The following is a 72,089-nucleotide window of genomic DNA, read 5'->3' as shown; positions in this document are numbered from 1 at the left end:
CCTCCCCTTTGGTTATAATGAAGGGCAGTGTCAACACCGGGAGTCGAGCCCGCGCTAAAAACCTAGAGAGGTTTAGGGGCGCCTGAACCAGAGAGATAGCGAAGGCAGAGTCTCGCTAATCAGCACCCAGCCCCCTTGGGCGCGCTCGCTAAGTACAGTCCTCAAACTTTTGCTCACATCCCAGTGATAATTTTTTTCGCGGGAAGATCTCCAGGGAATAATAATGAGGGGGCGTAAATCTTGGGGAGGTGGATATGATATCGACACGAGGAGGTCAGTTTGTGATAGCAGTTAGGATAAGGAAGGTTTCCTGGGTCGTGTTTATCTCTCCTTGCAGGTCGTGTTAGCTTCTCGTGTGTCGTGTTATCTTTCCTGGTCGTTTTATCTTTAATGGTCGTGTTATATTTAATGGTCGAGTTGTCTTTCCAATATCATGTTATCTTTCCTGGGTCGTGTTATCTCTTATGATCGTATTATCTTTCCTGTTTCGTGTTATTTTACCGGGTTGTGTTATCTTTCCTGGATCGTGTTATCTTTTTGGGGTCATGTTATGTTTCCTAGGTCGTGTTAGCATTCCTAGTTATGTTATCTTAACTGGTCGTTTTATCTGTCCTGGCTGTGTTATCTTTACTTGACGCGTTATCTTTCCTGGATCATGTTATCTTTCCTAGGTCATGTTATTTCTCATTGCAGGGTCGTACGTGTTTTTTTATTGGGTCTTACGGTTATCTCTCTCCAGCGTCGCGTTATCTCACCTAACGGGGTTGTGTTATCTCTCCAGGTTTGTGTTATCTATCCTGGGCCGTGTTATCTCTCCTTCCAGGGGTCCTTCCTGTTATCTGTCCATACTGTCCAGTTATGTTATCTCTCCCTACCGGGACGTTTTATCTGTCCTTGCAAGGTGGTGTTATCCAGCCTTCTCTCTGTCTATCCCTCTCTCTCTCTCTCTGTTGTCTCTGTCTCGCCTGTCTATCTGTCTCTCTCATTCTCTCTAAAATCCTCAACTTTATCCATTAAAACGGATTGGGACGCAGTGAAAATCTTAATTTTGACTTGACCTGGGACGTCAGTCCTGGAACGATTTGTAGATGATGAGCTCGTAGCTCATCGATGAGCTACGATGAGCTCGTAGACTTACTTATTATTCACAAAAAGACCCAAGGATGGCTATTTTTCCTTGTAAATTTGCAATATAATCGTTCTTGAAAACTTGTACAGTCTGAAGGTGTTTGCTAAGGTTCGCACTGATGACCTCTGTTCGAACCGCAAAACTGAACAAGCTTCACCCACGTACTATAAATGCAAAAGCAATTCCACCAGAGCTTAACATCTAAGCTAACCTACTCCTAAATGTACACAATATGCTAATACATAATATTATTCATTTATATTTGAGAAAACTCCTATTTTGAATGTTAATATTGCATGGACGAGTTGCAATTACTTCATCCAAGTGCAATACTTCCAGAATCCTGGCTCTATGACCAAAGACTCATGCCCGAATCCTGGCTCTATGACCAAAGACTCATGCCCGAATCCTGGCTCTATGACCAAAGACTCATGCCCGAATCCTAGCTCTATGACCAAAGACTCATGCCCGAATCCTGGCTCTATGACCAAAGACTCATGCCCGAATCCTAGCTCTATGACCAAAGACTCATGCCCGAATCCTAGCTCTATGACCAAAGACTCATGCCCGAATCCTAGCTCTATGACCAACTCATGCCCGAAACGCTTTGCGTAATAGTAGCTTTAGGCATTGTATGTACTAGCTCTATCTATAAATCCATTAATCTTTGTAAAATCTGTTGTATGTATGTACCTTACATAAATAAACATTTATTTATTTATTAAAGAATTCAGTTTTACACTGCATTACACAGAGAGTAATCACACTAAAACGGGCTCACCATAGCCCGTGTTACTTGGAACGTTTTGCTCCAGGTAGCGAATCTCTAACAACAAACAATCACACTAACGTCATGTATCAATGACAAAATCAATATGGGGGGGGGCGTGATGTGGGTTCGTGGGACTATCCACCACAGCAGGTTCGAATCCCTCTCACGGCTCCTACGGCTTTTTTACATTCTATGTTTTTGTATTATCATATATAATGATGGTGTGCTGTTAGACCTCAGTTATAACAGATGTCTGGGTTCCATGAACACAAATGTGTATTAAAAAGAGATGAATTTAGAACACCTGTAAGTGTACGAAGCCATTTTCGATAAGATTCCGAACGCCATAAATTGTTAATACTACGTGAAGCTCTTTGTATCATAAATAATTCAACAACACTGAGTTTTTTTCCCCCATAAGTTTTGAAAACAGCTCGATTATTATTGCATTAAAGAAGAGGTGATAAGTTCGTTAGTTCCTACAACACATGAGATGGTTCACTATCATTACTCTCTCGATGACTGACGCAGACACCAGCAAGAGCCACACGCATTTCACCATCAATAGTGAGCGATGTATGTCTTGGGGAAGAGACGCGAGGCAGTGAGTTAGGCTCCCTTACCCGCCGCTAGCAACCCATATATATCTCACGCGTCTGTAAGCTGGAAATAATGTCCATACTGAACGAGAATCAGAACTGGAACTGACATCGATAACTCACTTCCACACACACACACACACACACACACACACACACACACACACACACACACACACACACACACACACACACACACACACACACACACACACACACACACACACACACACACACACACACACACACACACACACACACACACACACACACACACACACACACACACACACACATACACACACACACACACACACACACTGGGGGGAGTAGTATGATGTATTACAACACCAGACGAGCTACACATCATCAGCGTGAAACAATATTCATCTTGTGTCTGCCTCTGTCACGACATGGAGACACTACAAGTGTTTCCTCACACGCTTCACGCTCCCTTTCCTACCTCCCTCCCTCCCTACCTACCTACCTACCGACCTTATCCCCCTACCTCTCACTCTACCTCTCTCTCTCCCTCTCTCAGTCTGGTGCGCCGCTGATCTTGTCTCGCGAGAATTCACAACTTCTGGTTGTGTACAGCTGTCTCGTTCTGACTGAATGTGAATGGTCAGTCTAGCACCGGATGGACTGATGGGTAGTGGTGAGTGACTGATATATGGGGATGAATGATTAAGGAATGAATAATCTAAGGATATTCATTGCTCGGAGGTGTGACAGTGAATGTCTTCTGAAGAGCTGTCCGCTCATGTTGCAGGAGCAACGTTGACCTAAGAGCGGAGTCCTTGCAAGGTACCAACGTGTTCCCTAATCTTAAGAGGGACTTTGTGAATGTTGCAATTGAAAGTAATGGACACTACAGTATGCTACTGATGATGGTGTGATGGTCTCTCCATCTTAATCACCTCCACAGAGATGATAAGAGATGGAGATAGACCAATACGTTCTCTCAATTTTCCCTCCGTAAAAAATGCAGCGGTTTACCCTGACCAAAAGCGTCAATAAAATCTCAGCTACCCTACGGATCATATACCCATTACAGCACGAAACGTCAATATTGTGGTGGATTTAATTACAAAAAAACTACAGTCATTTTTACGCCATGGTCGACTGCGTGGAAAATATAATGCTGCAGTAGAGGACAGGGTCTCAACGTGGCTCTTTTGTATCCCATTCTCCCCTCCATTCTGTCCACATCCCCCATTCCCTTTTTCCACCCCCCCCCCCCCCCTCCCCTCTCTCCCTACCCCTCCTTACCTCTTGTGGTCACGTGTTCCAGGGTGTTTTGAAGTTTAATGACTGTCACTCTTGAACATACACAACAGCCGCCTTGCAATACAGAAGAGCCACCTTGCAACATACACTAGAGAGCATATGGCCCAACATTAGCAACGACTGCAACAGAGGATCGGCTCAACACACATCGGGGATAACGCTGACATATCTACTATTACTCTCAACGTAAGAGCAGAAAAAAGTCTGAAATCAACGTGGCAAAAAATTAAGGACCTTTGACTAAGTGGACAAAAGGTTATTCCTAAAAGGAATTGTAACCAGATTGTTTCTTCCTCGAGTATTAACTCCATAAAAAGACTCAAGAAGCAAGTTAGTGAATCTGAGTGGAAGCCGAGCAGGTAAAGGAGTACCTGTCAGAGAGAAGACAGACAGGTCACAAGTGAAAGCGTAGGCATCTGAGTGGAGGGAGAAAAGAAGCTACGTTCTTTGTCCTAATATGCCTTAAGAACACACAGAGATCACACTAACGTGATGCATCAAATGATTAAGGCAGTGTCTGGGATGCTCCTGGACACAGGTTCGAATCCTCGTCACGGGCCTTGTGGATTTGTTCATGCCTTAAGAACATATGACTTAGAAAAAGACTCATTCATACTAATATTTACAGATGAGTTGTAAGTTGTCAATATAATTAGTATACTAGAAGACTGAAGACTAACAAAAATAATTTTTACATTCCATAATTAGTTCAAAATTTGGGAACAAGAAATTAGGCCGAATATCCACACTCGAAATTATTATAACATTTTCCCTTTTTTCATCATCATTAAAGTTACTTCAATCCATTTTCGAAATTGCATTTAGAAATGTCTGTCCTACGGACATTTTCCGGATCAAATCTTTCTTCATTAACATATTCTGATTGTCAGCATTAAACAAATAAGGCGTCACTTACCGGACACGGACTAAGAGCAATTTGTCCATCTACTTACTGCTTATGAAAACATTTTTCAAAATATTGCTTGCAACAGACTGTTCTCGAGGGCTTTAGCCTACGTTTGTGCTTAAAGGTTTATAGGAAAAACGAAAATCGACACACACACATACACATTGTGTATGTGTGTGTGTGTGTGTGTGTGTGTACTCACCTAGTTGTACTCACCTAGTTGTGCTTGCGGGGGTTGAGCTCTGGCTCTTTGGTCCCGCCTCTCAACTGTCAATCAACAGGTGTACAGGTTCCTGAGCCTATTGGGCTCTATCATATCTACACTTGAAACTGTGTATGGAGTCAGCCTCCACCACATCACTTCCTAATGCATTCCATTTGTCAACCACTCTGACACTAAAAAAGTTCTTTCTAATATCTCTGTGGCTCATTTGGGCACTCAGTTTCCACCTGTGTCCCCTAGCGCGTGTGCCCCTTGTGTTAAACAGCCTGTCTTTATCTACCCTGTCGATTCCCTTGAGGATCTTGAATGTGGTGATCATGTCCCCCCTAACTCTTCTGTCTTCCAACGAAGTGAGTTTTATTTCCCGTAGTCTCTCCTCGTAGCTCATACCTCTCAGCTCGGGTACTAGTCTGGTGGCAAACCTTTGAACCTTTTCCAAAGTGTGTGTGTGTGTGTGTGTGTGTGTGTGTGTGTGTGTGTGTGTGTGTGTGTGTGTGTGTGTGTGTGTGTGTGTGTGTGTGAATCAATAGGGGATGGGGAAATAGAGAAGGGGGGGAAGAGAATAGGGAAGACAATTAGAACAGAAAAATGGGTGATGAACAGAAAGGTAAAATAAAATGCATAAGAAACGAAGAAAAGGAAAAGCAATAACGAGAATTGAATAAAATAGTAAGAGTAAGCCAGCAAGAAAGATAGAAACACATGGCAAGAAAAGGAAAGAGAAATTAAAAATGAAAACAAATGAGAAAAACATAGGATGAAGGGAGAACAGGCGTAACACGGAAGAAACGGGGGGAGATAGAGAGGAAGAAATGATAAAAGGAAACACAAGGAAAGGGGTGAGAAAAGGGAACACATAAAACTGGAGATGGACCAAAGGGAAGTGAGAATTAAACCAGCCCTTCCCCCCCCCCCCCCCCCTCCCACACAAACACAACTCACTCGTTATAATTAACTGCCATTAATTACCTATAAGCTCCGGGGGATATCAAATCTCACCTGTTGTAAAAACAAGTTCATATTAAACTCAAGTATGCAGAGGGCGACTCACTAATTAAATAATAAAAAAGAGGCTTATAATACTTGGCTTTAGAGAGAGAGAGAGAGAGAGAGAGAGAGAGAGAGAGAGAGAGAGAGAGAGAGAGAGAGAGAGAGAGAGAGAGAGAGAGAGAGAGAGAGAGAGAGAGAGAGAGAGAGACTATCTCACAGAATTTAGGAAGATTAGTGTAGATTTAACTCGAATGAAAAGGACAGGAAACTAATGGGGTTTTGTGTGAAGCTGATTTGTTGCTATGACTGAGTTCGGCTTAGCAAGACCTGAGTCGTAAGAGCCAAGCCCTCAAAGAGCAATACAATGTAAGTACTGTAACTATAACCTGAGCTTGTAAAAGCATCTTAATCACCTACTGTCGTTAAGTGCTAAATAACATACTAGTTTCTATAACAGTTATCTTACCCTGTCAAAGTAGGAGAAACGTCAATGTATAATGTGACCGTTGTTGCATATATGTATATATGTGTTTACAGGATATGTGTAAGCAGGTCAGAATTGCGTTTCATCTTTGTAAACGCACAATAATAACACTATGTAAAAGACACCTCGAACACTGTTTATGTTGGACAGCCACAAATCTGTATATTTGTGTATGTCTATAGATCAGATTAGCATTTTAAGAGCACTATACAATCACCTTCTGTTGTTGATTGGTCAATAAATCACTGAATTATATGTTTAACAGATCTCTAACCCTATCCATGGAGGACAGAAGAAAAAGTATATATGTATATATATACTCCAAAACAGTTCAAAATAATGCCTCTACTTACACCTGCCCACATCTGACTTTACCAAACCACACATAAGGTTACCTAAGCCTCATGTCTGGTTAATCAGGCCACACCTGACCTGACCTGACCCCGTGTCTAAGATAACTGCGACTAAACAGCCACTAGTGCCCAACCGTCAGGTAGGGCAAGGTGGCCACGTGACCCACTTTAACGAGGGGGTTACGACTAGGTAATGAGGGTCGTTAATGACGACGCCACCTGAGGGCTGGCCTCCAGTTACACCCCCCCCCCCCCCACACACACACACATACACACCTGTAATTTCGTACTCAGACTATACATGTGGAAATACAAACACAAATGTGCTGTGTACCCACCCCGTCCACTATACACCATATATACACCTCAAGAGTTTCTTGAGGTGTACCGAGTGGTTTACCAGGTCACACATGTGACCTGGAACATACATGTGACCTGGAACACACACGTGAAACTATATGGAAGATGACTGAAGCCCCAGTCAGGTATTACAATTTATTCTAAATTTAATATTTTCTTTTTATATTTTGCCCCGAAGGGAGAGTGAATTAAACAGCAGCACTCATCTTGTGAGTGAACACACCGCGATAGCAGCAGGTACAACACCTCCCAGTGGGAAGAACACCCGTTGGGGTGTTCATCCTGTCACTTGTAGCCAGACACAGCTGGACTTAACTGTCTCAAGTAAACAGTTTATCAAACTAGAAGATTTGCGTTTATGAACCCCCTGAACTTACGTCACACCCTCCCAGCCCACCGGACACTAACACCACCCACTATACATACTATACACCCACCCACTATACATGCTATACACCCACCCACTATACATACTATACACCCACCCACTATACATGCTATACACCCACCCACTATACATACTATACACCCACCCACTATACATGCTATACACCCACCCACTATACATACTATACACCCACCCACTATACATGCTATACACCCACCCACTATACATACTATACACCCACCCACTATACATGCTATACACCCACCCACTATACATACTATACACCCACCCACTATACATGCTATACACCCACCCACTATACATACTATACACCCACTCCGCCCACCCACTATACACCCGCCCCCGCTCGCATACACTCACCACAGACAAAGTTGATTGCTTCGTCAGTAAAAAAAATTCCTATCTGGTAATTGCATTTCTCATGTTTATGCTTCCAGAAGACCTGCAGGGTAGGCCTCTCGGCGCCCGGTTAATGTTTTAACATTTGAGCACTTTCCCCGTGCAGGTGTCAAGGGAACATGATCTACCTAAACACTTTCACACGTGTGTCGAAGGAACATGATTGTGTATAGCCTTGTGTGTATAGATTATGTATAGCCAACTCACCGCGCACGTAAACTGCCTTGTATGCTGTTGTGGGCTACTTCCTGAATCGCTTGTGATATAAAGACTATACAGACTAGGCGCTGATTAAGATAAGAGTACGATTGATGGTTGTAAACAATGAGTATAACATAGAAGAGGTTGTGAAACACAAGACTTGTGTCTAAATGACGGACCTTACCTGTGGTGGTTTCCCTTGTTGTGCCGTCTTAACCATCAACCCCTGAACCACTCATTATCTCTCAAACTAATCCTAATCAAATCGAGCGCAATTCACAAAAGATGACAAATAAACTTACCTTAACGGGCAGAACTTCCCGAAGGGCGGAAGAGGTGTATGTATATCTTAAATGACGATAGACAAATTCGGGTGATGGTGTGTTGCCAAGGGGGGGGGGGGTAGAAATAGCCTAAGCTACTTTATCCCTTTGAGATGTATTTCTTTCTGATCTCAATAAACATACTTGAACTTGAAATGTTGCCAAGATGGCGTCCCGCGCAGTGCTGGCCTTCAGGGCGGCGGGAAAAAAAAAGACACACGTTTGGAGTTCTCACATACACATATATATCCGAAATCTGGGCAAAAACAGCGTTATCTTCTGGTATAACAATTGTCTACCGGCTCGTCACTGCGGGATTAGCGGTGAAATAGTGGGAAAATCAGTTTTCCCTTCACCCTTAAGCGCCAACTGCTGCTTCAGCGGGGACCCGCTGGCGACTACCTCAGGGGGGACGAGCGGGTTCCCGCCATACAATGTTGCCACGCCTAATTTATTATTAAATATTTATTCTTGATCTTAATAAGTCTACTACATCTTTTATTTATAAATTGAAATCTTGATGATAGTTTAAGCTTTCGTTTAATTATATTATCAAGTCACCTTCCAATCGGGATCGGGATTTAGAAGTGTATACTAACGCATTTGGTGAATAGCCTAAAGAAATGGCTAGGATATCAATATAAATTTATATCATTTTATAGCAGTAATTTGTTACATTTAACTAATAAAATAAAAATTATTTTAATACAACACATTAAGTAATTTGTTCTAGTAATAATTGCAGCTATACTGCAGAATTAATTATTAACTTATAAGCAGTGGTGAGGAAATTAACGGAAGGGGTGATATTTATGTCACGTCTGTGTGATCCCGTACGACTGTATTCATCACCTGACTGAATTCAACGACCAGTTCCTATGGAATACTGAACTACAAGTGTATATTGAAACGTATGGTTTATAAAATTAATAAGAATAAAATAATTTATGTAAATAATAATTAATAAAATTTAATATTTTAATATAAATGAGGGAAAACATTTTCCACGTCCTTCTGTTGGATCACAGAGCCCCTCTGTTGGACCAGAGTCCTCTCTGTTGGACCAGAGTCCTCTCTGTTGGACCACAGAGCCCCTCTGTTGGACCAGTCCTCTCTGTTGGACCACAGAGCCCCTCTGTTGGATCACAGAGCCCCTCTGTTGGACTAGAGTCCTCTCTGTTGGACCAGAGTCCTCTCTGTTGGACCACAGAGCCCCTCTGTTGGACCAGAGCCCTCTCTGTTGGACCACAGAGCCCCTCTGTTGAACCACAGAGCCCTTCTGTTGGACCACAGAGCCCCTGTTGGACCACAGAGCCCTTCTGTTGGACCATCAGAGCCCCTGTTGAGCCACAGAGCCCTTTTGTTGGACCACAGAGCCCCTTTGTTGGACCAGAGACCTCTCTGTTGGACCACAGAGCCCTTCTGTTGGACCAGAGCCCTCTCTGTTGGACCACAGAGCCCCTCTGTTGGACCACAGCCCCTTTGTTGGACCAGAGCCCTCTCTGTTGGACCACAGAGCCCCTTTGTTGGACCAGAGCCCCCTCTGTTGGACCACAGAGCCCTTCTGTTGGACCAGAGCCCTCTCTGTTGGACCACAGAGCCCCTCTGTTGGACCACAGCCCCTTTGTTGGACCAGAGCCCTCTCTGTTGGACCACAGAGCCCCTTTGTTGGACCAGAGCCCCCTCTGTTGGACCACAGAGCCCTTCTGTTGGACCAGAGCCCTCTCTGTTGGACCACAGAGCCCCTCTGTTGGACCACAGCCCCTTTGTTGGACCAGAGCCCCCTCTGTTGGACCACAGAGCCCTCTCTGTTGGACCAGAGCCCTCTCTGTTGGACCACAGAGCCCTTCTGTTGGACCAGAGCCCTCTCTGTTGGACCACAGAGCCCCTCTGTTGGACCACAGCCCCTTTGTTGGACCAGAGCCCTCTCTGTTGGACCACAGAGCCCCTCTGTTGGACCACAGCCCCTTTGTTGGACCAGAGCCCCCTCTGTTGGACCACAGAGCCCCTCTGTTGGACCAGAGCCCTCTCTGTTGGACCACAGAGCCCTTCTGTTGGACCAGAGCCCTCTCTGTTGGACCACAGAGCCCCTCTGTTGGACCACAAGTATCACAGAGCCATGCACACCGACATCTCTCCTCCATTAGGACGACGCGAGAAAAATATTGAAGTAAAGTTTCCTTCAGAGATTCTCAACCAACAAAGGGAAAACAAAAATCTTAATAAAGTCGGCCTTGTGTGATGAGGAGCCTCGAGCGTCGACCAGGGATCAAGTCCCCCCCTCCAACACTCGAGGTGAAACAGAACCCGACCGCAGGAGGGGGAGACTCCGCAAGATCTTCCTACGTCAAGAAAAGATAGGCGTCAGGAAGGTGGAAATAGCTTGAGCTACTCTATTTGTTTAAAATGTATCTTATATTTTTTATATCAATAATTTTGTTTGAAATTGACTTAAAGGAAGTGGTAAAGCTTTTGACTTTTCTCAGTTTCATCATTAAATAAAAGCATTATTATCACAGGAAATTTAAAATTAATCATATTTGAACTGTATATATTTCTTAGATGAAAATGTTTATGAAGTTAAATATTTATACAAGATTTAGGTTTCAGTTCAATGTTTATACTCTTGGTATAGTTATTGAATAATTTATGGACTATATAAATCAGACTAGGTCATTGCTCTGACCTTTGACCTTATCTCTCCCCTGCTGACTGCAACTGATTAATGCAGTGTTTGTAATTCCGTAGAGTGAATAGGTCCTGTGCCCCGGCTCCTCCAAGACAAGGATGTCTTAATTGATCTGCAATGGAACTTTGAATGGTCGTTTGTGGTGTGACTCTTCAGGTTTCCCTCAAATTGGTCATCAGTTTCCTCATTAAATGTGGTATTTTTTTTTCCTCATGACCACGTTTAATGTTGGCTTTCCTCATACATCACAATGTAAACATTGCTCGGCTCACATGTGTGTGTGTATGTATGTATGCGTATATATATATATATATATATATATATATATATATATATATATATATATATATATATATATATATATATATAATCCCTCACCTCTCATTGTCAACGTTACACTTGAGATTCTCCTTTACCCTCACACACCCTCACCCCTCACACACCCTCACCTCTCACCTCTCACACACCCTCACCCCTCACACACCCTCACCCCTCACACATCCTCACCCCTCACACACCCTCACCCTTCACCCCTCACACACCCTCACCCCTCACACACCCTCACCCCTCACACACCCTCACCCCTCACACTCACCCTCACCGTACACGCATCACAAAACTAACCTGCAACAAAAGCAAGAATTAAGTGAACATTAAAAAAAAAACTCAAGCGAACCGGGAAAAAACGAAAATGGGAATTTTCTTTCTCAAGCGAATGAAAACGTGACTAATTCAAAAAATACCGAAGAGAAAATGTTGAGAATTGAGAGACGAGAAAAATGAGTGTTTTTTATTTTTTTTTTGCAGTATCAAACAAAGTAAAAATGTTTGATGTTCACATAATGGAGAATCTGGAGAACCTGTTGTATTTTGCTCAAGCAGAGGAACAGCCGGCGCATCTGTGGTTCCATATATACTCTCCAGGGACAAATTTGTTGACAGTTTAGTAAGTCAAATGGCATTTGGTACATGTGGCAGGATGAGCAACCCAGCGGGTTTTCTTCCTATTTGGGGTTGTTGTACATGGTGCAATGGCAGCATGTATAGAGAGAGAGAGAGAGAGAGAGAGAGAGAGAGAGAGAGAGAGAGAGAGAGAGAGAGAGAGAGAGAGAGAGAGAGAGAGAGAGACAGACAGACAGACAGACAGACAGACAGACAGACAGACAGACAGACAGACAGACAGACAGACAGACAGACAGACAGACAGATAGATAGGGAGAAAGAAATTGTTCATTCTCTGTATTCTACTGAATCCCATTAATCCAATTTCGTCAACTGTAATACAAAATGTGTTTTTAATTGATCAATTGAACAACAAACCAAATCAGCGAAGAACATTTCTTTCTTTTTTTGCACACATTTGAAACTAATCATTTCCATTTTTCTTACAAAACAACTTACATGAAATCTCTTCCCCCAAACTTAAGCAACTTGTTGCCTCTTTAATATACTGACCTGTTTTTTGCCCTTTCCTTAACAGATTTTCCAATATCGGTTTTCGATGATCCATAAAAACCAACCAAATGAGAACCCGATAGAGGGGTTCCGTCAACCAGATTTCTTTAGCCCGGAAGAAATATTCGCGTGTAAGAGATATGGAGTCAGAGCAGACACATAAAATTTGACTTTAAAAGCTTCTTACATGTTAAATAATTCATATGTTGAGTGAGTGTGTTCCGACTGAGAGGTAGAGAGTGAGAGATATAGAAGAATGGCGCAGAGAGAGAGAGAGAGAGAGAGAGAGAGAGAGAGAGAGAGAGAGAGAGAGAGAGAGAGAGAGAGAGAGAGAGAGAGAGAGAGAGAGAGAGAGAGAGAGAGAGAGAGAGAGACAGACATTTCTAGACCAAAAATAGTTTAGGAGACTTCCTCATAGCCCAGTCGATAGAGAATCGGCGTCACACGCGTGGGGTCCGCGGTTCGAGGCTCCTACAGCCCAGGTGAGTGGAATCTTTGATGGTCTTGGATCAGAGGTCAGTTCTAGAAGACCTTCTGGGCCAACCTCACCAGGACGCCGCCCCCCCCCTCACCTGCCAGGTAGAGGGCCTTGTTAGTGGGGCTGAGAAGGGTTGGAACAGGTTTGGTAAGGTTGCTGCTGGTAGGGAAGGCCAGGGGGTGTGAGGGGGAGGGGAAGTTAGAGGTTCCACCAGATAGGAAGGTGGGACAGGGGAGGGGGTGGTTGTTAGTGGATAGGAGATGGTGGGGGGGGGGGAGGAATGTTGTAAAGGACTGCGGTGAGGATAAATGTTATTTGTAAATATGTGTTTGTGTCTTTCTCTCCCCCCCCCATATAGCTAAGTGCGTGTGACTATGTTCGTGCTTCTATATGCACGTGTTTGCGTGTCTTGTGTGCGTGATACGGTTTTCCATTCACACAGTTCCCAAACAAGAAGATTACCATCCAATATGTTCCAACACACCTGACTCAAGAGACACGGAAAGCTACGATCACATCAAAGATACGGAGCTATATGTTCCAACACACCTGACTCGACAGACACAGAAGGCTTGCCGTTAAGGCAGTAAGCTTTACTCTCGATCTTTGATTCTCTCTCATCTTTGTCACTTTCTAAACAAACTGGATCAGGTTTGCATGTAGCCTCCCACCTGCAGTCTGACCTGCACACCAGTTCCTTGCAGTCGTTGTATCTATGGAAAATGGCATTGTTTAACACCGTTAACAGCAAGAAAGACCATAAGTTAAGCATCAAAAGATCAAAGCTGGCCATTTTTTTCAGCTTTTGGCCATTCTTTACAGAAAAGGGGAATTGGTTTATGAAAGGGCTCGAGTTTGAATAAACACATAGGGCGTTTAGGCTTCCTTCAAATGGGGTTCAAAATATCAATACTTCATTGTAGGAGCCGGTCGGCCGAGCGGACAGCACGCGGGACGCGGGACTTGTGATCCTGTGGTCCTGGGTTCGATCCCAGGCGCCGACGAGAAACAATGGGCAGAGTTTCTTTCACCCTATGCCCCTGTTACCTAGCAGTAAAATAGGTACCTGGGTGTTAGTCAGCTGTCACGAGCTGCTTCCTGGGGGTGGAGGCCTGGTCGAGGACCGGGCCGCGGGGACACTAAAAAGCCCCGAAATCATCTCAAGATAACCTCAAGATGTTTACAAGCTTCCTTACCTGTCATGTGTCTTGCAGCCTCTACGTTATTCTTGTTCATCGCGACCCCATAAGCTGTGTCGCCTGGAGAGACAGTCCAAAACAAAATAGGATTAAAAACAATTAAAATAAAGCTAAAAAAAATGATTAAAAACGCAAAAATAATTATAAAAAAGTGAATAATGATTAAAGAATTGAATATTTATTACTATCTAAGTAACAGTGATGAGAAACAAAATGGCAGGAATGATTGATAGAATAAATTATTAACATCAATAAAATAAATGAGCAATTGAAAATATAACAATAATACAGAAATATTATTAATACAGGAAATATAACAATTAATACAGGAATGATAATAATTACATAAACAAATATTAATGATTAAAGATAGAGAAGAGTTGCAAATCAAGAAGTATACATCAGTACAAGTTCAGCTTATTGTACTGAATCCTTTTCATAATATTATACATATTTAAGTTTATACATAAATGTACATTATATTGGTGAGTCTCACAATACCTTAGGGAAAAGATTTGTAAACGTATAATACCAACATACAATCCTCAGCATAGACTCATCACTCCCCTCACCATAGAATCATCTACATACTCATCATCCTCAACATAGCTACATCATCCCTCAACACAGAATCAGCAGACTCATCAACAGAAAGCCTCACCGTTTCTGTCTTCAAGAGACAGGTCAGGACAGCGGCCCAAAAGGAGATGGAGCAAACATATTTAGTAATATATATAAGTGCAGTATCTCCTGTAATACAAAGGAAGAAAAAATAATGTATCACAATAAACTACAAAATAAATTAATACAGAGGATTGTATTACGTAGAAAAAACTTTTTTTCCAGTTTAATACATTCCCAACTACGGTAGTATATGAGTTCAATTTATTTTAATTCAACTTCAGGAGTACGAGTTCAATTAATTTTTTATATTATATATATGTACAATAATTAATTACAATTATATTAATCTGATGACAAACGTTTCACGTCAATCTTTAAAGTGACTTTACTTAGTTTCATATCATTGAAAAATAAAAATACACTATGATAATGAGAAACTATCGAAGCAATACAGCGGGATCGAACCCGCGTATCTGGCCGTCTCAGGCACACGTACTACCACATGGACAATGATGGGCTAATACAAACGTCTCAACCCGGAAGTACAGCTTCAAATTTTATCATTGATATCTATTACGTTCTAGTGGCGTCATTGAAGAATATTAAGATAAAACATGTTACCAAAATCGTTGCGTTCGTTGATATCAGCTCCATTAGATAGCAGGTCGAGCAGCCCCTGTTGGTCTTCTTCCTTTGCAGGGAGTATTAGTGGTGTCAAACCTGCAATGTTGACAAAATTATCGCTGCAACACCAAATATTATCTATGTAATTATCCCACTTTATAAAATCATAGAAATGTCGATAAATTTGGGGAAGAATTTAGGCAGTTTCTGGATCAGAGAATTTTCAGAAATGTTTAAGAATCTACTTATCATGAATCGTCCAAAAACATAAAAAAAACAGAGTTTTGAAATTAATATATTTATAAAAATGCAATTCGGATGTTTTCTGGTCAATAATTTGAGGTTAGGCATCACATCAGTAACTGGATCACGTATCTCGTACACACCTGTACTTGCCTCTTACACACCTGTACTTGGCTCTTACACACCTGTACTTGGCTCTTACACACCTGTACTTGTCTCTTACACACCTGTACATGCCTCTTACACACCTGTACTAGGCTCTTACACACCTGTGCATGCCTCTTACACACCTGTACTTGGCTCTTACACACTTATACATGCCTCTTACACACCTGTACATGCCTCTTACACACCTGTACATGCCTCTTACACACCTGTACTTGGCTTTTAAACCTCATCCATAATCTGTACTAGATTATCAGGAGTTAAAACCTATTTATTCACTAACATTCCACCTTTTGATAATCTGTTACCACCAAATAAATCCCTTCCGAAGCTATAACAATCTTGTAAACCTACAAACATTGCTCGCACACATTTTCAAAATATCAATCAACTTGTTGCTGTTGATAAAGTAATAAGGAATGGTTGAAGAAATACTCATTCACTAATCAACATATCTCATGGAATTGACCCAGTAAATATTACAGGCCAGTGTACCTTGGTGGGCGCAAAATTGTTGAAATTTGGGACAATTTTCGGGACTAGTGCTGGAATTATACACACCATTCACTGTATAAAATAAAGTACGTCCATTATGTATAATAAAGTACATCCACTTTATTTTATAAACATGCTGTGCTTTATCTTATAAAGTATATTATCTGTACAACTGCCTGAGCCCCCCAGAAGCATAGGCTTTTGCTATGAAAAAATAATTCCTTGTATGCCAAACGAAAAACCCAATTTTTCTTGCAATATAATCTTTCTATGTATATTGGTACAGGTGTATTGCCAATTGCATTAAGTATATTGAATTCAGTGTAGTGGTACTACTGCATAGCCTATTATATTTCCGAACATTAATAAGATTTTTACTTAATTTTGAATTCAAAATCTTACCTGCCCAACTACTTACCGTCATTTTCAGCATTATTATCGCTCAAAGTCTCAACTGTTTCCTCAGGCATCTTCCCTGCATTGAAGAAAAATTTGTAATAGGCTAAAATCCTTTTTATTTCGAACGCCCGCCTACCTTCATATGTGTTCGAATGTGTCATCAAGTTAGACACACATAAACATAAACACTCCTATGTTTGAAGAAACGGAGGGAGTGGGGGAAGACAGGTAGAGAAGGATGGGTGAATAGGGAAGGAGAGAGAGGGAGAAAAAACAAGAGGGAGAGAGGTGCGAGATAGGGGAAAAGGTGGAGAGGGAAGGAGAGGTGGAAAAAGAGAGGAATAGGGAGGTGGTTGGGGGAAAGTTGGGGGGGAGATATGAAGAGAGGGGGGGGGGGGGAGTGGGGAAAGAGAAATGAGAGAGTAGGAAAAGGGGGGATGGAGAAATATCCGGGCACATCAGGGTACCCTACTAGCATTACTATAACACTTGGCAAGGATATAAAGACAAAGAACTGGGATATGAGGACCATCGAGGATCGAACCCCGACCCAGCAAGAAACGAGGCCTCAGCCGTACCGACCAGTCCATGTAACGAATGTGGAACCTTACAAAAATAACAGAACATATATATACGAAACGGCAACGAAGTATTTTCGAAAAATACCATGCTGCTGAAATATTGTTGCAACCTTCCACTATGAAAGCGACACACACTTTGTCAACATTGGGGAGAGAGAGATGGAGGGTGGGGGGGTATAAACACCCCCAAGAGGTGTACCCAGCTTCTCGGTGTGTATACACTAAGAGTTTAGTCTTTGACTATGCTCAGGACTAAAATATACATGCTAATTGGTCAGTAACAAGCATCACGGCCTTGATAACCCTCCAGAGGTTGGCAGGCCTTAGGCCAAACTAAATCATAAAAAATTTGAGAGAATTGTTTTAATTTTGCACTGAATGACGAGTTTATTAGGCATCGTCATTCATCCTGATAGTGAATTCAGCCGTAATGGAATGTATAACACACTCTAACAGGAACATAACCCAATGGGTTGTTCAGCCTGTGAGTGAACATGCCACCTTAGCATGAATAACTTCATCCCCCTCTCCCCAACAGAAAAAACTACTTAGATTTTCATCTTATGAGTGAACTTACAGCCATAGCTGTGCTGAAACTTGTCTTCAGGGAGGGAAGGGGGTGAAAACACGACCCTCCTGTCCCTCTCACCTTCCTGGTAGAACACCCGCAAGGTTGTTCATCCTGTCACTTGTTCCCAGACGCAGTGAGGGGGCTTACTTAACCCTCTCGAGGGAACAGTTTATCAAAGACATCACCATTTACTAACACTCTCTGGAGATAATTTGAATGATTGTACTAAAGTTATACATACTATTCAGTGTATGAAAGTACGCCTACTGTATAGAAAAATACACTTTATAAAATAATGTATATCCACTTTATGAAATATAATACATTAATGTTATAAAATATAATACATAAATGTTATGCAAATGTTGCAGTGGATTGTTTTCAATAAATTCGAGATGCAACTGATTGATTTACAAAGCAACTCTATTTGGAGGTAAAAAATTTGCAGACTCAAGAGTTAAATTAGAAAATATTGAAAACGATCAGTTAGTAAATGGATTATCGCAGCAAATTGTAGAAAATGAGGCTTGGAAACTCGAGAATTCCATATCAGAAACTTTTGACGAAAAACTCTCGCAAATGGCAGTATTAATGTTATTTTCATCGACATAATCATACGAGTCATTATTTTCAGTGATGAGCATAGTCAAGTCTATTTACAGGAGTAGAATTACTGATGAAACAACCGAATACAAGCTTGATGTAAATGAGAGAGAGAGAGAGAGAGAGAGAGAGAGAGAGAGAGAGAGAGAGAGAGAGAGAGAGAGAGAGAGAGAGTAAAAATATTTGTCATTGCTACTGCAGTAGCAAAGGTCAGAGTAAAATATCCTTTTTTCTCTCTCAATTATTGTTTTACGTTAATAATATGAACCAAAGCATATATAATTTCACGTTCACATTTCTTGTTGCTAATAAGGTAAAATATTATTTTTATATTATGTTATTTTTCAATCGTCTTGTTAAAACATATTTTATTTATCCGGCTTTTTAAAAAAAAAACTTTTGTTTTTCAGTCTGTTATAATTAAGTTAATAGTAAAATAATAAATATACATATATACTTAAATGAGCAACAGGACTCCATTTGCTTTCAAAAAGTTCATTATTATTATTTCTAATTAATTAATTTAGTTCTTGGGAATTACAAGTTATTATTAACATAATTCCTAAAGTTGTACCATTTAAAACAAAAGTTGTACCATTTAAAACAAAAGTTGTACCATTTAAAACAAATTATTAGTTGCCTAAACAAACTTTACTTAAGAACTTTCAAGCATTTGGTTCTATTTCTCCATAAAAAATTATATAATACAAATATAATGAATTATTGCTTAAAATTCCCATGGGGGACGTGAGATAAATGTAAGATTATTGGCCATTTGGGCACAAATTTTCAGAAAGGCTCGCCACACTTAGCCTAGATCCTTTTCCTAAACAATAGCTAGCTAGGGTAGGTGATCATTACTAATCAATATTACTTTGTATTCCTACCTTGTGGTTACCTTGAGGTGCTTTCGGGGCTTAGCGGCCCTGCGGCCCGGTCGTCGACCAGGCCTCCTGACTTCCAGACAAAAGTGAAATTTTTCTTGTTTATCTTTTCTTGTATTTGTAGGCTATTACAATATTATGTTAAGTATAGTGCAACATCTACATAGCCTAGTGTAGTAAGTGAAATTATAATACTGCTCGTTCAACTGTATTGTGCAAAGTTTATTTGTAGGAGATGGGGTATAGGGTGATGGGGGGGGGAGGAGACCAGAAATCTGGTACCAAGAGCTGAAGCTCAAGACAAGGGGATGGGAGGGAAGAGATCAGGCAACAGGAACACATGTACAGGTGTCTGGAACGGATGTCTGGCTAGGCTCTTCAACAGCTGTGTTCGATTTAAAGAATAAAAAACTGAAATTAGAAAATTGAGGGATGTCTGTGAGCAACAGAGGACGACCTGCTCTACTGCTACGACCAGCTCTACTGCTACGACCAGCTCTACTGCTACGACCAGCTCTACTGCTACGACCTACTCTACTGCTACGACCAGCTCTACTGCTACGACCAGCTCTACTGCTACGACCTGCTCTACTGCTACGACCAGTTCTACTGCTACGACCAGTTCTACTGCTACGACCAGCTCTACCGCTACGACCTGCTCTACTGCTACGACCAGCTCTACTCTGACGTCTCTTCGTACTTCGACGATCATTCAATATTCGAACATTATAATCCGAACACAATTCATAATTCAAGCACCATTCATAATCCGAACACCATTCGTAATTCAAACATCATTCATAATTTAACCGCCAATTCATAATTCGAACACCATAGTTCGGCGATCGAAACTAATGACTGTGTTCATTAAGACAATTTTTCTCAAACACTTTGAATGTAGTAGATGTCTCCCTCTGTTGGAGACATCTACCACACATCTACATCTGGTGACGGACATATCTACCCGTCCGGTGATGATGTCTGTCAGATAACCAAATTTTTGGTCTATCAGTGAATATGTCTATCTGGTGTCGCTTTTTTTTATCTACAAGTTTTTCAACGTTTGTGGGCAATGTTTTACAATTCATAATGAATGATGGCTATTATATATGAATGAATACTACACAATAATTATTAGTGTGGCAACAGTGACCTGCAGTAAGGTGTAAGGTCATCATTCATCACTCAGGCGTTGAATGATGAGTAGTAAACATTGGTAGGGAGCTGCTAGCTAATTCATACATTTGTCAGTTTCATTCAGTGATTTTTACGTGTTTTGAAAAGTTTAAAAGCGCTGTCAAAATGTCCTCGATATATAGATGTACTGACTGGTGCTTAAGCGTGAGTTATATGCGCACACACACACACACACACACACACACACACACACACACACACACACACACACACACACACACACACACACACACACACACACACACACACACACACACACATACACACGGAAGTGATGTGGTGGAAACTCCATCCACAGTTTCAAATTTAGATATGATAGAGCCTAATAGGCTCAAGAATCTGTACACCGGTTGAGTGTCAGTTGAGAGGCGGGACTAAAGAGCCGAAGCTCAACCCCCACAAGCACAACTAGAGCGAGTACAGGTACACACACACACACAGAGTCGGGATCGATCATTATCCTGGAGCAAACCTGAGCTGTTTTCGAGCAGAAGTGCTCAGTCGTGCTAAGCATCTCATTTGAATAAGTACCTACAGCAGTGTCACAACATTATTTCCTCAACCTGGCGCAGTATCATGTCTGACACTTCTCCAATACGATGCTTCCGTTGTTTGGTGGCCACACTGCGGTCCTGGCTTGTATACACCGGTGTATGAGGCTACAACACCAAGCCTCAGGGAATTATAAACCCATAAAAATCACCCCTAGTATTTAGCGCTAGGAAATATATGAATTTGATGTACTTCAACGACTTTTCTAAAAACGTACACTTAAATGCTGTCGCCGTTTCCTGAATCCATCTACTCCTAATGTGTACATAATCCCTCGTCCATGGGAGGAGCGTTTTCAATCAAGGTCTATTTTGATTGAAGAGACACGATGAAAGATTGATAAAGATTAAGCCACCCAAGAGGTGGCACGGGCATGAATAGCCCGTACGACACGATGAAACTTTCATAGTTTTATAAACTCGATGTCAGATGGGAAACTGCTCTGGCATGTTGTCGTTTTAGATTTAGCCACTCGGCTGTAACTTGCTGCAGGTTGACTGAGTATATATACAAGTAAGGAAGGCATTTACGGGTTATTCATGCCCGTGCCACCTCTTGGGTGGCTCAGTCTTCCACAACAACAGCAAGCGAGGCGTCTTGCTCTGGGGGAACGCAAGACAAGACTGTTCCTGCCTTAAGTGACCCCGGCTGACCTTGCTTCGGTCACGTGGGGGTCGGTGACGCTGATTGGTGGGTTAATTTCCCGCCACGAGGCTGTGAACAACCCTCCGGGGTCCTGACAACACACGAACTACTGCCCAACTTGTCTCGGTGACACGCGGGCGTCAACAAATAGTTTTTACAATAAGAAAATTTGCGTCGAAAAGAACATTCATGCGACAGCGACTTGGCAGCAGCAAGTCCGCAGAAACATCCCTTATACTGCGAGCTATTATTATTATTATTATCTACCACAGACGTGGCCAGGCATTTACATGCTAACCAGCATATATACATTTTCTTGTCCTCCATGGACAGGGTGAGAGATCTGTCAAACATATAGTTCAGCGATTTATTGAACAATCAACCACAGAAAGTGATTGTAGTGCTTTTAAAATGCTAGGCTAAAGCTGCATACGTAAATACATAGATACAAAGATTTATGTATGCTATATAAAGTGTTGGATGTGTCTTTTGCATAGTGTCATTAATGTGCATTTTCAATTGTGAAATGTAATTCTGATCAGCTTCCACATATATTTTATACACATACATACACACACATATACATAGATACATACATATATATATATATACATACACATACATTTGTCTCTTTTACTCTGACAGGGTGAGATAGCTGATAGAGAAACAAGTGTGACATTAAGAATTTAACCACTGAAGGTGATTAAGATGTTTTTACAAGCTCAGATTATATAGTTACATCACATACATACATTGTATAATTGATACATTACACAGTAAATCTAGGGTACAAGTCCAATGCAACACTGTTGACCCATTGCAAGAGTATTCAACTCCTCACTTGAAAGAGGAGATTAGCCAAGATGGTACTATCCTCGAAAGTTTCAGTGGTTGGGCATCCCAGCTCCTTGTCATCCAATACCAGCTCCTAGTCTTCATATCCCAGCTCCTTGTCCACAAATCCCAGCTCCTAGTCCCGCATATCCCAGCTCCTTGTCCTCAAATCCCAGCTCCTAGTCTTCATATCCCAGCTCCTTGTCTACAAATCCCAGCTCCTAGTCCCTCATATCCCAGCTCCTTGTCCTCAAATCCCAGCTCCTAGTCCCTCATATCCCAGCTCCTTGTCCTCAAATCCCAGCTCCTAGTCTTCATATCCCAGCTCATTGTCCTCAAATCCCAGTTCATTGACCTCATTTCCCAGCTCCTTGTTCTCTTATCCCAGCTTCTTGTCCTCATATCCCAGCTCCTTGTCCTCATATTCCAGCTTCTTGTCCTCATATCCCAGCTTCTTGTCCTCATATCTCCTGCAAGTGCTATAAGCCATACCGGCCTAGAACTCTCTCCTCATAAATACCTCTGCCATGCGTCTAATGACCTCATTAACGCCAGTATCTTCAATCTTCGCATGATGAGTTTCCACACTCTCATACAGCTACCTCAGCAAGCAATTCATACATAATGTATATTCGTATATCTTGTTAGATCTCACTTGGTTCGAATTCGTTGAAGTGCTTCAGAAGAGGTCTCACATGGAGCAACGAATGTAATTAAGAGAATGTGGGAAGCATGGAAGCAATTGCTGAATGAAAGGGTGGGGGAAGAGGGGAGGAGAGAAGGGGGGGGAGGTGAAGAAAGGGGGGGGGTGAAAGAGGGGGAAGAGTAAGGCCATCAGAGAGTCTGAGAGCGTTAGTGGATAAGCCAATTGGCAACAGAGTTTTCCCATCAGTGAAATAATCTTTATTATCTCTGTTATGGTGATGCTGCGTGACGGGAGAGAGAGAGAGAGAGAGAGAGAGAGAGAGAGAGAGAGAGAGAGAGAGAGAGAGAGAGAGAGAGAGAGAGAGAGAGAGAGAGAGAGAGAGAGAGAGAGAGAGAGAGAGAGAGAGAGAGAGAGAGAGAGAGAGAAAGAGAGAGAGAGACGCGTATCTGGCAGATGTCCCTCAGTAGGTCTTGAGCGAGTGCACGCGGGAACGCCAGGCCGTAAGGCTCAGTTAATAGACATTTAACAGGCGACCAACGACGCGCACAACAACATAAAACGAGAAACGAGTCTGCCAAGCCGTAGAGGAAACGTTCCAACTTTTTTTTTTTTACCAGCAGCGGAAAGTTAAAAAAAAAACACCAACAACGCAACGATAGTTAACTTTACTGCGGCTGCCACCTAGTAATAACAAGGAATAAAACTAACATTTCCAGCTACGCGAAGAATTCCCCAGAATTTTGATGAATCTAACGAGATAAATGTTTTAGTGGCTCCAGCCAAAGGCATTTGTACCCAGCTGAGGAAAGAGATCATGAATATGTATCTGACGTGTTCAGTGCCAGATGATGCAAATAACATCACTAGGCTTTATGGACGTCGTAGTCCCGTGCTAGAAGGTAAATCCAGTTTATTAATGTTAACTGATCTTAGGCGTAATGGTTTTCCCCTTAAGAAGCAGTGATTGAATATATATATCACCAGTAAGAAACGAGAGGAATTATAGATGCAATTTGTTTGGTTTTTGTTGGGCAGGGGAGCAGTGAGGCCCGCAGCGTTCCGTTCCTGTGCCAGGTAAGTACACTACGGGCTCGCCATAGCCCGTGCTACTTACCACTCCTGTGCCAGGTAAGTCCACTACGGGCTCGCCATAGCCCGTGTTACTTACCGCTCCTGTGCCAAGTAAGTCCACTACGGGCTCGCCATAGCCCGTGCTACTTGCAACTCTTGGTTCCGAGTAGCTGAATCTAAAACAACAACATGTTTTGCCAACAACACTGGCTTTTGGCGTTTTTGTTTAGCCTAACTGAGAGGTAATCCTAAGCCCCCTTAGGAACCCCGCCCTCAAGCATGAATGCATTCGAGTTCACCCTTAGATTGCGATCCCTTGTGCCTTATCAAAAGCCCCTTTGATGTCAACAAACACTTGACTTCATCATTAGTTGGTTAATTGACTATGCAATTGGTTGTGCTTCGTTCTCTAACAAATCCTTTAATCACATTTCCCTATTCTTCCTATTTGATGCAATTGGGAACAATCTTACAATTGGGAATCTTTCAATATATGAAAAGAGGAGAGTGAAAATAATACAAAAAAATTATTGTGGAATTTTTACATGCTCTAAAACATTTGAATGTTGAAATATCTCGGTTTGCCAATATATTCTTGTTGAAAAAAATTGTTCAATAATATTTTAAACAGGATATAAAATATAAAAGAAAATCTTAATGTTTCGTGTTAGCAAGAACGGAAATAATAACTGTAAAGAGAAAGGAAGAGAGAGAGAGAGAGAGAGAGAGAGAGAGAGAGAGAGAAGGGGGGGGAGGAGGGGGAGTAGAGAAGTAGAATAATAGAGAAAAAAAGAGAATAAAATTAAATAAATAGGATAAAAGTGGAACAAAAAGAGAAGTAGAAGGAACGTGGTGTTAGGCTACCCTCACCATTTGACAGCGATACCTGATCCAGGTCTTCCCAGTACTCTTTGTCATATGACGCTTTGAAAAATAAGTAAATTGATCTGGGTTTAAAGTTTACTAGACAGAGCAGAGAGAGAGAGAGAGAGAGAGAGAGAGAGAGAGAGAGAGAGAGAGAGAGAGAGAGAGAGAGAGAGAGGCTCTGACAGGAGTTGAGCCGGAGTCTGATGGTTGAGAGGAGGTTGTGCTGACCGCTGTATCACAGACCTGAGCAGGGAACTTCTCAGCTCCCTCTCCCTCTCCCAGCTCTCCCAGCTCCCTTTCACCTGATGCCTCACATTGCAGAGTATTAATTAGCTGTGAGCGGCTTGTTGGTCGTTAACTCAATACGAGACAAACAAGATGTGTGTGTGTGCGTGTGTGTGTTTGTGTGCGTGTGTGTGTTTAGACACACGATTGTATTTTTTTAAGCAGGGAGCAAGCTCTTAAAAGAGAGAGAGAGAGAGAGAGAGAGAGCCCGTCCCGACACTTCGGTAATAACGAAGGGGCGACTTACTACACCATTGGCTGAGATCTTCAAGTCTCGTCACCATTCTCATTATCGGCTGGAAGGTGAAACAGGGAGAGAGAGAGAAAGGGATGATGAACAAAAGAAGGAAGATTAGGAATGGAGGGGAAGAGAGAGAGAACTGTGTTAAGATTAATGAGAGAGAGAGAGAGAGAGAGAGAGAGAGAGAGAGAGAGAGAGAGAGAGAGAGAGAGAGAGAGAGAGAGAGAGAGAGAGAGAGAGAGAGAGAGAGAGAGAGAGTCTACAGAATACAAGATGAAACAGGTATATACATATTTTTCAATATTGTTTCTTAAAATGGCTAACCAAAAGGTCATTACAAATGACCCATGACCTCGACAGAGAAAGTTAAGCTAGGAGTTAGAACGTTTCTGTGCTACATTGTCAAGCCAGGGATATATATATATATATATATATATATATATATATATATATATATATATATATATATTGTGTGTGTGTGTGTACCGATCATTAATCACTCACAAACACTACTTCGTTGCATGTAAATCCCACCATGTAATCTCTCAAGCAATACTTCCCCCTGAATGTAATCCTTATGTTCAGTTTAAATCCCCGATACTCTCCCCTACTCCTCTTTTTGGTGTTCACTGTTGATATAAGGCCCCCAGACTCTCTCTCTCTCTCTCTCTCTCTCTCTCTCTCTCTCTCTCTCTCTTCATATGAAATTGTAAATTAATATGATTTAATGTCACCATCATTCCTTCTTTCATTCTGTGATAAATGCTCGCTTCTGTCTGTTGTTCTTCTTTATACATATTCACATATTAATAGTTTCCTTTTACATATGATATTTATATCTTTACATATAGAACATATAATTAATTTCCTGGTTAGTGAGTGGTTCAAAATACTTTAAGAAGACAATCAGGGAAGTAACTTCTTGTATAAACGTTTAAAATATGACCTCAACAGTGTGATCTAAAATGTATATTTTTTCTGGCAATATGTCTTCCAGGTGAGCATATTATCTAACTTCTGATAATATGCCTACCTGTTTCTACCTGAAGTCATCCACAGAGTGATGTAGAGTCCCATTCTCCAAATTGTGGAGAGAGAGAGAGAGAGAGAGAGAGAGAGAGAGAGAGAGAGAGAGAGAGAGAGAGAGAGAGAGAGAGAGAGAGAGAGAGAGAGAGAGAGAGAGAGAGAGAGAGAGAGAGGAGGGATGAACAGTAACCATGACAACATCCGCGGCATTTTCCAAGATAATATCCTCTTTATTCCAGCAACACTGTCATGTCTCAAGAGACAGAAACACTGTCTTTCACAGTGTAATACCAGTTGTTCCTATCACCCCCTCCCCCCCCAACCAAGGCAGTGAAATGTCCTGTCACGTCCAGTTTAATGGGGGCTGGACCTGTCATGTAATCAATCACAGTCATACAGTTTCCCCCGTCCAACACCGGGTTTTAATCTGATTACCTCCACAGTCTAACGATAGTGGACTAGAGTGAGAAGCTCTCCCTGGAACCATGTTTGTTTACATAATGAATTCTCTCTCTCATGGTGTGTAACAAATCTTGTCCTTATCATTCCTTCGAGTACTTTACAAGGGTTGTACATTAGTGACGCTGGTCTGTGAGTGAGTGAGTGTGTGTGTGTGTGTGTGTGTGTGTGTGTGTGTGTGTGTGTGGGTGTGTGTGTGTGTGTGTGTGTGTGTGGGTGTGTGTGTGTGTGTGCGTTAAGTGCAGGTGTGTGAATGTACATATGGGCTCATATATCTAAATATATCGATGTACAGTAGTCCCATATACATATATATATATATATATATATATATATATATATATATATATATATATATATATATATATATATATATATATTGTATTGTTCATGTTAGTAACTGCAGTTGCCTGAGAAAGCTCCGCCTGGGGAGCACTGGCAAAGTCAGGTGAGCTAAGTGTGGAGAGATTTACCTTAGCTTGTTGAATCTCAGCAATGAGAGCAGCTAACACCGCCTCGTGCAACATGCAAATGACCTGCTCTTACTTGCTGATGCTGCTGTTTGCAACCTGCAACACAGAGACATTGTGAAGCTTTGCGATCCATTTGGCTTTTGTTGCATTAATGTTCAGGTTTTGACTGACGCAAGACTTTCACTATGTACATTATATATATATATATATATATATATATATATATATATATATATATATATATATATATATATATATATATATGTCGTACCTAGTAGCCAGAACGCACTTCTCAGCCTACTATTCAAGGCCCGATTTGCCTAATAAGCCAAGTTTTCATGAATTAATATATTTTCTCTAATTTCTTTCTTATGAAATGATAAAGCTACCCGTTTCATTATGTATGAGGTCATTTTTTTTTTATTGGAGTTAAAATTAACGTTGATATATGACCGAACCTAACCAACCCTACCTAACCTAACCTAACCTATCTCTATAGATTAGGTTAGGTTAGGTAGGTTAGGTTGTAAAAAAACAATTAATTCATGAAAACTTGGCTTATTAGGCAAATCGGGCCTTGCATAGTAGGCTGAGAAGTGCGTTCTGGCTATTAGGTACGACATATATATATATATATATATATATATATATATATATATATATATATATATATATATATATATTCCCTATTAAGCCAACTTTTTCTGACATTATATATTTTTCTATTTTGTTTTATGAAATGATAAAGTTTTCCATTACATTATACATGAGTGATTTTTTTTTAATTTGAGTTAAAACTAATGTAGAAATATGACCAAACCTAACCTAACCTAACCTAACCTAACCTAACTTAAACTAACAAAACTCTATCAGTAATTCATATTCCTAATATAATACAATATAATTATATTTATTTAAATCAATTGGATTTTTTTTGGGAGGGAACAGCTAAAATCACTCTGGTTATTAGGCAAATCGGGCTTTGCATACTTGGCCGAGTAGTGCGTTCTGGCTATTAGGTATGACATATATAAATATATCTTTATATGAGAGAGAGAGAGAGAGAGAGAGAGAGAGAGAGAGAGAGAGAGAGAGAGAGAGAGAGAGAGAGAGAGAGAGAGAGAGAGAGAGAGAGAGAGAGAGAGAGCAAATGATATATGATAATTTCATTAAGATGAAAACCATTTGCATTTGTTTGTGTACTTTTCTAAATAAAAAAAAAGTTTTTCATTATTCAAAATGAGTTTCCAAATTTTTGGAAATTATCAATGAATTCGTCCATCTTATCAGGATATTTTCTGTATAAATGCTCTACAAGTCTTGATTCAAACTTCATAACTTCATTTGAAAATGAACTGTTACATAAAAGATACATAAGGCTGTTTTTGCGGTACAACAATTCTAGACAGCGGGGCATTAGGTACTACGGACCGCATGGCCCCGGAATGTGCTCTTAGGTAAGTACAGTTAGGTAAGCACTCTCGACTCACCCCCCCCCCCTCAGCCCGGGCAGTCAATGATGCCATATCAGGCTGGAAGTGACATATTAAAACAAAACCTATATATATACGTCTCCAAATTATTTTTTATATATACATCATCGAAGGAGATTGATTAATTTTCCAGATTGTTTTCCTTCTGTTTTAATTATTATAATGTAAATGCAAAGGAATAATAGCATGCATTGCATAAATGGATTTCAAATGAAATGCAAAAGTGGAAACTAGCAACTATTTGAGGGGATATTTGCCGAATGTCACAGAAACTAGTTCCATTAAAATTGTGTATCTCTAGCCATATATATATATATATAAATATATTTGATGTATATGATTTGCTCATAGCTTGTTTCGTGAGTAGATGTGTTCGTCACGAGTAAATCAGAAGGTTGGAAACTGCTCGCATATTCTGAGTGAAATGTCACGCAAGTGATGGTAGCCGGAACGTTACATGGCTAAATTTATTAAAATATATTGCTCTAAGCGAGCGTAATGCAGGAATAGAATGTAAATGTATATATATAGAGAGAATTTAAATAGGGTTTTTCATATATATATTATATACACATAGTAGACCTAGAATACACATAATATATTTTGCAGAAATTAATACACATGATTCTTATTCGGAAATTCCGTGGCAACAATCCCTGACATGAGAGACACTCTTGCTATCACCAGTTCCCTGATACAAAGCTCACAAAATCTTTAAAAACCCAAACACCTCTCATAGCAAAATTCAACGCAAGAAGAATACATCATTAACGCACAAAAACTAACGCAAAAATTGACGCAGTGCGTTAAAGACTAGCGAGCAACCCCCCCAGAGCCAGCCCGCCGCCCTCAGGGGCTACAGGATGTAAACAACTCACTCGGTCTACTAGACTGACGCCTGCGCTCATCCCACACCATCATTACCGGCTCTTTTACCGACTGTTTTGTGGCCGTACTAACCTCCCATTAGCCCCAGCTGTGCGTGTCTGTGTTCTCTGGGATGGGAGGCCCCTCGCCAAGCAGGCTACGGCTCCAGCAGTAGTCGGTAACTGGCTGTGAACAGCCGGGAACACATCAACAAACCCACCACCGTCACGCGGCGCACTACACCAAAAAGGTACTACAAATGTGTGTTTTGCGTGTATGATAACTTTGCTTTGCGTTGTTGATATGCGTATTTCGGGCGTATGGAGCCTCACAAGAGCTTATTTGTTTAAGTCATTCGTTTTCGATAGGTGAATGAACGTATATATTGGGATCTGTGACGAGACATCCAGACGAGCGAGGCTGAAACTTTACGTTCAAGAGGAAATGGCCATGAATGGCAATCCCTGCGAAGATTCGAATTGTCAGCTGGTTTTGTTAGCGAGACGGGTGTTGTGTGGGTCTTGTTTGTGGCAGTGGGTGTTGTGTGGCTCTTGTTTGTGGCAGTGGGTGTTGTGTGGCTGTTGTTTGTGGCAGTGGGTGTTGTGTGGATCTTGTTTGTGTCAGTGGGTGTTGTGTGGCTGTTGTTTGTGGTAGTGGGTGTTGTGTGGCTGTTGTTTGTGGTAGTGGGTGTTGTGTGGCTCTTGTTTGTGTCAATGGGTGTTGTGTTATGAACCCCACCATATAGCCTTATGATATAGGCCCTGCCCCAAAGTGAGAGTTATTCCTCACTTAGTCGTACAGAGGATCCCGATGGACATTTTAATGTAAGTTGCGGATATGAGTAACTTTATGAAAACAAGATAAGATGTCAACAACATGTGACATGCCGTGTGCAGAGGGCTGGCGACGTCACTTGCTAGTGTGGAGGTCAGAGGGAGAGCACGCATTTTGTCGCTCCAGAGGAAAGAGGATAGTGTGACGTTGTGGAGAGGAATCTAAAAGAATCATCAAAAGTGTTGTGAGCAGTGGGAGGATGTTTTATGGCGTGCATCTCGTGTAGTAGCGACAAGGAGGGCGACCAGAAGCCTGAGGGGTGGTAGGTCCAAGAAGCCTTTGAATCCATAAAGAGGATCTGTTGGCAGGTAGACCCCGAGTTGGTATCTGTGGTACCCCACACTCAAGTCTAAGACTTTGAGAAGTCAACAGTGCTGGTTGAAGGATGATTTCAAGTCTAAGACTTTGAGAAGTCAACAGTGCTGGTTGAAGGATGATTTTTGGGCGACCTGGAAGAGCGCCATTTTGGCATCGGGCAACAAGCGTCGTCACTTCTACAATTTTGCAGGAAGAACCTTTAATTACCATAAGTTGCCTAGTGTAGAGAAGACAAGTGCCCAGTGATCTTACACTGACGTTTAGGCGTACAGATTCGTCATGCATGCAGTGATAATGAGATTATATAAGGAAGTTAAAATGAAATTATATGATGAAGGCAAGAGCGACACATCCTCATTCAACGGTGGTCGGCAGTTGACTAAGAGGGCTCCCCAGCTGGTGGGGATTCTCATTGTGGACTCGCCCAGAGAGGGGGGAATACCTCCGCAGTGCACACCGGCGGATGACTGAGGTGTTGCAAGAGATTTATTTTAGCCATTTTATAGTTTTTTTACGCACGGAGATCATTTTGTTATGGTAAACTTGTAGGTTCATGCATGGTGGATGCAGTTCATGCATTGTAGATGAAGTAGCGTGTATGGGAGCTGCAAGAAATTTTCACCTACTCGAGGACCAACCGATGAACATTTCTGCTGTTGGTTTACCAGAAGATTAAACGGTTAGGAAGAGACCTGTTTGCTTACAAGGAAAGTTAATCTACTAGACGATATAAAGAGGATTGACGGGTTGTCTGAGTCTGTGAGAGGAATATATATATATATATATATATATATATATATATATATATATATATATATATATATATATATATATATATATATATATATATATATATATATATGTGTGTGTGTGTGTGTGTTGGTGTACTTGACGCAGTGAAAGGGAGGCGAGAGTAGTATATATTCATTCATTATTATTGATTTATATATTGAAGCCTAACGCTGGTGGTAAAGTGATTGCTGCTCGGCAAGTTTATAAGGAAGAGCAAATAGCAGCCTAAGGTAGAACATTTTGATAAATAGAAATCATATGGAAATATAGTGGCATTTATAGTCAAGGATATTTGATAGTGACCTAAGATTAAATCCCCAGTCTATTGATGGTAGAGCGACTAAGATATTATTTATGGGTGTTCTTGATAATTATTGACAATGATGCTGTATAGAATTTCATGGATATTTTCATATTGATTTCACATATATGTATGTTAATGTGTACCATAATTGCTTGAGCTATTATTTACTGAATTCTGGAGGTTTGTGACTAAGACACGTACTACAAGTTTGAACTCTGCCCAAATCACCAACTTATTATTACTTTTTGTTTTCCTGTGTTTGTAATCAATGTTTGTCTGTTAGACAACTGTGTTTGCACTTGTTCATGTAAGGGCTCAAATAAAGAGCGAGGTGAATACTCTGAGCTACAGACCAGACAACAATATACAGAAACTAAAGGGAACTTGAGGAGGACACCAGAGTTGAGGCGAGAAGGATAAGTCACCGTTGCTCGGGTGTGAACACGTGACGGTGGGATGTTTCTAAGCCGAGTACCTATCATAGTGAAGTTAAGACCCCTCCTGTGCAATTAGACTCGCTTCTGGGTGATTCCCCAATGAGTGATCTGACTGCGTGCAGGGTCTGAAGTTGCAGCAACAGAGTGTGTCTGCTCTGCTGGTGTTCGGGTGTTCTTGTTTTTTATTTATAAGTGACTCCCTGATAGGTTGGGAGGCTCTGATAGTTTTTTTGTGTCTGTTTATGTTAGTGTGTTGTGTGTTGTTTGTGTGTGAGGGCTGATCTCACGTCCCAGTGATCTCATGTCTATGTTATCTCACTTCCCTCTGATCTTATATGTCCAGGAAGATAGCCGCTACTGTTGATATGTCAAACCACACAACTCGAAGCACTATACTAGTCGAGGGAGTTTCATATACCTGTATTTGTCGATGAGATATATATGTTATACTAGTTGAAAATGTTTGTTATACTCATCATGGGAGTTCATATATTATATTCGTCGAGGACTGTATGCAATCTTAGTACATGAGTGTTCTATATATATATATATATATATATATATATATATATATATATATATATATATATATATATATATATATATATATATATATATATATATATATTAGCTTTTTCACTAACTTTTGATAATATCTTTATAATTGTTTAGCTCTATACATAATACATTTATATTGATATCTTTATCTCTAATAATAAGATCTTTATCTCTATTGATAATAGCTTTTTCACAATTTATAATATCCTCATACGTAATATCTTTATGTTGAAATATTGATAATATTTTTTATCACTAATGATAATATCTCTATCTGTTGATAATATCTTTATCTATATTGATAATATCTTTATCTCAATTCATAATATCTGTATTTATATTATCTTTATCTTTATATTTTGTCACTATTGATAATATATTTGTCTATTGATAATATTTTTGTCAATTGGTAATATCTTTATTGATTATATCGTTATCTCTATTGATAATATCTTTGTCCTCATTGATATATTTATCTCTCCTGATGATAGCTTTATCTCTGTTGATAATAACTTTATCTCTGCAGCAATCTCTGTGGGAACACTACAGGAAACACAAGTTACAACACTGCACAAAAGGACTCAACATTTTGAGAACTCTTCATTACTGGAGTCAAGGTATGGGCGTTTATACACCTGTCTTGTACATGTGTGGGAAGTGTGGGTTGTGCATGCGCTTTTTGCTCTTCTTTGTTCTTAGTCTTAACTGGCCTCACCCTAGATGCAACCCACAACAGTCCCCTAAATCATGGGGGTGCCTGTTTATTGGTAGATGAACAGAGGCATCAGGTATAAGGTCCTCCTAGGTAAACGACTGACCTTCCCCAGGATGCAACCGTCAATAATTGCCTGACTCTCAGGTTCCTATTTTATGCTAGGTAAACAGAGACATCAGTTGTAAGATCATCCTAAGCCATTTCCTGTTCCTCCTCAGGCTGCATCCCCCCCAATAACAGCTTCTAAGCCAACGTTCCCGAACTTCGTGTCCTGCCTGGGATTCAAACCCGGGACCATTCGGTTGTGAGCTGACTGTATTAACCACTGCGCTGTTTGCTTCTTCTATGTCTATTTATGTATCTTGTTAAATCAGTTTGTCTGTTTCTTTGAAGCTCATAAGGAAGCTCATATTGTCTCCAGTACTTATCTAACTATGGTCTCCAGTACTTATTTAACTATGGTCTCCAGTACTTATCTAATGAGGGTCTCCAGTACTTATCTATGGTCTCTGGTGCTTATCTAACTAAAAATATAATTAAATAAATCAATAAAGCTTTGCATGGTTTCACCCAGTAGATTGACATCATATTTTTGGAGTCTGTTTAGGCTAGTTTTCTTTTGTTATAAACATTTACGTGGGTCGGTAATTTGATTATGCAATTCGCTGCAGCTTTTTGTTTTCTAAACTCATACTCATGTTCCAACCTCTTGTTTTCTGGACTATTCTTGAGAACACTGTCTTTGTTCTAGTGACACGGTTCCCTAGGGACCTCTGGGTGGTCAGGTCACAGACGTAGTTGCCACCCTCTCTCTGCTTCTCTTATCCAGTCTGTTGCTGATGACCACCTTGACTGGTTGGAAACGTTCCAACATTTTTTTCCCAGTTCACTCTGGTTTTCCTCATGCCTGTGATCAGTGTTGTGCGATCGTCATTTGCCTATTGTATAATAATGCATATCGTAATAATAGTTCTTTTATGTCTTTGTTACAATTTTTCACAAGACTATTTGGTGTACAATTAATTTAACATCTCCGTTCACAACTTACCAAATGTTGGTGATCAAAATTTAGTGAAAAATTGAATTATATAATAGAAAAATAGAATTATTTTAATGTAAAATATATCGATGCCTTTACCCTGATAGTCGACGCAACACCTCAGGCTTCCCATCTAAACCCACTGAGCTCCAGTACCGTCGACAACGACCTCCAACAGGTACTCCAAAATGCTTCCTCACCAAAAGTCTCAAATGTTGTAAATAACGTCGAACCTGAGTGTCAAAGACCACAGACATGCCACTGTAACTAGGACAGTGAACCAAGAACCAACACACTCCACCAAATGGAAGATAAAAGCTGAGAAATCCTACCAACACAAGAAAATCCAAGTTAGTACGGTAGGCTGCTTTCCGTACACCAAGGAAGGTTAAACGAATATCTGATGGAAAATCTTACTGATCTAACAAATTTACAAACGCCTGAAAGCTGCAGAAACACACACACACACACACACACACACACACACACACACACACACACACACACACACACACACACACACACACACAGCCACAGAGATGATTAGAAAGCCACAGATAATATTAGAAAGAACTTTTTTAGTGTCAGAGTGGTTGACAAATGGAATGCATTAGGAAATGATGTGGTGGAGGCTGACTCCATACACAGTTTCAAGTGTAGATATGATAGAGCCCAGTAGGCTCAGGAACCTGTACACCTGTTGATTGACGGTTGAAAGGCGGGACCAAAGAGCCAGAGCTCAACCCCCGCAAGCACAATTAGGTGAGTACACATGTATCATACAAACTTGTTGCACCGAGCAACTGTTGAATAGTGATCTTGCAACCCAAAGCCAGAAGAAAATCATGGTTTGTGTTAACCTGGTTAACTTCTATTCTCCTTTACTTCAGAAAATAAAATGACTCAGAATGTACTGTAGCAGCAGAATGTGCTTACAGGCCTTTCAAAGCACTATATCTGCACCCCTGACCTAGGGTTATCATCTTGTTTCTCAGTGACTCTGAGAAATAAGTTCAAGATAACCAAATAGCTTTCTTAGTGCAGCATAGAACAAACCACTTGGTGGGGGAACCATTGAAGTTCGTAAATGACGTAAATCCTACATCCGATTGAGGTTCACAACTGCCAGGCGACATTGACGATAATGCTGTCAATGTCGGTGATGGGAAAGACTCCCCCCCCCCCCCACACCTAACTTGCTTTTGATCTGTGTTTTTCTCGGTACACAGTGAGCTTTAGCACATTGTTACTCACTGCTCTATGATGCTAGATAACTCTAACATACTAAATTGTATTCACTGTTAAAGCCAAGCTTCTTGGAAAAATTAAGCAAGTCATTTTTTCTCTCAATAATATCCTTCTGCCATGAAAATTCTTTGATATATTTCTACAGTGTCCTCTAGTTTGCATACTCACTAAGTCACGCCCTTTGACATTATGCCCATTTACTGCATGTGTGCCCCATTTTCTGCATATTTGAAAGCAGTGTACCATAAGCCAAAAATGTAATAAAATGCCTAAAACATGGTTGTAGGCTCACTCCTAAATTTTGGTACTGCTTTTTCTTGTATTCCAGAGTACAAAAGGCAACTACAGTACTGCAGTTGTGAACAAAACACGACTACGACGCCAACGTGACTTGGAACACCCGACACTTCAAGTGGTACACACAACACTACAGAACAAGACTCACCAGGTGGTGCATATGCCACTCAAGGTGCCTCTGAAAACACCACGTTTGACGCCACAAAGTTCCTGCATGCAAGGATCGCTTCAGGATCTCTAATGCTAACTAATGCACTCTTTCTCGATCATGGCTGGTGCAGATTGCGATTAAATTAAGTGTTCACTCAGCCTCATTAACGTCTTGAAGTAAAAAAAAAAGTTTAGATTCGAAAACGTGTTTAAAAGAACATTATATTTATTGTGAAGTAAAGCCTTTCTAAGTAAAAAATAAGATAAACATATGAAGAGTCTGTTATTATGAGTGAAATATATATAAATATATTAATATATGCATATGATGTGACTAGTAGTTATGTGAGGGAAGAGAAAATTAATGTCTGGAAAAACAGAAGACATTACCCTAATTTCAACAATGCTGGAAATGTCAAAATGTAAATTATATTTACAAATGAACAAGAAGGTGATGTAAGATAGTTGGCAGGCGAGTGGTGTGGAGTTCCTGCCACAGAATAGCAGCTGATTCCACAAGATGATGTCCCCAGCCTCCCTCAACCCTCATCAGGGGTACAGTGCTCAAGATATCAACTTTGGACGTTTGTTCAAGGCTGCCACACAAACCAGCAAGCGACTCTTGAAGGAAGTGTTTGTGATCATGATGAACAGATCCCACGTGAGTGCCACAGACAAGTATCCAATAACCGTAGCTGACTACTGCTTCAATGTCCTCCTGTGGTCCAATGCCAAGTATCGGGAAAATTTCAATGCTGAAGAAAGACTGCTAATGGAGCAAGATCTGTCCTCAGCAGATTTTGATGTTTCTCTCCTCACCAAGATGATCCACAAGCTATTTTCCTTTATGACTTTCCCAGAACCGTTCTCAAGTGCAATACGAGACCTCAAACACATAAGAAACAGAGTGTGTCATAAATATTCGCTGGTTGACAATACTCAACTCCGCGCTAACTTTGACGACCTCAAGATAATTTTTGTTAGACTATTAAACGAAGCAGCAGACTTTTTAAGCATCGAAATTAGATGATCTACGAAATATTTTCCTACATGAAGCAGATGAGATTTTATATTCGACGGTAATGACAGAGGCTTCCAACTATTTAGAGAATCTTGAACAATTTCGAGGTGATCTTGTTGGTCGGTTCATCATAAAGTCGAGGCCGGAGGTGATGGAACAATACTCTAAACTGAAGAGTTTAAATCCCTTTACCTGGCTGAGTGATGAACAGTTTCCAGACCTTCTGGTGGATAAGATCTTCACTCCTCTCCAAATTAATGAACAGAGCAGAATTATTGAAGTGGATTCGCTTCTTGCTACAAAATTGTTGAGTCTTGAAACACAGGAGACTTCAGGAATACTCCCATCTGTCCTGGTCCTCTCTGGCATAGCAGGCTGTGGCAAGACGTCCCTCTGCCGGTACTTGCTACACAACTGGAGTGCCAGACTTGGTGTTATCACTGCACTTAGAGCCATCGACCTCATCATCCATATTGAACTCAGGAATGTGACGTGTAACACACTCGTATCGCATCTGCGAAGAAGTTTGCTCAACAAAACTTGCAAGAGTTTTGAAGAAAAAGACATTATTGAAATCTTGCAGGAAATTAATGTCTTGTTTATTATTGATGGGATGGATGAGGCGACGACAGATGGCAGGCAGCTGGTAAATGAGGTGCTGTCAGTAATTGGTAATTCCCGGGTTATCATAACTACTCGTCCCGAGTTCACCTTGAGTGTTGTTCAAGTAGCAGAGAGGTACCATCTCTCCCACATGGAACTCTACGTTCACGGCTTTTCTGAGCAAGGAATGACCAAGTTTACATCAAACGTCTTCATCTCTCTTGAAGCAAACGAGAAGAAACGTCGCCAGCAAGAGTGTGGGTTTCTGAAGATGCTGCAGACAAGTGGCAAAAATCTTGGGGACCACCTCAAGCTGCCTCTTACGCTGGCGATGCTCATCTGCCTCTGGCGAGATGACGAAGCCAGACTGTCTCACGTTACTTCTGCAACAAGACTTTATTATGAAATTTTCAGGATGTGCACCTCGAAGATGATCTCCCGGCTTCAGGCAAGAACGTCGCTCCACCCCATGGAGTTGGAGGCCTTCGCGGAGGAGTGGCTAATGAAGTTAGGAAAAGAAGCATTCGAGATGCTGGATAATCGTGAATTTCTTATAAGTCATGACAGACGTAGAGTTCTTGCCTCCTTCTGTTCTGAGCGCCATATTGACAGCATTCAGGTTTTTTCAGCATTTCTTGTGTGTGAAGTAAATAATAGCATGAAGGGAACACAGTACCACTTTAGTTTTATACACAAAAGCCAAATGGAGTATTTAGCTGCATTCTATCTTGCTAGAGAGTTAAAGTTGAAGGGAGAATCTGCAGTTCAAAGGATCATTAGTGTACTGGAGAATCTTAAGTTACACAAACTAAGCATGCAAGTAAACAGAATGCTAGCACAAACGTTGAACTCGAGTATGCTGTCATCCATGAAAGCACATTCTTGGAGCAACACACTAATGTTTACTATAGGTCATCTGTGTAGGATCAAGGCCTCAGATTTAGTCATTTATGAAGTAACGAAAATTGTGCTCGGGTTATGCTCACATTCATACAGCCCAACATCACTTTGTCAAATTTCCTTGGAACCTCAATGTCACCCTCTAGTATATAACATGACTGATCATGCAGCAAGGAACATATTTAAGTGGACGTCTGGGAAGGATAAGCAACGTCCTTCCTACACATTTTTACAGTGAATCATCATTCTGGCAGGTTGCCGTGGAGTCTAACTGCCATCCTCTGGTCTGTAAGATGATTTATCATGTATCAAATACCAAAATCATGTGGCGTCCAAGTGCTGAAGCACTTTATGATCCTGCACACTCTCTTTTCCAGTTGCTTCATCATACAAATTTCAGACTTCATGGAGTTCTAATTAGGATCTATAACTAGTATCTTTTCCATAAATGTCTTGGAAGAGAATGGACTCGTTGACATGAAGAGCTACGAAAACTTGGTGCCCCTCCTTTCGTATCTCGCCAGCCAGCCATCCACCAAGGTTGCCCTGAGACTGGACCAACAGTACTACAGCTGGGGCGACCCAGAAACTGCCGACGACCTTCTGACAACTCTTCTTCCAAAAGGAAACCTCACAGCAGTTATGTGTCATCTGGGAGCTCTTGGTGCTGCTGCTTTGGCCTGTGTCAGGAAGATTGGCAAAATTTGTATCAGGGTGTCTGATCTCTCAACTCTGATTGTTGTAAGAAACTCTTTGTCTACCATCAGAAGAAATGTGGATCATGTGACACTGCGCCTAGACATTCCGCCAACAGTGTTACCATCGTCCCTGCCGACTTTCAAGCAGCCTCTGGTACTAAGCATCATCCTGAGAGAAGTGGACGATTCCCATGTTGATTGGGCCAGTGAAGCCATAACTCGCCTCAGCACATCTTACAAGGACATTGACCTCGTGGCATCTCGTCTCACGCCCTCAGGAGGAGAAGCATTCCTCAAGGCGCTAAGAAATAAACAAGTGAATATCTTGGATCAACTAACGATACGCTCCACTCACAGGCTTGAGGAGAGTCACTACCAGGAAATGTCTCAAATGATCCAGTGTCACTTTTCTTGGTGGTACTGAGGACCTCATTGTAGACCCTGGGATAACTGTCAACTTCTCTAGCTCCTCATCTTTGAAATATATCTTTCTATACTATAAAAGAGGATGTTTATCTGTTTATCCAGTGTTGAATTCCACGTGCTTGGGCTGAGCTTCACTGAAATTGACAGATATAATGGTTTAAGGTCAAGGATGAACATAGGCTGGTCAGGGTTGCCAGAATTCAAAAGGAAATAGCGTACCAGGTTCACATTCAGATTCTCACGAAGATTTTTTTCACTGCCCATCAGTTACACAGCTAAATATTCTGAAAACAAACATTTACATTTCTTTTTTGTATAGAAATATTCATTATTCACTGATCTTGGGGAAAATTAACAAATTACCTGCTATCCATAATTTGCCCGTACTTGCATAAAATAGACAATCCTCTCAAAGCTTCATAGGTTTCTTAAGCTGTGCTTCTTTCTCAGAATAAAGTGGTAACTATTTAGTTTTTCAGTTTGTCACACCCGTATACACCTCTCACCTGTAACCACCCACAAATTAGACACTTGTATTTTTTTATGAGATGCACAGACACATCACACACAGAGATCACACTAACGTGATGCATCAAATGAACAAATCCACAAGGGCCGTGACGAGGATTCGAACCTGCAGTCCAGGAGCATCCCAGACACTGTCTTACTGAACTCCAATAAGTTCAGTAGAACTTCGGTTTCAACTCTTTTACCCTGTCGTAGCTCAGTCGATTAAGGCAGTGTCTGGGATGCTCCCGGACAGCAGGTTCGAAACCTCGTCACGGCCCTTGTGGATTTGCACAGACACATATTTCAGGGATACAATCTATAACTATCCTGTCCATGTTGTGACAAATCACCAACTGTAAATATCTTTGTTCAAGAATTAGAAGCCAGTTGGAAAGTTTGCTAGATATTCGCTCACAATTCTAAGCGTTCAACCCTACGTTTGGTTACATTCTAGGGGAAACAGAATGTTATGGCTGATGCTTTTTCTCGGCCAGGAGTTGCAATTCAGGTAGATCGTCCATCATTAGATGCCACAGCAGTTGAGACGGAACAGAGACAAAACCCCATATGGACACCTGTCATTATGTTTTTGACTAAGCAAGATACTCATCCGATTCACAAACCCCCAGTACCATTGAAAGAATTAAGTAATGATAAACAATTTACTGTGTAGGATATTCAAGCTAGGGACCTCCCTATGAAGTGCTGGTCAGTTAGTTATCCCAGCAGTATTAGTACCAACTGTGTTAAAGATTATCCATGACTCGCCAGCCAGCCATCCACCAAGGTCGCCCTGAGACTGGACCAACAGTACTACAGCTGGGGCGACCCAGAAACTGCCGACGACCTTCTGACAACTCAGAAGGATCGTCAGCAGGAAAGGATCATACACTCCAGCAAAAGTCGGTTGAAGTATTTCTGGCCCAAAATGGCTAAGAGATTGCTCAATATGTTGATAGGTGATTAGTCTGTTTACAGCATAAGGGTCACATCATGGGACCAAACCCAGTCCAAGTGTACCTAGCGACTACAGCACCATGGGAACGAGAATCAAAGGATTTGTTGGCAAATTTTGCAGAAACAGATAAAGGGAACAAACCCATGCTTGTAATGGTTGATAAGTTTTCCAGTTATAGTGAATTAGTTCCTATCCAGGACAAAAGAGCAGCAATGATAGCGAGTGCATTCCATGATCGAATAATTTGAAGATACAGTATGCCCAAAGTCATCCTTTCGGACAGTAGTTCATAGTTCAGTAATAGTATATTAACTAGTTTGTGTGCCTTATATAACATTAAAGAATATAGTATTATGCCATATCATCCAGCACGTAATGGGTTTAGCAGAGCGTACTAACAGGGAAGTGTTAGATACTTTGAGTCACCTTGAATTTTGATAACAGTAATTTTGTTGAGTTTACTCCATTAGTTCAGTCTGCTATAAAGTCTTCAACTAACGCATCAACAGGAGACACCCCTCATGCTATCCATTATGGTACAGGTAAGATCCTTTCAAATGATTTTATTAACGTACCCCCATGACCCTTTGTGTAATCCGGATGATTATGTTCAAGTAAAGAATAGACATATTCAACTAGTTTTCAAGAAAAATACAAGAACACTTGTCTAATGCAACAGCAGAGTTTACTCGAGCAAGAAATGCACAAGCTACACCTAATAAGACAAATGTGGGATCACCCAAAGAGCTGTATTCTTCTGGGCGAATGGGTTATCATTGTATCTTGCCTCACCTCCGAGTACCTGTACCTCATGTGTCCTAATATTACTGTACAATGTATTGTATATACTTGTTTCAACTTTTGGAAGTGTATCTTAACCATATACCACCGAGAAGTCCACCGTGGTATTATATTTTATAGTGCACGTCATCGGGAGTTGTCTTAGTGTGCTAGCAACCACACTGAGGCCAGGAATTCCTCAGACAAGGAACACCACCTGTCACCTCACAGTTCACTGAGTGTGACTGCTATCATCAAGATGTTAACCCTATCATGGTCTTCACCTTGTAAAAATATTTTGTAAATTTGTACATCACAATTTTGTTTCTGTTATCTAGTTTTAAGTTCAGTGTGGTTCCTAGTCCATGACTCTTGTTCCAATTTGTTAAGATAATTTTTTGTATTAATATCCAAACATGTCAATTGATACTAGATGTTGATCATTTTTTAAAAATTTTGAGTATGTACTGTTCATACCTGATGATTATGCATGCATATGTTCTTCACGCTCGTGTTCCAAATAATACATTATTACCATAACCATATATCACATGATTTTTCATAGAGTAGGACCATGTTCTAATTTTATTTTTTCACGTGCCAAGCAGTGTCAATGTGCACACCTGTTCTGTCATTTAACTTTGTGCCACCGAGGTCCTTCAGAACCTTTGTATTAGCTAACTGGAGAATTGTCGACAAGGGATGTTGACCTGGCGGAGTGTCCGAGCAGTGTCAGCCTTCAAATTGTAGATGGTTAGAATGGGCACTAATCGCAAAGCAGCTAAGTCGCTGACATCATACCCTTAAGCTGGAGTGGCGCTCAAGGGTAGGCCAGGCAGTCAGTTGATAGTCTCTCTAGAGCAGGTGGGCCTCAGGTAAGCCGGGTATTGTGTTACCTACCAATAAAACAGTTACAGAAGTAACCAGTGTGTATTCTATACATTCCCAATTAAGATTATCACGTCTAGCAAGACTAGCAAGAAGAGGTCAAAATAGTTGCATTCATTTGAACCACACTTCAAGACTCATTATGAGTGTTTCATCTTATATATTTCAACATGGTGAACCGAGACAAGAAAATGTATCCAAAACTATTAAACGTCTTTTTTTTTTCTACAAAAATAGGTTGACACCAATTTCCTTTTGTATTTCAGAGTGAATCAGGATGTTGCGAGCACCTAATTGATTATATTCTCTGATGGGTGATGTTGACATCTAGCGACGTCACTCAGCACTGTCAGGTGGGGGTTGACATCTCAAGCTTATCCAAGTGGCAAACAGGTGTACACTGTGCCTTAGTACATATATATATATATATATCACCACAAGTGCCAGCTACACCACAAGTGCCACTCCTGGTGCTGTGGACAACACAAGTGCTGTAGGCAACACAACCAATCTCGGGAAATTACTTCACTGGAGATTAAGGTTTCTGTGTCTTGCAAACTGCACAACCGCTGAGCCTGTCTCTAATGAGAAAATTATGTTAATTATTTATTTATTATTTTAAACAAGACAACATTTTAAAAATATAAACAAATTCTACACTTAAGTAAATATACTAAACGTTTTGATAGTTATAGTGAAGTAAATATATATATACCTGGGATATAATGTATGTTATTACAAAAGGAAATAAATCAGGAAATATCATAGTATTTCCAGATTTTTATCGATCTAGGAATGTTGGAATTTTAAAAGACATTTCTTAAATTTACAGTTAACGTTTTGAGTATGTTATTACTGTACCATGAACATGGTTCCTAAATTCTAGTTCCATAATGATGTCCCTAGCCTCCCTAAAGCCCCATGAGGGGTACAACGCTCAAGACATGAACTTTGGACGTTTGTTCAAGGCTTCCACACAGACCAGCAAGCGACTCTTGAAGGAAGTGTTTGTGATCATGATGAACAGATCCCACGTGAGTGCCACAGACAAGTATCCAATAACCGTAGCTGACTACTGCTTCAATGTCCTCCTGTGGTCCAATGCCAAGTATCGGGAAAATTTCAATGCTGAGGAAAGACTGCTAATGGAGCAAGATCTGTCCTCAGCAGATTTTGATGTTTCTCTCCTCACCAAGATGATCCATAAGCTGTTTTCGAGCATGAACCTTCCTGAATCCTACTCAAGGGCGATACGAGACCTAAAGAATGTCCGAAACAGAATGTGTCATAATCATCTGGAGATGGACCATGCAGAGCTCATTGCTAACTTTGACGACCTCAAAATGTTTTTTGGTAATCTCTTAAAAGAAGCTGCAGATTTTTTCAGCATTGAAATAGAAGACCTGCATAATATTTTCCAGAGTGAAGCAGATGGGATCTTGCACTCACCTACAACGACAGAGGCTTCCAGTTACTTTAATAATCTGGAACAATTTCGAGGTGATCTTGTCGGTCGGTTCATCATAAAGTCGAGGCCGGAGGTGATGGAACAATACTCTAAACTGAAGAGTTTAAATCCCTTTACCTGGCTGAGTGATGAACAGTTTCCAGACCTTCTGGTGGATAAGATCTTCACTCCTCTCCAAATTAATGAACAGAGCAGAATTATTGAAGTGGATTCGCTTCTTGCTACAAAATTGGTGAGTCTTGAAACACAGGAGACTTCAGGAATACTCCCATCTGTCCTGGTCCTCTCTGGCATAGCAGGCTGTGGCAAGACGTCCCTCTGCCGGTACGTGCTACACAACTGGAGAGCCAGACTTGGTGTTATCACTGCACTTAGAGCCATCGACCTCATCATCCATATTGAACTCAGGAATGTGACGTGTAACACACTCGTATCACATCTGCGAAGAAGTTTGCTCAGCAAAACTTGCAAGAGTTTCGAAGAAAAAGACATCATTGAAATCTTGCAGGAAATTAACGTCTTGTTTATTATTGATGGGATGGATGAGGCGACGACAGATGGCAGGCAGCTGGTAAATGAGGTGCTGTCAGTAATTGGTAATTCCCGGGTTATCATAACTACTCGTCCCGAGTTCACCTTGAGTGTTGTTCAAGTAGCAGAGAGGTACCATCTCTCCCACATGGAACTCTACGTTCACGGCTTTTCTGAGCAAGGAATGACCAAGTTTACGTCAAAGGTCTTCTCTTCTCTTGAAGCAAACGAGAAGAAACGTCGCCAGCAGGAGTGTGGGTTTCTGAAGATGCTGCAGACAAGTGGCAAAAATCTTGGGGACCACCTCAAGCTGCCTCTTACGCTGGCGATGCTCATCTGCCTCTGGCGAGATGACGAAGCCAGACTGTCTCACGTTACTTCTGCAACAAGACTTTATTATGAGATTTTCAGGATGTGCACCTCGAAGATGATCTCCCGGCTTCAGGCAAGAACGTCGCTCCACCCCATGGAGTTGGAGGCCTTCGCGGAGGAGTGGCTAATGAAGTTAGGAAAAGAAGCATTCGAGATGCTGGATAATCGTGAATTTCTTATAAGTCATGACAGACGTAGAGTTCTTGCCTCCTTCTGTTCTGAGCGCCATATTGACAGCATTCAGGTTTTTTCAGCATTTCTTGTGTGTGAAGTAAATAATAGCATGAAGGGAACACAGTACCACTTTAGCTTTATACACAAAAGCCAAATGGAGTATTTAGCTGCGTTCTATCTTGCTAGAGAGTTAAAGTTGAAGGGAGAATCTTCAGTTCAAAATATCTCCATTTGGATGGAAAATTTGATGATAGACAACACAGGCAGGACAGAAAACAAAATATTACAAATATCCCCAAGCAAATTGTTATCAATGAAAGTAAATAAATGGTTGAACACCCATGCCTTTATTGTAGGCCATCTATGTATGATGAACGCCTCAGATTTGGTTCAAGAATTTGTTAAAAGTTTGTTCCAGTTGCGCCTACTGTACCTTCGGCCCATCGTCACTCTGGCAGATTGTTTTGGAGTCCGACCTACATCCTGGGGTCTGCAAGATGATTGACACTGTGTCAGACAATACATTCATATGGTATCCATATACTGAAGAGCTATGTTATCCAGGACATCCAGTTTACCTATTGCTTAAACATACAAATTTCAAACTTCATGGAGTTAATATTAGGATCCATGGCAGCGTTAATTCCGTCAGTGTCTTGGAAGAGAATGGACTCGTTGTCATGAAGAGCTACGAAAACTTGGTGCCCCTCCTTTCATATCTCGCCAGCCAGCCATCCACCAAGGTCGCCCTGAGACTGGACCAACAGTACTACAGCTGGGGCGACCCAGAAACTGCCGACGACCTTCTGACAACTCTTCTCCCAAAAGGAAACCTCACAGCAGTTATGTGTCATCTGGGAGCTCTTGGTGCTGCTGCTTTGGCCTCTGTCAGGAAGATTGGCGAAGTTTGTATCAGGGTGTCTGATCTCTCAACTCTGATTGTTGTAAGAAACTCTTTGTCTACCATCAGAAGAAATGTGGATCATGTGACACTGCGCCTAGACATTCCACCAACAGTGTTGCCATCGTCCCTGCCGACCTTCAAGCAGCCTCTGGAGCTAAGCATCATCCTGAGAGAAGTGGACGATTCCCATGTTGATTGGGCCAGTGAAGCCATAACTCGCCTCAGCACATCTTACAAGGAGATTGACCTTGTAGCATCTCGTCTCACACCCTCAGGAGGAGAGGCATTCCTCAAGGCGCTAAGCGATAAACAAGTGAATATCTTGGATCAACTAACGATACGCTCCACTCACAGGCTTGAGGAGAGTCACTACCAGGAAATGTCTCAAATGATCCAGTGTCACTTTTCTTGGTGGTACTGAGGATCTCACAGAACACGTAGTACTATTGTTGTTCCATCTCTAAAAATGTGACAACATTTTTATAGATGGATGTGAATGTCCATAGTACTGTGGTACTACTGGTGCCTTATCTATAAAAATTGGGATACAGGAAGTACTATTTGAGGGGAGTAAACAATATAAATCATCAAATTAAATAATACTTGAACAAGGTATAATAAATACAGCAAAAAAGTGTTTAGTTTCATTATCAGGGTTTTTAGCACATTCTGTGAGAAGTTGATAAACAGAAATATAATCTGTAAACATAATTCCAAAACTGGGGATGGTGCATGTACCTCGCAATATTAGTTACATTAGAGATCCTGCTAAACACATCATTACCAGGTGTTAACACTAACACAAGAGATGTTAGGGGCCTGACTTCTGAGTGGACAGCACTTCAGATTCATAGTCCTGAGGTTCCGGGTTCGATCCCCAGTAAAGGCGGAAACAAACGGGCAGAGTTTCTTTCACCCTGATGCTCCTGTTACCTAGCAGTAAATAGGTACCTGGGAGTTAGACAGCTGCTACGGGCTGCTTCCTGGGGGTGTGTAACAAAAAGGAGGCCTGCTCGAGGACCGGGCCGAGGGGACGCTAAGCCCTGAAATCATCTCAAGATAACCTCAAGAAGATAACACTCCAAGTTAACAGGATGGAAGCTTTAAGGAGATCCTAACTGGCATTGCACAAATTTTGTTAGTTTTGTTTTTAATTCTTCTATAAATCCTAGATTTATGCCTATATTTTCAGCTTTATTTGAATTAAATTATGTATTTATATTTTTTCAATTCGCCAACGACTTTGCAAACTGGAGAGTTGCTATCAAGTAATTTTATTCTATGAAAAAAAACATGATCAGGTTAATTAAATACAAGTCACTGGAAAGAATATAAAAGTAAGTTAGATATTTAAAAGAGATATTGTTGTTGATTTGTAATGCTGCATTTTTGTTTAATTAAAATATCAAAAGTACAGACATATTACCATATATAGCAATATAGTAAAGAAATATTAATCTGATTTCTTTTTTTTTTAGTAAAAACTATTACATGCTGTCAACAATATGTCATAATTTACACCCTGCTCTTATGATTTTTCAGGTTAAGTAATAATTGTAATTAAGAAGCAATAAGATGCTTATCTTAACATACTAAGAAGGTTAGGTGAGGTCGGTGTTTTCTATGAAACTTTTCAATGTAAACTAAAATATTCACAAACAATTAGTATGTCACATATGCACTTATTAAATAAGCCAATATTGACTAAAAGCAAGTGCGAGAACGGGTTGGATTTTTCTCAAGAACCTGTTCGAGTGTGAATTTATCGTTATGGTATAATATTTTGTTCCTTATTATGTACTGAAAATGTATATGACCAAAAATTTTTATTTTGGTGAAATTCCACGTCATTAAATTAGGCAAGGTAAATATGCAAAGAATTTGTTTTAATAAGTGATGTGTATTTTGTATAGGACGTACAAAACTATCATTGAATTTTTTAACAGGACGTACAAAACGATTATTGATCAAATTAATGAATAACATGAATAAAAGTGAGAAAATCTGTAGAAGCCGTGATGAGGATTCGAACTTATGCAGTGGGGTGTTCCCAGGCACACGCTCCGATAAAACAAAATCACATAATGAATCCACATGGAGAAACTACATAAAACTCACATATCGAAAATACATTGCATCACAGCTGTTTCCTGTAGCCAAAAGATGAACACAAAATTTCACATTCATATATTGTAATTTGGCTTCAAAGCCTAATATGTAGACAGAGGAAGCTCCCGTTGAATTCCCGCTAATTCAATTGTAGGTGTTATTAGAGATTTCACCACTGGAAAAACATTAAATCATTCAAGCGATGAGGTTATAATTAAATTTATCTGCCTGTCTCTCTCTCTCTCTCTCTCTCTCTCTCTCTCTCTCTCTCTCTCTCTCTCTCTCTCTCTCTCTCTCTCTCTCTCTCTCTCTCTCTCTCTCTCTCTCTCTCCCTCTCTCTCTCTCTCTCTCTGTCTCTCTGTCTCTCTGTCTCTGTGTCTCTCTCTCTCTCTGCGCATGATAAATCTCTGTCCAACCGAACACAGTTTTGTAGTACAAGATATTTATAGTGTGATACTGTATCAGTTTGGCGCTCCTGTTGCCACAGCTCGAGTATTTATCAGGTCGGTCCACTGGGGCTTCTGTCCCCTCTTTGTCCATTGGCTATTGACCAGGCATGGTTCCCCGCGTAGCGCTGGTGTAAGTGGCGCATATATGACTAATACGGTGCACTGGGGCTCTACTATCTTCACTTTCTCTCTCCTTCTTTTACTTTCTCTCCCTCTCTCTCTCGTATTCCTCCGCCTCTCACACACTCTCACACGACTTGGTAATGATTCAGGAGGGACCGGAACATCATCGCTTCTCCATCTTCTGAGTCGCGGTTTGGTCAACGTTTCTTCAGCCACGTTATTGTGCCACTCTCTCTCTCCCTCACCTCCCTCCCACTCTCACCTGTCTCCTTCCCTCTCTCACTCGCCCTGCGCCCTCTCCCCATCTCGCCAGACCATTGCTCTACCCTCAGGAGGTCGCTAATCCTTCCTCCATTTCACATCTCGTTCATCTCATCAATATTCAAGAATTATTAATTAAGCTCTTGATGGACAAGACTCCTTGCTTGGGGAGGGGAACAGGTGTTATGGATCGACCTTTCCTTAAAGAAGAAGACAGTGCCGGATTACACACTTTCTGACCGGATTTTGACATCGAGCAATGGATTACTTTTTGCATATTTCTATGTTTTATTTAATATTTACAGTATTGCCTTCAAATGTTGGGTTCGTATTGCATTTGAGTAAATATAAAGCCGAGAGAGAGAGAGAGAGAGAGCGTGTAGTCTACCAGTCATCATATATACACAACCCCTATTGTTCTACACCTGTTATCGATATATTATGCTCCCTCTGCAGGCCCGCACCTCTCACCCAGACTAGGGAACACAGGGGACATATTGGCGGGAATAACTTGGGACATTAGGACTCCTGGATGGGGGAAATGGGACATACCCCTGAGACGCATTTAAGACACTGAAACGCGTTGAGTAGAATATCTCAAATTTAAAGCTAATCTATTGAGTAGTGCATCTAACAAGGATTTTATTGTCCCCCTTATAATGGGGGTCATGGTAGTGAACCCATTACTATAGGAGTCATGAATGTGATAAGTGACGAGCACTGAACAATGAAGGAGATTCTGGAGGCCGGTCCAGGAACACGTCCAGGATTGTAACCAGATTGGGACGTGTTTTATACAGGAGGGACGAGAGCCGCCATGAAATTGAATCTCCCGATATTGGCTTTGAGGCAATTCCACGGCTGGGAAGTTTGGTGCAAATTTTTTGTTAAGGATTAAGTCAACAACTTTGGTAATACTGTGGTTAGACTTGTGGAATATTGTGACTCTGTCTGTCTGTCTCTATCTCTCTCTCTCTCATTAATCTATTCTTCTCTGTCACTTTTAACCCTTGAGCCTCACGAAATATGGAAGATCTTGATGAATAAAATTATCAAAAGTATTTTCAGATAAAATACTGTATTTCATCTTGGAAGCTTGCATATAATGTTTAAGCTTGTATACAAATTTTTACCAGGCATTAATGCTTAAACTTGCTCACAAAGTTTTAGCTTGCATACAACGTCTAAGCTTAGTCTGAAGGACTTATAACACTTGCTGACTTGGCATAATGGAAGCTAAAAGATAAGGAGATTACGCCAACACAAGAGATATTAGTGTGTGTGTGTGTGTGTGTATTCACCTAGTTATGCTTGCAGGGGTTGAGCTCTGCTCTTTCGACCCGCCTCTCAACTGTCAATCAACTATTTATACTACTATTTTTTTTCTCCCACACCCCACACTCACACATCCCAGGAAGCAGCCCGTGACAGCTGACTAACTCCCAGGTACCTATTTACTGCTAGGTAACAGGGGCATTAGGATGAAAAAAAACTCTGCCCATTGTTTCTCGCCGGGGATCGAACCTGGGACCACAGGATCACGCGTCCAGCGTGCTGTCCGCTCAACCACCGGCCCCCAAGTGTGTGTGTGTATGTTATACAAGACAACAACGGATCATCAATGCAATATTCCTCACATCTTCCCCTTGTGGACTCTAACCAGAGTCAGGCAATATGCAGTCCAGATCCTGTGTACACGGCTGCCACCAATGAACGATTATCCGTTGAAAACACATATTTTTTTCGACAATTCTCTTGGCTCGATTTCCAACAATTTCTCGTGGAAAACAATATATGTTTAGGCCGTTCTCTCCATGGGTCACTCCGTACGAAATGCAACTGTTTTGCCTAACTACAAACGTACGAACCCAAGCAACCCACCTAACCTATCGCGGCGGATAGGTTAGGTAGGTTGTTAGGTTAGGTTAGGTAGATAGGTTAGGCTCAGAAAACGTCAATATTACGGTGCTGCAATTTGTACAATTACGTCACATTTGTTGACGGATGAGAGGAGAGGTTGACCTCACGCCCCCAAGGTCCACCTCGAACCGTCGCCTCACCGGTATTGGCCACCCAACAATTCCCGGTCCTGGAAAGCTTCGGAGGCTCGAACCAGGCTTAGCTAAATTGCTTTGGCAATATTTTTATACAGACAGCGGCGAATATTGCAAGGTCAGATACAAATTTTGTAAAAAGTGATTCAGTATTTTGACGATGCAGTATTTTCACAAAGAAAAATGATTGACGAGTTGAAATTTCTCAATTGTAACATCTGCAATTTATCAAATTAGCTTATCAGTTCAACCTGTCCTCACCAACTACTTGGGCTGGACGGTAGAGCGACGGTCTCGCTTCATGCAGGTCGGCGATCAATCCCCGACCGTCCAAGTGGTTGGGCATCCGTTCCTTCCCCCCAATCCATCCCAAATCCTTATCCTGACCTCTTCCAAATGCTATGTAGTCATAATGGCTTGGCGCTTTGCCCTGATAGTTCTCTTCCCTTCAACCTGTCCTCTCAGCTGATACGTCGATTTTTTTAACGGAATCGACCAATCCGTTTAAAACGCGACGCATAAGTGAAAAATCAAAAGCACCGGAATATGCACGTGTTTTAACCATCGACCTCGGTGGGTGAGGTGGGTTGCTTGGGTGTGTACGTTTGTGGTTATGCAAAAATAACCGGAAGAATACTGAAAAGAATTACTGAAAAAAAAATTGTTACCACTTACGGGCTATTCATGCCCGTGCCACCTCTTGGGTGGCTTAATCTTTATCAATCAATCAATCAGTAACCGGACAGCTGACCGTCGCCAGGCAACCTCTGGATGCTGGATGATGCTTGACGCCTCTGAGACGCCCATCTTCCCTCTCGTGTGTGTATGTGTGTGTCTTCGGCCTCACATGAGGGTCCACGGTTCGAGTCTCCCAGAGCCCAGGTGACTGGAACACTTACAGTAACTGTGTGTAAGACAGTACCAATATGTCGTGGTGGTAAACTAATATTACTGAAGATGGACAAAGAGGAAATGATTGTCTATTGATGTTAATATGACCTAACCTAACCATCTTAGGCCTAATGCATGCTGCGGCCTAGTATAGTACATATATGTGCTATACTAGGCCTTGGAATATTTACGTTTTAGTTTTTTGCTTTATTTTTTTTTTTTTTTTGAGGCTATACAAAAAAAAAATAGTACAAAATGTGGCTTTCTGCGGCGCCATTACTCCATACTGGTATTTACGACAACAGTTTTCAAAGTATTAATTTTTATCTTAGGTTTATTGATTACAAAAAAAACTACTAACAATTTGTTATATGTTCATTATTTTTCTTGACATACAACAAATTTGTTAAACAATCTATTTTTTCTCTATGTATCTAAGAGCTCTTCGAATTGTTAGTCTTGAGTTAATAGATGGTATGACACTCTTTGGCGACCATTAAGACTCTTCATAGCATGGTGGATAGAGCTTCTGTCTCCCACTTGTGGGGTCAGTGGTTCGAGACTCATAGTGCCCACGTGAATGAAATGTTTATATCCACGGTGGTGTGGTTGACAATTTATATCTTGACTGTAATGTATATATATTTATATATAGTAATACTGTGTATTGAAATTGATTATATATCAATGTGTAACCTGTATTGAGTGTGTAGTTAACAAGGGATAATTTCTTGGACGCGCGACCTGAAAATGCAATAAAAGCATTTATGAAAATTGGATTATTATAACATGGGGTAAAAAGTTCCAGTTTCATCAGCACTCATCTCCCTTTTACTACCACATCTCTCTCTCTCTCTCTCTCTCTCTCTCTCTCTCTCTCTCTCTCTCTCCTCCCTTTTACTACCACATCTCTCTCTCTCTCTCTCTCTCTCTCTCTCTCTCTCTCTCTCTCTCTCTCTCTCTCTCTCTCTCTCTCTCTCTCTCTCTGTCACACACACACACATGGACCAAAGCAGGACCAAAGAGCCAGAGCTCAACCCCCGCAAACACAACTAGGTGAGTACACAGAGCGCGGGCAATCCACATGACCACCACAGACTACGAGAAAACACCAAACTTTAGCTTGTGATCTAAGTTTGGTCTAGTTTGCTGGGCCTGCTGATCCCTACAGCAGGACAGCAGCAGGAGGACAGCAGCACCAGCAGGTGGTAGTGCGACTACTTGCCCTTTTGGGGGTGTCCCCCAGACTTCGTGATTCCAGACTTGTAATGGTGCTCTCAAACTTTTGAGAGTGATTCTAGGCTTCGGATGGAGATTTTAGCCTGATCTCAAGACTCTTAAGGGCGACTTAATACTACACAGGATGGCCACACACACACACATCTCGGGTGCTCTCAGACTTTACAGAGTGGCCCTTCAGACTTAAATGGGCAGCTCCAAACCTCTCGGTTCGACATGAGGACTTAAAGGCCGGTTCCGAGGACACTTAGGAAGCAGTCTTCATTCTTTATATGGTCCGACAAGTGTTAGCATGACTATATAGTACTTGGAATGGATACGAGACAGACTAAGAGCAGGGATATGAGTATCATCGGGGATCGAACACTCACCTAGCAAGAGAGAGTACGGACATTTCGATGAAATATCGTGCTGAAGGTGTTGTGTCTAAATGATGTGATGGGTGTTTATCGCTTCTCCAGGCAGGTGTTGCGCGTGTTATGATCGCATCCGTAACCGGGTTCTTTCAAACTCTCTGATCCTTCTTTAGTCCAGAGATCCACAACCCCAGTGGAAATGCAATGACGTATTTAAGGTTAGAGAAATCAAATGACAATCACCAAGATCTTCCACTTATTATTAATTATGCACAACTGAAACTTATACTTACGTGGCCATATTGACACCGAATATTGACAATGTTTCCAACAGCTTGTGTGAATAAACATGTACTCCTCTGGTGAAGGCTGCCAGGGCCCCACTAGCACCTTTGCTAGCACACTCAAGCATGAGGCGTCAATGGGTTCGATTCTCCTCCTCTGCTATCTGCTTGTCAGTCACCGGTAGCTCATCACCTCCCAGAACAGCAGACTAGAAGAAAGGGAAAATTATTAATGGGAGGGTAAACTGTGCTTAGTTGTGAACCTGAATCATAGATGGCGCCAAGGTTCGTCACACTGTCATCCTCCCCGGCCAGGATACGAACCCAGGACAAAGCGCTCGTGAAACGCCAGGTGAGTGTATTACAAAGAACGTCGCAGTTCGATCGAATGCGTTACATAAGACCAAAAATTGTCGTAATTGAAAATGGAAGCGGCTCGCAAAAGTGACAAATTGTCCCATTTTCTGTAGGTTTTCTATCCCGTACTGGTAGGTTAGGAGAGGACACTTTAATTTGACTAGTTTCTTGACATTGGGAAACCTTAGGAGGACGGGGTGAGGTGTCATCACCGCTCCAATTAGATTCCAGGAACCTTACAATTATCCCTACACTGTCTGCATTGAGAGAGAGAAAAAGTGTGAATGTGAGAAAGAAAAACTTTAGTTTGCCATAAGGTGTATTCATTTTCTTTGATTCCAACCATTCCGCGAGTCTGGTGTGTTGACGCCCCAGGCGCCCGCCACCACAACAAACACAGCTGTAGGTCCACGCGGTCTCGGAGTCTCGGAGTCTCATTACTGATTTGTGAATTGGTGAATGGCCTTATAGTGCTTTGGTGACCATTGGTCAACGACACGTGACCTCGTGGATGTTTTGGTGAATAGTAATCAGTGTCTTCATGACCATAGTGGCCAATACTAGAGGTGAACTTTGGATACGTTGACATGTGATCTCGGATACATGATGTGACTACTGAATTGATATACAGATAATATTTATCTAGTGCGTGAAAATCAATTCATATAACTGGATTATCAATGTTAATGGAAATCACCGTTAGAAAATGTTTCTATGTTAATTTTTACTTATTGTTTTGTTATTAACGGGAGGCCAACTAATTACCCAAGTGTAAGGACGAACGCTGTGATCAGCTCTCCTGACACCAAAATAAGGTAAGTCTACTTTAACCTCACTAGCCTTCTTAAGTCTAGACTCATCAGCACTATTAAGTCTAGCTTCATCAACATCAGTAAGCCAAGCCTCATCAGCCTTTGAAAGCCTAACCTAGTCTGGTCTAGTCTTTTATGACGAGAATTCGTCAAATTTAAATGTTTAAATTATTTCCTTATACATCAGTGGTTCCCAGCCTTTCATGTCACATTTTCCCCATCCCATTTTCTGACCACGTTCTCACTTGTGGACTCCCTATAACCACGTTCTCACCTGTGGAACCTCCCTACAATTACGTTCTCACCTGTGAATCCTCACCCACAATTACGTTCTCACCTGTGAACCCCCTTACACCAAAATACGCACATTCATATCACAAAACCTGCATTACTATACTCTGTTAACACTGCATGTAAATGATGACAGGAAACATGCAATTCAACATACTCATTAGCGGTTCGTATTTTCTTAAAAAGTCCAATACAGTACATAATATGTGTCCCAAGGACCTCTTTGAAGTATTCCATGGACACTAGGAGGTACATGGGGTCCATGGACCCCTTGTTGGGAACCACGGTTGTAGATGATTTTAAAATTATCTCATTTAATACAAAAAAAAATCCTGATATGTTTGGCTCTGAAATCAAAGCCCCGGAATCCTGTAAAGATTATTGATTATTGGTAAGTCTGCCCTGCATTTCTCATTCATGCTGTTTAATTGTTAAGCATGCTGTTTTGTAGTTAAACATGTTGTTTTGTAGTTAAACATGTTGTTTTGTCGTTAAGCATGCTGTTATGTAGTTAAACATGTTGTTATGTTGTGAGACATGATTTGTAGATAAATGTTCGGTTTTGTCGTTAAATTCTCACTATCCAAGCGAGTGAGGCTTCACTGAGTATCCAAGTACACCGAAGCCTCGGTCGCGTTTTTGAACGATTCGATAGTTTTTGGGTCTTACTAACACGGACTGTAGTGAGGAAAGGTCTTTCCTGGGGGACATTTGGCAGCCCGAATTGTACATCGCATTTTGACCTATAAATCCCCAATAAGGCCAAAAGGTAAAAACAAAAATCGTAAGCGGTTCTCAAAATTTACGTGATTTCCCGTTTTCTATTCGTATTTTCTTGGTTAGGTTCGGGCAGTTTAGTACACCAATTTAGTGAATGCTGGAGAGGGCTGTCAGTTCTCTCGGGAGTTTCCAGCGTCATTGTTGTACTGTATTGCCCGAACCTTCCAATAACTGAGGGACCTCCAATATCCCCCCACGGATAGAAAACGGGATATCACATATAAATATTACAAGCCGCTATGAATTTTTTGTTTTGGTTTAAGGGGATTATTCATACGTCGAAATGCGATGTACTTTTCAAGAGGACGTATTGCGAGGGGACGTGCGTGCGTGCGCACACACACACACACATACACACAAGACACTGATTGGACAATCAACATCAGTTGATTGACAGTTGAGAGGCGGGACCAAAGAGCCAGAGCTCAACCCCCGTAAGCACAATTAGGTGAGTATAAGAGTTGGCACCGTATATATATATATATATATATATATATATATATATATATATATATATATATATATATATATATATATATATATATATATATATATATAATACATATAATATATAATATTTTTAAGTGCAACAATGATCATGAAAAACGCTGATCAAGGTATGCAGTTTTCAATGTGGGTTTTCCGCATATTCTCACGTCTTTCTCGTGAGGTTGTTAGGTGAGGTCAACGCACGCAGCATCTCTTAGGATGGCATGCAACATCTCTTAGGATGGCACGCGGCATCTCTTAGGATGGCATGCGGCATCTCTTAGGATGGCACGCGGCATCTCTTAGGATGGCATGCGACATCTCTTAGGATGGCACGCGGCATCTCTTAGGATGGCATGCGGCATCTCTTAGGATGGCATGCGGCATCTCTTAGGATGGCACGCGGCATCTCTTAGGATATGCTCTTGTTCTCGTCTGATCTCTCTGTGAAAGTTATATATTTTAAAATTATCTGAATTCAACGTATTACATATATTAGGAAAATATAGTTTTGTGATTGCATACGCAGGAAAATATAGTTTCGTGATTGCATACGTAGGAAAGATAACAACATTGGAATCAGTAGTTATAAAACTAATTATATCTGTGACACTTTTAAATGTTATGTTGCATCATACCTAATTGCCAATAATTCATTTTTAACAGTAACATATGGTTATTGGTAAAGCTGAGTCCATGTGTGTGGTAGTGTTAATGATGGTGGTGGTGGTAGTGATGGTGGTGGTGGTGGTAGTGATGGTGGTGTTGTTGGTGGTGGTGTTGGTGGTAGTGGTGGTGATGGTGGAGCGGCGAGCATTGCTGTGGTGCAGATGGGTTGGTTCCGTGGGAGTGTTGGAGGTGTGGTGGAGATGTTGGCTCTTCCCCCTCCTCTCTCATGTTGACCCCTCTGTCTCATGTTGGCCTATCCTCTCTCTCATGTTAACCCCCTCTCATGCTGACCGCCACACCAACTTCATCCACCACACTACCCAACACAACCACAACACACTATCCCACCGCTGCCACCATTGTAACGCCAGGTTGTAACAAAAGCTTAACACAGCTTGCAAAGCCCACTTTAACCCAGAAATGTACCGACGATATGGTGACTGATTTCTTACAAGAAAACCCAATTTGTTGCCTTAATATTAACGCCGCCACCACTCCCCCTGATCCACCGGCCTGTGATTCATGCGTCAGACTGCGAGAAAAGGTGTTAAACAACCAGGTTGAACAGACCATCTACCAAGAGGCGTTGTCAGACACCTTTGACCTACATACCTAGCCCATCGAGGCCGATGCAATCAAAACGTAGATATTATGGGGTTTTATATTGACTAGTACGTCGCATTTGAGCGGATTGATCAGTTTCGTTAAAAAAGCGACATGTGAGGTGAGAGAAGAGGTTGATGGTTGAGATGAATGCCAGCATAGCTTCGTATGCCATACATATGTCTCGTCTGTCCTAGGTGAAGAGCTTGTTGTAGACCATCCTGGAGGCACTTTACCTCTCCTTCAGATCTCGCTCAGTCGTATTTACGGCGAGTATTAGTGCGAGCGTCTTTGTCACACCTCGCCTTAAGGCTCATTTTTAAGTCCACTCTCAACTGAGCTAAAACGCCGCTCATCGTACACTGTCATCCTGCATCCGTGACGTCACACGTAAATATAAACAATGGGACGGTGTTGCCATTTGTCGTAAAACAATATTTTTTGGTGTTTTGAGCTAAACTTAATTATAATGAAGTTTCGAGAGGATGCATCTTTATCCCGTCTTCATTAATCTTTATTCATATACACATTAGTATCATACACATGTATATAAATCCTTCCCTGAGGATACAAATGAGAATCTAAATACACCAAAAATATACTAACCTGCATCTCTCTGCCTCCCATAGATCTAAGTAACCGGTCGGGGACAAAGTAATGCTAATGCACTCCTTCAGAATGGTCGTTTATCTCTCTATTTATGTCTATAAATCCTGCTCGTTGCACAAAAGCACAAACAACAAGGATGTATGAGCGGAGGAACGCATCTGCAGCAAGATTTACACCGCGAGGATTGTCCAACATCTGTGTTATGGACTGTGACACTGTCAAGAGCTTGTCAAGAGCTTGTCAAGACAACGGTGGCAGGAGGAACTCTTGTCAAGAGGTTGACATGACAACATGAACACTGTCAAGAGGCTAGCTTGACAACAGTGGCAGTGGGAAGTCTGTCAAGAGGTTGACATGACAACAGTGGCAACGTGAGCACTGTCAAAGGGTTGGCATGACAACAGTGACGATAGGAACACTGTTAAGAGGTCTTCATAACAACAGTGATCTTGTTAGAGGTTGTCGTGTTTAAACTACATTTTCCTCCTCCTACACGTCATCATTATGTGCTTCTCACACATTCTACTAATTCCAAAATTATCTGTGACCTTCCCCAACTGGCCTCAGGCCGGGCTTGGGGAGTAGAAGTACTCACGAAACTCTCTCCAGGTATGTTCCAGGTAATGCTTTTTATTCATTCCTCTTTTGTTTCTTTTGTCATTGGTTTTGGCGTCCACTTCTGCCCTCCCTTTGTGTCTCCTGCCCTCCCTTTTTTCACACAGGTGGATACAGGAGTAGACGACTGCTGACTCCTGTTAGCAGGCTGAGAGCTTTCCCTTCCCATAGCTCATGGTAAGCCTTACCCACTAGTTATCAATGCTGGGTAAATAGAGGCGTACAATTGAGGAGTGGGGCCTAGTCAATCCTCCCCGGCTGTTAGTTGTCTTCTTCCTCGGCCCGTTCTCCTGGTGTCTCCTGGTTTACTAAATATCTCCTGGTTTCCCTTCTTCCTCTCGGCATAAGGTGACGACGGTCTCTTGGTATAGGTGAAGGAACTCGCTCGCTTGAAGTTAACAGCCAATAATGTCTGGCCTCCTGGTTTGCTGGTTATGAACAGGCAACATCTCCCTCGCTCCAACAGTTCGTTAAAACCAATCACCGCCAATCCTCGCTCGTTCAGCAGCCCGTTCGCTTAATTTGCCACTCCGTGAAAAACCCAACCTCCTAATCTGACCAGAAACGAGCCCAAGCAACCCACCTAACTCTTCCGAGGCATAGAAAACGCAGATATTCGTGAAAAATTACTTTTCACAGTAGGTTGAATTTGTAACGTAAAATAAACGTGACGTATTGGTTGAGGTTAACGGGAAGGCATATGAGTGGTATATGCAAACTCTGATATTTTGCATTAATTATGTTCGTCATTTACATTTAATACAAAAAGACAGAAATTGCCTGATCAGTTGGACTGTGTGTGTTAGCATTTTTAGGTAAAAATTTGCATTCTAATGAAATTTAATTGAAAATATTTATTTTGTTCGTGTTTTCTTTCTTTTCATTTGTGTACATGTTTATTTATTTATTTAATATATATATATATATATATATATATATATATATATATATATATATATATATATATATATATATATATATATATATATATATATATATATGCGAACAAGCCTGAATGGTCCCCCAGGACTATATGCAACTGAAAACTCACACCCCAGGAGTGACTCGAACCCATACCATGTAGGGTAGCCTTACCCTACAGAGTTCTTCATCGACTTGCTTCCATCCTGAGCTGTGACTGAGAGTCAAGTCGACGTAAGCGTTGACAACACTCCTCTTGTACCTGTCTGGGCAGTCACTGTTGGCATTGAGGCCCATTCCTATGTTCGTTTCCTTAGTGTAGACTGCAGTGTGGAAGCCTCCGTTCCTTTCCATGACTGTTACATCTAGAAAATCACAGCGTACTTGAGAACATTCATGAGAAGAAATATATAACGCTTCGTGAATTTAACTCCAGGAGTAAGGAACATCAGGTCAGTCTGTGTTGCTGAGCCAGTGTCTGATGGACGGGATCCCGCGTTTGTTGACGGTAAGCTCTTGCAACCGTCTCATTGCAAGGTCTTGAGAATGCAATAGAGAGTGACTTACAGCCCCGGACCGCCACACGTTGGGTAATGTGTCCTGTTGATTGACACTTTGGAGGGCGACCAGGAGGGTCTCCGCGGCCACAAGGATGACAATCTTGGCCTCCAGGAGCCGCTCCTCGGGTTATGAGACTGTCTTATGGTGTCCTGCAGGTGTGTCCTGTAGGTGTGTTCTGTAGGTGGTGTGTGTACTGTAGGTGTGTCCTGTAGGTGGTGGAGCCTGGTGGTGTGTTCTGTAGGTGGTGTGTGTCCTGTAGGTGTGTCCTGCAGGTGTGTCGTGTAGGTGGTGTGTGTCCTGCAGGTGTGTCCTGTAGGTGGTGTGTCTTGCAGGTGTGTCCTGTAGGTGGTGGAGCCTGCAGGTGTGTCCTGTAGGTGGTATGTCCTGTAGGTGTTGTGTCCTGCAGGTAGACACACCACCTACAGGATATATATATATATATATATATATATATATATATATATATATATATATATATATATATATATATATATATATATATATATATAAATGTGAATAACACTTTCTCCCTTTATCTATACCTACATTCACTCTACCCCAGTATATGATAGATACATTTTAAGAATTTACTGCTTTAAAGTTCATTTGCTTCATTCTCCCCCTTAATCTCCCTCCATATTTTTCTTCCTCATTCGCTCCCTACCTTCCTTACCCACTCCCTACCTTCCTTACCCATTCCCTACCTTTCCTCACTACCTCCCTTGCCAGAAGAGATAGTTTTCCACCGGCCACAGGCTTCTGCTCTATGATAAATGGCCATAAATAAATCAACAGGCTTTTACAGAGTCATCAGTATTGTTGAAGAGGAGGAGGAGGAGGAGGAGGAAGAATAGGAGGAGGAGGAGGAAGAATAGGAGGAGGAGGAGGAAGAATAGGAGGAGGAGGAGGAAGATGGGGAGGAGGATTAGGAGGTGGTGGAAGAAAAGGGGGAGGCGGTTTGTATATAAATATATAATATATTTCATACATAAACCCGAAGGTTCAAGAGGCGGTGCAGAGGACCAATGGAGAAGGCCACCATGCCTGCATGGAGAAAGTAAAGAGAGAGAGGAACAGACCACAATAAAGATGCACTAAAAGAGCCAGAAACGAATACACTCGAACCTTTAGCTGAGCGGCAATTTGAAAGCTACATTGTGGCGAAAGCTAACGACCAACCAAAGCTGTTCTGTAATCATTTAAGGGAAAAACAACAGTAAGAGACCATGTGAGCAGGTTGGAGAGAGTAGGAGGAATTCTCACAGAAAACGACAAGGAGGTGTGTGAATAACTGAGTAAAATATTTTGGAAGGTATGGTATACGAAACAACCAGCAGAGAGAGATGAAAGGCTAGAGGAAACAATGGATGACATAGTAGTCACTCTGGAGGAGGTTTAAAAACGCCTAGAGGAACTAGATGCAGCGAAAACAATATCGCTAGACTTAATATCACCATAGCCGCTGAAGGAGGCTGCACAGGTACTTTGTCACTCATTAACTGATTTTCCGATAAAACACCAAAGACAGGAAATCTCCCAGAATTCTGGGTAAAGGCGAATGTAGTCCTGGTATGGAAAAAAAGGAAACAGAGGGGAGTCACTAAATTACAAATAAGTGTCACAAACAAATATTGTGTGTAAAGTGCTGGTAAGATTAATGAGACTGAGAATAATTGAGCACTTGAAGAGGATAAAGTTTTGTAACAAAACGACAGCATGGATTTAGAAAGGAAAAGTCATGCCTGACAAACTTGATCGAGTTCTATGATAAGATTTCTGAAATACGACGGGAAAAAGAAGGCTGGGTAGTCTGTTATTTCTTAGACTGTCAGAACTCATTTGATACCGTTTCTCACATAACAATAATGTACAAGATGGAGAAGCAGGCTAGGATAGCTGGGAAAACATTGAACTGGGGCCCACGAGATCGAGTTTAACTTTGTGATAATCTAGATCATGTCTACTCCTCGCTCAAGGGCCAGCCAGGTGACTCTCTCATTCTCCTAGGGGGCCAGGTGGCTACATCATCACCCAAGAACGCTATGCCATCTGGAGGTGTAAATAACCAAACCAACTAGAGAAAAGGGAGGGAGTCGGGTCACCAGCACTAGAGCCTGCCCCGAACAACCCCCCCCCCCCCACAAGCACAACAACGCCGCCCATCCTGGACCAATCCGGATGTAAAAGCCTCACCCATCACACACACATCAGGCCAAACGATATAGGATATGTAATATGTTTACAAAAGTTGAAATGAAACGTTTCCATGATTCCATCAGCGTAATTAATGCACTGAAATGTGTCGCTATCACATGAGCTCTTTCATGCATGATAAACATCAGTGTATTGTGATAACTGGGAAGAGAAAAGAGAAAGGAGGAAAGAGAGAGAGAGAGAGAGAGAGATGAATTAGGAAGTGAAAGAGGCGAAGAGAACAGATTAAATTAAAAGGAAATACAATTGAAAAGTATATGTGGACAATCTAAAAGCTGGGATATGAGACAGATTATGAGCTGGGATATGAGACAGACTAAGAGCTGGGATATGAGACAGACTAAGAGCTGGGATATGAGACAGACTAAGAGCTGGGATATGAGACAGACTAAGAGCTGGGATATGAGACAGACTAAGAGCTATGTACTTGTTAAATTGGTAATGATAGAACGAAAATATTGTTCGCTCTCTACGATACTGGACGCTGAGTACTCATCAGACCTCATGAGTCACCCCTCTGACTCATGAGTAAAACTTTTTGTAAACAAAAAATTCTTATCTGAGCCAAAATTCATCAAACATTTCCACAATCCATTACGAAACCTGTACATCTTTCCTCAATCATGGCGGCTGTGTTTACATCAAACAGCTGATGAGTTCCGAATCACTACGAGATTGTTGTTTACAACAATAATAACCTTGGGTTGTGATCTTCCTGTTGTGAGGCTTTTCTCTCTCCTTAAAGTTCAATTTTCACAAGCTTTTAGAACTGGTTCTATTGGCTTGGGCTCTAGGAGAGTCGAACCGGGGACCCCAGGTGTGTGAGGTCGAAGCTCTTATCGACCGAAGCTATTGAGTAGCATGCTTTTTGTTTGTTAGATCTGATACTATCCAGAGGGTCGGGGCTTTTGTCATTTTTCCATTTTGTGATTCATATCGCCATGAACCCAGAGAGGCCCCGGGCTTATATGTCCTATAGCGTCGATATCCGGCAGTAGGCCATGGTATAGAGTGTGTTTTTATATGGATGAGAGTTTGTTATGTGGATGGGAGTGTATGTTTTATGTGGAAGATAGCTTTCCTGACATATGTATGTGTGTGCTCACTTAGTTGTGCTTGCGGGGGTTGAGCTTTGACTCTTTGGTCCCGCCTTTTAACTGTTAATCAACTGGTGTACAGGTTCCTGAGCCTACTGGGCTCTGTCATATCAACATTTGAAACTGTGTATGGAGTCAGCCTCCACCACATCTCTTCCTAATGCATTCCATTTCATTCCATTTCATATTGTGTGTGTGTGTGTGTGTGTGTGTGTGTGTGTGTGTGTGTGTGTGTGTGTGTGTGTGTGTGTGTGTGTGTGTATGTGTGTGTGTGTGAGTGTGTGTGTGTAACTCGTGACACACGCAAGAACACATGTTTGAAAGACACAGTTAAAGGTGAACCAGGGTTGCTACATAATTTAATATTTGTTTTGTGTTTGTTTATACAACTACATTAACATCTAAACCACCTAGCCAGATTACTGCATGCTCTCTCTCTCTCTCTCTCTCTCTCTCTCTCTCTCTCTCTCTCTCTCTCTCTCTCTCTCTCTCTCTCTCTCTCTCTCTCTCTCTCTCTCTCTCTCTTTCTCTCTCTCTCTCTCTCTCTCTCTCTCTCTCTCTCTCTCTCTCTCTCTCTCTCTCTCTCTCTCTCTCTCTCTCTCTCTCTCTCTCTCTCTCTCTCACGTCTGCACATTACGTCTCTCCTTGCTCGGTTACATTGGCTTTTTATCTTGTTGACACACTTTTCCCAGGACACACAGCCCCCCACACTCCTCCAGGCCTCCTGCCAGATATGATAAGAAAGTGGAAATGCGCCACAGTTACAGGCAAAGTGGCAAGGGCATAGGTGCATAGCATGTTGGACACGACTGTCTCCACATCCCTCCTTTCCATCTGTCCTTCCTCCTCCTCCTTCTCCTCCTCTTCCCTCCTCCTCCTCCTTCTCCTTCTCCTCCCCCCCCCCCATCACTCTAATTGGTTTTATTTGTTCAATTCAATTCCATATTCAAAAAGCTTATTCAGAATTGTTTGTACATGTCTAATTCATTTTGCACAAAATTATAGTACCATATTAACCTGTTTCGAGAGACACATACCGACGTAACCACATCAGCGGCATGTGCAAAGTCAACAAAAAACTATAATGACCTCTCAGGAATTTGGACCAGAAAGCATTCAAGGCATCTTGAACAATGTGAAGAGAGTTCAGGAATGCTTGTCCCAGAGAGACTGAAGGAGCTACAGTTAGATAATAGACGGGGACGAGGGTAGAGGAGACATGGCAACAACATACCAAATCTTATGGGATATTTACAAGACTTATTCCTGTAATGAGCAGATTATATAACGAGGAAAGGCTGAAGGAGCTGAGTCTTACTTCATTAGACAGCAGGTGGGATAGTGGAGACATGATAGCGACATACACATTTGTAAGAGACATTGTCAAAATACATAAGGACAAAATACATATTATTTGCAACAGCAGAACGTGTTGTGAATGTAAACTATACACATACGAGCCGCAGGGATGTAAACTAGCCAGTGGAAGGGGGACCAAGTTAGTGCTATACTGAAGTTTACATGTAAAGAACATGTTTTTAAGCCTTTGCAATAGACAACCAACAGCTGAAAACACAGGGCCCAAGAGCTGAGAATCTGTCCTGCTAGCACAGTTAGGTGAGTACTCACAGAGCAAAATGTACTTGAAGATAGGATTAAATCCCCGACACTATATGTATATCCCCGACACTGTACGTAAATCCCCTACATTGTACGAGGATTAATACTCGTCCCCTCCAGATCGTTCCAGCGCCTCAGAGGGAGCGCCGGGCTTCCACACGCCGACTGAGAAACACACAAGCGAAGTCTTAATGCGTCTCTGATTACTATGAGCTCCGGAAGATGAGAGGTATTGACTGCACCTGGTAAAGGTGAGGGGGTCTACAGAGCCTTGTTGAAGGGTGCCACCTGTGTCAAGTGGCCTTGGCACTGAGGTCGACAATGAGGTCAAGGGAGCGTTAGGGAGGTCAAGTGACTGAGGGAAGGGGACTTTGTGTCGAATCCGGTATTTACACACACACACATATATGTTTCAAATATGTATTATTAAGGAAATGCAACCTGTATTTCCTTGATAATGTGTTGAAACACGAAAACGTACGGAAATTTCCTTTCATGTTCATTGTGGATGGGATCAGGAGACAGCTTCTATTGGCCCACAGGAGGCAGCTCGGCCCACAAGGAGGCAGCTCCTATTGGCCCACAGGAGGCAGCTCGGCCCACAGAAGGCAGCTCCTATTGACCCACAAGAGGCAGCTTTCTATTGGCCCAACAGGAGGCAGCTCCTATTGCCCCACAGGAGGCAGCTCGGCCCACAGAAGGCAGCTCCTATTGACCCACAAGAGGCAGCTTCTATTGGCCCAACAGGAGGCAGCTCCTATTGACCCACAGGAGGCAGCACTTAATTTCATCCAACGAAACTCATCCATATAACAAAATTCGTAGTGCGGTCGGGAGCACTCTAGGTTGTGTACCTTTTGTGGATATCGTGGTTCATGGCTTAAAGGGTGCGTCTGGGGTGACCCAAGACGCGGGGGTTCGATCCCGCCACCCTGCCCCATAGATTTTCTCACAGACATATCAAGTGACTGTGACTTCATTGTATAAAGTTAATGTATAAATGCCTAGCCTGCGCTTGAAACAATCCACAGATTCCAGGCCAATTATGTTATCCAGTCACTTGTTCCATAAATCGAGAACCCTGTTTTCAAACCAGTATTTACCCAGGTCTTTGCTAAATTTAAGCTTATCCACTTTGTATTCATTGTTTAGTGTTCTTTCCCATTGTAATCAGTGTGAGTGAAACTGATTGATTTACAGTATATGTGCAACTATGACAAAGTGGTCAATTGTTGCCATTTAAACATCAAATCTTAGGATTACATTCACAAATCTCGGGTAAACATCCAAACACAGGATGAGATAGAATTCTGTGGCAAAGCTTTGCCACAGAGCCCACCCGGAAAAGATAGAACACCGATAGTCTGCCTGCTATCCTTTACCCGGAAGAGGGACTTCACAAGACGGTCTGCGCAGCTTTGATATGCACAAATAGCCGAATCTAGGAAGGAATTTTCCATACCGGTCCTATTAATGGCTATGAGACGGGTCCCAGGAGCTGAAGATCAGTTCTCGTAAACTCATTCCAGTCCACACACACACACACATGCGCAACCCGCTCTTGCAGCAGTGGAGAAGTGTTTGAGTCAAGCTGTTGCAAGATTCACGTCCCTGTTGTGGCTCGTCCCAGTAGCACGCCAGGAGCACTCCAGTAGCACCACCCAGGAGCACCACCCCAGGAGCACCCCCAGCACTCTAGGCTGAACACCTGTGAACACACATTACACTCTAACTCCACATCATTCCTTCCTACCCAACCCTTCTCTAACCTAACCTTTCCCCAGAGGTGGCAAGTCTATCTAGTTAGTGGCGAAGGGTTGCATAGTGCAGCTCACGGCAGAGGAAAGTGAGAGAGAAGAGAGAGAGATTATTTTGCTGGTCCACAATGGCCTGTTCTTGAGGCATGGGACTGAGTGGGTACCGGTTCTGGAAAGTGGAGAGAGGGAAGGTTACTGGTCCAGGAAAGTGAAGGTATATAGATAGACAGGAAGAGCGGTAGAGATTGATGGAAAAATAGAGGAAGAGGTGGAGGATTGTAAGGAGGGAATAGAGTGCGCTTGCTGCTCTGATACTGACAATGTTTCAAGTGCCAGTTCCAGGCGCTTGGTGCTCCTACACTTGTTACACAAACTATTTAAACATTTAGACTTAATAACAAAACAATGTCCTAAACCTAGTGAACAAAGCAGTTAAGCTTAGTGAACAAGATCATTAAGGCTGAGTGAAGCAGTGAGATAAATTGCCCTCCAGTTCAAATCGTAACAAGTTTCTCAAGCTAAACCTGGAAACTGCCTCATTAATCAACACATAATCTAGCAATCTAGCTTAATCTAAATAAAGCTACTATTTCTAGGGGAGGGGGGGGGGTGATGAAATGGCTTAACTACCGCTGTTAAGCTTGCTTGGGTGCTCCGGTCTCTCAGTCACCTGGCGGCAGACGCTTGAAGGATTTCACAGTAATTACCAGAAGCTTAAAGTTTGTGGCTGACTCCAGCAGCGAAGCGGAGAGGAAGCTGTGGCAACAGTGTAAATTGTGTCTTTGATGGCAGCGGTGGGTTTGGTCGGACATTTGGTGGCAGCGGTGGGTTTGGTCGGACATTTGGTGGCAGCAGTGGGTTGAGCTTTGGCTCTTTGGTCCCGCCTCTCCACTGTCAATCAACTGGTGTACAGATTCCTGTGTGTGTGTGTGTGTGTGTGTGTGTGTGTGTGTGTGTGTGTGTGTGTGTGTGTGTGTGTGTGTGTAAAACAAGTCCCATTAAAACTTGTTTCTCCAGGTCTGTCACTTCTCCATCGCCTGGTAATTAAAACTCGACAAACGTGAATTTTGTCGTTCAGCAGGATCTAAATCCTGTTTTTTTATATATATTATTCTCCACTATAAAAAATAAAGCAGCGGAGAAAAGTTTCTATATTAAAGAAATTCTATACGAGAATTTTCAAGAAGTAAAACATTTTTTCTTTGGGTTTCCTGGTGAATTTTATGAAGGTAAATGTGTATTTGTATGACGGTGATTAATGTTTTTTTTATCTTGAAGTTTCGAAAACTATCCAACATGTTCATTAGTGGATACCGGTCTTGACAGTGATACATTTCACTGAATATTTTCTCACAATTTAAAAAATATAATCAATTAACCTAAATGTTGATTTTAGGTTAAATTCAACATTTAAGACAACACACACACACACACACACACACACACACACACACACACACACACACACACACACACACACACACACACACACACACACACACACACACACACACACACACACGCACACACACACACACACACACACACACACACACACACACATGCACAAGCTATATAATTAAAGAAGCAACATAGGTGAGTGATAGAGTGTTGTAGATGCTGCATCTTCCAGGAGATAACAGAAATGTTTACATTAATACTAAGACCAGAAGCAAGGCCTCTCTCTCTCTCTCTCTCTCTCTCTCTCTCTCTCTCTCTCTCTCTCTCTCTCTCTCTCTCTCTCTCTCTCTCTCTCTCTCTCTCTCTCTCTCTCTCTCCCTGATTACTAAACCATTGCCCTTATGTGTGTGTGCCAAGATTGCATTATAAGCTGGAAGGGAAAGAAGGGCTGCAGCAACTGTATGCAAATTTCCATTTCTGCAAGTCGGAGAGCGTTCTTGGGTTTCTGCAACATTTCTCGTAGCCAAATCAGTGGAGACAGGTGCAACAAACAGGGATTTTGTGAGCTAAATTTTAATTTAACAAAGCTGTCAGGATGTCAGGTTGGAAAAATTATGAGTGTAATGTTTCATTGTGATGGAAATGAGATGTTATATATATATATATATATATATATATATATATATATATATATATATATATATATATATATATATATATATATATATATATATATATATATATATATGTATATATATATATGCACACACAAAGAATACAAGAACACTTGCTGTTATCATTATTATCATCATTTTCATTGTTAAAACCATATATAATTATCATCTGTAGACAATTTAAATTAGAGAGCGGTTAAGTAAAGATAAAATAGTTACCAATCAAATTATATCAGTACTCTTCCCGTTTTCTATTATTCATATTTAATGGCAAACCATTCTGTTTCAACCAATTCTGTCTGAATACCGGAATATGTGATAGTGTACTGGACCTGTACCCAAGGTTTACTGTGTAGTAAACCAATTATGTTATGTAATTTTCCCGGGGCGGGACAGAAAAGGTTGGGCACGTTTCCTTTCATCTCATACCTCTGTTCACCTAGCAGTAAATAGGTACTCGGGATTTAAGTCTAACTATTGTGGGGTTGCATCCTGGGGCGGGTCAGTAGGTTGACTTGGGGGGGGGGGGAAAGAGGCCTCGATACCAGCCATATGTATATATATATGCAGGCTGTCTGTCCCCCAGACAAATATTATGCCTAATGCATATTATTTATGCAATATTCATAATGTATATATAGCACACATAATTGTGTAGCAAAAAAAGTATTGGTTCAGCGTCTCACAATCACCTATGCAATAACACCTAATTACTTGTGCAATAACACTCAATTACCTGTACTACAACAAACACACACCTGCGCAACAAGACACGGTTGTCAACAAGATCTACAACAAGTAGACGGTTGGAACAAGTTAGGTGAGAAGGTGGTGGAGGCCAAGACCGTCAGTAGTTTCAAAGCGTTATATGACAAAGAGTGCTGGGAAGACGGGACACCACGAGCGTAGCTCTCATCCTGTAACTACACTTAGGTAATTACACACTTGCGAGCGCAGTACACAGTCTTCCCCCCCACCAAAGAGTGCTGGGAAGACGGGACACCACGAGCGTAGCTCTCATCCTGTAACTACACTTAGGTAATTACACTTAGGTAATTACACAATCACTTGTGCACCATCACACTATCACTTTAGCAACTACATACACAATTCCTTGTGGAACAGCGTACAATTACCTGTGCAAGAGCACAATCTGAGTTACGCAAAGATATGATCATAAGTGAGAGGTGAGTGCAAGTGTCAGTAACAATCAGCACCGTTGATCAGTAGTTATGGACTTGTGAATGGCTGCAGTATGCCGAGTGCAGAGCCAATTACCAGCACTGCACAGTCCGGGAATATTCTCGTAAATGAGGGTCTGGCGTTGCACTTAGTACCAGCACATGCGTACGTACGCACGCATCTGGGTCTGTTAGATGATGTAGCCCTTGTTATCATGTTATCTGGATATCATGTAGGGGGGTATCATGTCATCTGGGAGGAGAGGTCTTGTTATCTCCTTAGAAGGGGGGAGGCTCCACATGCCCTCATATAGGAATTTGTTTATATATGATGGGGTTATATACCCCATCATATATAAACGTGATGGGGTTCTGGGAGTTCTTCTACTCCCCAAGCCCGGCCCGAGGTCAGGCTTGACTTGTGAGTTAATATATAAATACATTTATATCCTCAGGGATATATTAAACAGACACGACTATATTAACATACATGGTAGGGGGGTGATAGGCAGGCAGTCAGACAGACGGACTGTCATACAACCATACATAGAGAGAAAGAGAGAGAGAGAGAGAGAGAGAGAGAGAGCGAGAGAGAGAGAGAGAGAGAGAGAGAGAGAGAGAGAGAGAGAGAGAGAGAGAGAG

General features: G+C 41.6%; 3 protein-coding genes and 1 long non-coding RNA gene across 7 annotated transcripts in view; 2 read left to right on the top strand and 2 right to left on the bottom strand.

Moving 5' to 3' along the window:
* Positions 1–8,433, bottom strand: part of LOC138365529 (uncharacterized) — a 560,302-nt gene extending 551,869 nt beyond the window's left edge. For both annotated transcript variants that reach the window (XR_011228887.1, XR_011228891.1), the window contains exon 1: positions 8,419–8,433. This is a non-coding gene — a long non-coding RNA (uncharacterized lncRNA). The remainder of the gene's footprint in view (positions 1–8,418) is intronic.
* A 5,006-nt stretch (positions 8,434–13,439) lies between these two features.
* LOC123747882 (uncharacterized) lies at positions 13,440–30,337 on the bottom strand. Of its 3 annotated transcripts, none has more exons than XM_069325882.1 (5): positions 30,199–30,337; positions 16,830–16,886; positions 15,506–15,604; positions 14,922–15,010; positions 13,440–14,320 (listed from the first exon to the last, which is right to left on the bottom strand). In XM_069325882.1, the coding sequence occupies exons 1-5, from the start codon at positions 30,203–30,205 to the stop codon at positions 14,294–14,296; spliced, it is 279 nt and encodes a 92-aa protein (XP_069181983.1). In that variant the 5' UTR covers positions 30,206–30,337; the 3' UTR covers positions 13,440–14,293. The 3 variants fall into 3 exon arrangements, with proteins under 3 accessions (XP_069181983.1, XP_069181982.1, XP_069181981.1); XM_069325881.1 differs by lacking the exon at positions 13,440–14,320 and adding an exon at positions 27,746–27,841 and having other exon boundaries at positions 14,580–15,010; positions 30,199–30,332; XM_069325880.1 differs by lacking the exon at positions 13,440–14,320 and having other exon boundaries at positions 14,580–15,010.
* On the top strand, positions 30,071–40,526 carry LOC123772468 (uncharacterized). The gene is given in 6 exon segments (XM_069325884.1): positions 30,071–30,355; positions 33,875–33,965; positions 36,679–37,824; positions 37,826–39,465; positions 39,560–39,746; positions 39,748–40,526. Coding segments are annotated over 4 exon segments (3,030 nt in total). The 5' UTR covers positions 30,071–30,355; positions 33,875–33,965; positions 36,679–37,317; the 3' UTR covers positions 40,444–40,526.
* An 898-nt stretch (positions 40,527–41,424) lies between these two features.
* On the top strand, positions 41,425–48,372 carry LOC123772469 (uncharacterized). The gene is given in 5 exon segments (XM_069326156.1): positions 41,425–41,624; positions 41,727–41,857; positions 42,384–42,455; positions 44,449–46,549; positions 46,551–48,372. Coding segments are annotated over 5 exon segments (3,405 nt in total). The 3' UTR covers positions 47,452–48,372.
* Positions 48,373–72,089: the final 23,717 nt, after the last annotated feature.

Source organism: Procambarus clarkii, chromosome 17 (genome assembly GCF_040958095.1).
Source record: "Procambarus clarkii isolate CNS0578487 chromosome 17, FALCON_Pclarkii_2.0, whole genome shotgun sequence".
Taxonomy (NCBI): Eukaryota; Metazoa; Arthropoda; class Malacostraca; order Decapoda; family Cambaridae; genus Procambarus; species Procambarus clarkii.
This window is presented reverse-complemented; position numbering and strand designations above follow the sequence as displayed.

Excerpts from the sequence above, each read along its gene's own strand:
- LOC123747882 (XM_069325880.1), bottom strand. Across the intron at positions 15,605-16,829 it reads TAATAATGCTGAAAATGACG|GTTTGACACCACTAATACTC; the intron begins GTAAGTAGTTGG and ends TCAACATTGCAG. Across the intron at positions 15,011-15,505 it reads CAACGAACGCAACGATTTTG|GAGATACTGCACTTATATAT; the intron begins GTAACATGTTTT and ends TTTGTATTACAG.